This window comes from Aphelocoma coerulescens, chromosome 3 (genome assembly GCF_041296385.1).
Source record: "Aphelocoma coerulescens isolate FSJ_1873_10779 chromosome 3, UR_Acoe_1.0, whole genome shotgun sequence".
Lineage (NCBI taxonomy): Eukaryota > Metazoa > Chordata > Aves > Passeriformes > Corvidae > Aphelocoma > Aphelocoma coerulescens.
In genome coordinates this window covers 52,885,188-52,955,937 of record NC_091016.1, presented here as the reverse complement: position 1 = coordinate 52,955,937, position 70,750 = coordinate 52,885,188, and the positions used below count along the sequence as shown (strand labels likewise).

Sequence of the window (70,750 nt, the reverse complement as noted above, 5' to 3'; positions counted from 1 at the left end):
AAGTGCCTCCCAAGCCAGTGGGCAGGGACAGCCAGGAGGGTTCCAGGCAAGAGCCTCCTCTGCTTTGCAGGGAGGGTGAGCACCCACTTCTGGACTTCCCCAGTGCTCAGCCCCCTTCCAGGGTTCAGACTGCCCTGAGTCAAAGGGTTGGCCATGTGTGCTGCCCTGTTTCAAATAAACTGTGTCCAAATCATCTCCTATTAACCTGCGAGGAAAATATTGGGCTAAGAATATTTTAGAAGCCTTTGGAAGGGCAAGGGCTGAATCAAATGCTTCTGTTTTATTATTCAATTTTCTTTTAACAAGCTGTCCATTCATGGAGTGCCAGTGAAATTTGGAAGTCCTATTTTGGGTATGGAAGAGACTTCATAATTTCTAGTACTTCTGGAACCTGTGAAAGTTATTTTCTTTTTGGGTTTATGTAAAAACATCCCCAGAGTTAAGCATTTGGGGATTTTCTGAGGAAAAGGTATGGAGATAAAGTCTAAGTAGTCTCCATGGTTTTCATCATCTTGGTAGAGAAAAAAATCATGTGTTTTACAATGGTATTTTTTCCAAAAAAGTCTTGATTAGGAGTCTCCACATTACATAAGTGACTTAAAGCTGAAGATTCAAGCTAATTAAACACATTTTTGGTGTACCATGCTGTCTGTACAGATACTAATTAATCTAGTCTAAGACATTTTGGCCCCTTTGTAGTCAGGTATTCTTGCCAGGTGATTTTAGCCAATCAGATATGAATTCTTTTCAGCACTGATTTTGTGAAAAGTTTGAATTTGCTCCTAGAGGTTTCTGTTGACTCATGGACAGTCATGCTGGTCCACAGTACTTCTGCAGAGCTATCAGAGTAAATGTGCAAGTGAGTTTTGGATGTGTACCCCACACAATTGTGTCACCCAAGTGCATGACTTGGAAAACACACATAAAGGCAGAATCTTTACCTGAGGTTCCTTTACAGTTAAATTTCTTCATTAAATAGCAGATATTCCTGTCCACCAACAGCACATACCAAATCATCAGCCAAAGGAATTCCTAAAAGGCTGTGGGACTGACCACAAGGTAGACAGAAGGTCAGTGAGGTCTCTCAGGTTAACACCAGGATGGCAGTGGTAACTCCAAATTCAGCAGCATCATCCCAGACTTACATGCTAGTGAATGCCACCAAACTAGCCAATACTTCCAACAGATTCGTTTTCCAGACTTTCCCACCAACACTGTTCACAGCTAAATTTCTGTGGATCACATCTTTAGTGTTATCTTGAAATATGTTTTGGTGTCATGTAAATGTGTTATCACTCAGAGACAACACAAGTGCCTTCAGACACTAGGCAGAGAGCCAAAACCTGTCCTTGGGTAACCATTTGCAATTCTTCTTGGCTCCATGTTATCTGAAGGTCAAGTTGGACCCAGACTGAAATGTTAAGTCAAAGCCAAAGAAGTTTTAGGAGGACAAAACTAGTTATCGGCAGTTTCCACTTGCTTTTTTCTGGTGATGGGGAGGTAAAACATGAGTAAGAGGAGGCAAAAGGAACATCCCAAATGCATCTTGTAGGATTCTATGACCCCTTGGTTTCTAGCTGTTGAAGTGCAAGGTATTTTTCTCTTACCTTATAATTTGTGCTGTGCTCTTCCATAGCCCTTTTTGCCAACACTGAGCCCAACTGTGTCTTCAACTAAGTGCATATTTTTTGTTTCTTCTACTGACTTTCTCTGTTTGGTCCATCTTGCTGGGTGACACTCCTGTGCCAGGATAGGGGCACTTGCAAGAGGCATTGAGCTGGGTGCACCTCCTCTCTCCCAGTTTCAGGAGGGCATACCCAAGTGTAATCCTATGTGCAAACATCAGTGAGTCAGTGGCACTAAATGCTGTCGGCTGAACACCAATGCTGTGCTTGGCCAACATCTTATGGGACTCAATCCTGTGCATGGAGATTACAAACTAGAGAGCTGGGGCTGCCCATGGTTCCCCTTCGTGCAAGCCCTGACAATGTGCCTCTGCCTGGGGCTGTCACAGGGAGAACCCCACTGCTTCTGTCCCCATTCATGGCTGGGCTTGCTCCCACACCCCATGGTGTGCCAGCTGGGGAGGGCTTCTCTAACCGGGAAAACACCTCCCTACCAGTTGCTGGCCTGGGGCCACCAGCATGTTCCTCACTGGTCTAGAAGTCATCACCAAATGGCAGTGACTCCTCTGGAGTGCACTAAATGAATTTGCTCTTTACAGATAACTGGTTAGCATTGGGACCTAGAATATTACCTTGTGGTTGCTAATAACCTGGGTCAGAACTGACGGTGATTTATTCAGGAAAGGCTTTATATCCGCCTCCTTAAGTGCCTGCCTTGCTGCTTTGCCTCTCTCCCTGATCTCTCTTCCGATCCCCTTACTCTCACATTCTGGGTATTTCCAGCTACCTCTGAATGAGGCATTAATGCAGATAAATATTACTGCAAGGAAGTAATGGCCAAATACTCTCTGCATCATCTATATGCATTGGTTGGGGAGTGATTTTTCATTTCATACATCATTTGCTATTTCAGCATGTGGCAATTCTGCAAAATAAGGAGGAGAATTAGAGAGCCGAAGAGCCCACCCTTTGTTCTTGCTGTTCCCAGCACTTGCAAGCACAGGCACATGGTGACTGCTGTGCATTTACTGGCCTGGCCTGAGATGCGTTTGGATGAGCTCATGTGAAACTTGTCTGGACCCTGTATTAGACACCCTGCACAACTTTATTTTTGTTTTCTTCCCGTCTTTCTGCCTCTCTCTCTTCTTTTCTGGGCTTTACCACAGCCATGTAGTTTTAATCTCTTCTCACTCCCTAAACCTCCCCTTCGCTGTATTCTGCATTTTTCAGTGTAATTGGTCCCAGCATATAACACACAACTATCAGCTCTTTCCCCTAACTCCAATAAGAGCTTGTACCCCAGTGAAGTAATCTTTCCCACCTGGGCTGCTCCAGTGGTTTCATATCACTTATTTCTCCCTCATGAGCTGAGGACAAGTTCAGGGTAACATCTGCTCGGCTTTATGTTGGTTATGTTTGTACTGGGGGGTCCCTCGGTTCCCATTGTCAAGCAAGTGAAAGGAATGGCTTTGCCGGAGTCCCACATTTTCTGGGAGCATTTTCTGGAAGATAACCAACTCTGCTGGGCTCACCCTGCTATTAGAGGCCCCATTAAAATCAAGGATGTATGTTCAGTAAATTTATTCTGCTGGACTGCTGTGCTTGTTCCACCTTCCTATTTTCCCCTTGAGTTTCTTTGTGAGTTCATTTCTTGCCTGCTCTGTCCCTGTTGCTGGTGGCACTGGGCTGTGAGACAGGAGCTGAGCTGCCTTGCCCTTGGCAAGCCACAGGCTTAGGTGGCCCTGCACCTTGCTGTGGTCCCGCAGCTGGCAGCGTTGGCCTGTCAGCCATGCTATGGAGTCTCATTTCAAGTCCTCTGCTGGAAAGAGATACCAGATTTGCTTTGTGGTGACTGCTCCTCAAAGGCAACGTGCACCCTCACAATGCCCGCAGTCCCTGCAAAAGCTGTGGGCAACAGGGTTCTCCTGCAAAGCATTTCAGGTGCCTGTTGATCCTGGGGATGTATCTGAAGGTCAACTCCTCTGTCATATTGCAAGTGTGGTGGGAACTAAGGGGTGTCTATCTGAAGATCTCTCCTCCTCATGGTCTCAGACACCATGCAGAGCTCATTCATGTCTGCAGTGTGCTACTGAACGCCTTGAAGTGAGCCATCATTTCATTTTCAGTGACTTCCTAATGTGTTTGTTCCTTTTTTTCTCCAAGCAACAGCAGAGGCATTGCTGCATTTGGCAAAAGAACAAAGCCTTATTGTTCAAAGCCTGTGCGCTCCAGTATCAGCTGGGACAAACACACCATTGCACTCTTAGACCTCCATCTCAAAAGCCAGCCGGACAAAGAGTGAAAAGGCTCAAAATCACAAGTTAGAAAAGCCTTTACCTGTATCTTCTCACTAAAGGACTCCATCAAGTGCAGTCTTATACCTGTGCTTTCTTTTTGTTAGTAATACCTCTCTAGAAACCTGAAAATAGCATCTCTTTCTCTATTGATTTGTCCCCCTGAGCAGCAGAGACTTCTCCCCCTCCAATCCATGGCTCATCATGTTGATTTGCTTATGCAACTCTGTTATCAATGAATGTCAGTGTGGCTCTGGTCACACAAAGTGGACAAGTTATCCTTTTCTTTGCAACTGCCTGGCAGCAACAGCCCTTCCCAGGAGTCTCCTCTGCAGGTCCTGCCTCCCGAGGCAGGTGCTGGGGTGATGCCTCAGCTCTCACACAGCTCAGTGCTAACCTGGACCCTGGCAGCCAGCAGTGGACAAGCTCCAGGGGGCTATTGTATCACTCTGTGCCTGCTTTGTGGCCAACCAAAACGTGCAATGCTAGTATAACATATCTCGTATCGATACAATGCCCAATTTTCCTATCAGGATTATGCCTGGTAAAAAGGGCACCTTTCCTGACATACTTATCTACACCTTAGAAGTGTGAACCTGATGTTGCTTTGCCACAGAGTACCTATATAATTCACTCTCCATAAGCCAAGCTTCTCAGCTTTCAATTATTTTTGCTGGTTTTCCCAGCTCCTCCCCCAGCCTGGCAGCCACGCTGGTCAGAGGCACCCAGAAAGAAAGCTTGCACAACAGTGATCAGACGGTTGCTTATCTCTCTGCCCTGAGGTATGTCATGCAGCCCAAAGCCACACTGAGACTTTTTCTGTTGATGTGACAAATTGTAAACTCCTGCTCAATTTCCTGTATGCTAACCCTGCAAAGTGTTTCATTGCATTTGGGTCTCCTTCTCCCATACAGTGTCTTATTTTTGGACTACTTCTTTCCTAGACATATTATTCTGTGTGTCCTTTGAGCTAGGCAATTTTCTCCCCATGTCACATATCTTTTTTTGTCCTTTTGTGTTATTTTCCACTCCTGGCTGATGATTGCATCTCCTCCCCACTGTAGTATCAGTTGCAGTTTTAATAAACACACTGTCTAATGCTTTTTCTAGATCATTAATGAAGATGGTAAATAAAACTGGAGTTAACACCAGTTTCTAGTAATAACCCTACTGGATGCCTCCCCACAAGCTGACAGTTTTGTCGCTGATCACTATTCATCACCAAGCCCGAACGTCAGTGTCCCTGTGTGAGGTAATTTATATTAATTTAACACCATTCATCACAAAATTGGAGAAAAACATGGCTAGAAAGGACCTCATGAGGCTGATTTCAAAAATATTCCAGAAGTTTCCAGCCTGCTTTTAAACACTGGCGTGGATAGAGGTTTTATATCCTTGCCAGGCAGGTGGGTTTAGTGTTGGTTCGCCTTCCCCTTTGCCAAGCATCTAACTGTAACCTCTCTCTCTGCAATCCAGGCACGTTGTTTCTTACCACACTCACAATGGATATAGAGAACTGTCTGGAGGACGTTTATTCCCTCCTTCCCTGAAGATAGCATTGTCTCTCCCCTTCTTCCCTTCTTCCTGGAGTAAACAATCCCTGTGAGTAAGTGTTTCTTCCCAATTCCTCTTCTCTAGACTACTCATCCCACTTCCTTCCAGACTTCCCTGAACTGAACAAGGATTGTAGCAGCACTGGGTAAAACAGAGGGCACAGCTGTGTATTTTACAGACAGAGCTTTTCTCCGAGTGCACTGATATGGTGACTGCCTTGTGTATGACAAATGGCACTTTTTATTCATTTCAGGTTCCTGCATTGCTGCACTGCTCCACACTTGCCTAATCATCTGTCTCTCATTTTGTCCCTGTGCAGCTGACTATACCTACCTCTGTGCACAACTTTGCTTCTCTCCTTATTGAATTACACCCTTTTTTTCAGACCTTTTCCCTAACATGCCAAGATGATTTTTGCTTCTAATCGTCTTCCAGGTCTTTGTGAATCCTCTCAGTTTGGTGTCATCTGCGTATCTGATAAGGATGCCCACTATCTCATAATCCAGTGGCTGGACCTCTGTTGAACCATACTCAACCCTTTCTTGTATTTTTACAAAGACACTTTCTTTCTGAGCACGTTCTTCCAACCTGTTTTGCACTCCTTACTTAAGGTAATTTCTCTAGGGCATGTTTCCTTAAATTTACCTCTTGTAACATAAAATGAGATGGTACCAGGGATGTACCAAAATCAAGATACAAGAAGTATCCTGCTTTGTCTCTATCCACAAGACCTGTTGCAGGATTAAATTAGGCTGATTTGACATGATTTGCTCCTGGCAAATCAGCACTGGCTGTTCCTCTTCTTCTGGTTGTTTCCTAGGTGCTGATGATTAATTTGTTTAATTATTTGTTCCAGTGCATTTCCAGGAACCGAAATAGAGCTGACTGGCCATAGCTGCCTCACTCCTCTTGTTTCCCCTTTCTGCAGCCAGGCAGGGTGCTGCTCTGCGAGGAGCCTCTCTCCCACACATTGCTCCTGAGGGTTCACGGAGGGTCCCAACCTGGGCTGACCCCTGTGTGAGGTACTGCTGCAAAGCCATCAGACTGATGCTTTCCTCAGCCTCCCTCTGACCACCAATCTACAGCCAGAATGCTTCCCTGCTCGCCTTCCTGTCCTGTGCTAGTTACGTTTCCTCTATGTCTGTCTCAATTTTATCCACCATAGTACATGCTGACCTTTGATGTCAGCCCTGAGCCATTTGCATGTATCTCAGCTTTTCTGTCTGCTTCCTTCTTCCCTGTGAGACCCTTGAAGACTGACTGACACAGCCAGTTGATCTTTCTCTATATCTTAACTTTCAAATTTGCATGAGCCTGACTGAGGTTTGTGCCATTGCAATTTGCTCCTGTAGACAATTCCGACATTCCTGCAAGTCTTTGTCCTTATTTCCCTGAGTGGTTGCTTATCAGTGCTCTGTGTTGCTGAATATCTGTGGTGCTCAGCACAGCCTCTCAGTGGGGAAATGCAGAAACTCAGACTTTCAATGAAATGATGAACTTTACCCACTTCCAACTGGACTTTCCCAACCTGCACAAGACTTCTTGTTTTCAGTAACTTCCTTATCTCTTAGCAAAACTAAGCACAGTGAGCCAAATTCTGACCTCATTTACACCAGTAAAATCTGGATCTGTGCCACCAAACTGCTGAAGTTGTTTTGGGCTTACAGTGATGAGAATGAAAGCAGCATCTGCCTCATTAATTCCCCCAATCCACAGAAAGTAAATGATTCCAAGAGGAAATAGCTCCACAGAAGGGAGCCCTGGAAAGAATTAGAGACTGACTTAATGGGATTAAGGGGGAAAAATGCTTAAGCAAATTCAAATTGATCCTCTCTTCAAAACATTCAAGATGCCAAAATAAATACAAACACTATTTTGGGAAGGAAAGGGTTAAAAAGCTACAAAAACAAGATAGCCTCTTCTAATGATGTCCTGTAGCAGAATGAGCACAACCCAGAAAGGGTTGCTGAATCAGCAATACCTACCTTCTGCTTGGTGTTTATCCATGGGACTCTGAAGATGGAGACTCATTTCCCACTATATCCATGGGGCTCATTCTGCATTTTCATGTTTGATAACATACCCCTGGAAACCAGATGGTGTTACAAGTAGGGTTGGGTGAACAGGCCTGGCAAATGGAAACCCCTCTCAGATGCCTCACCCACCTGACATCCAGCCCCTAGTGCCATCCTCCAGTTGTTGCTTTGGCTTTTTGTTCTGCATTTAATTACCATCTTTGCACATTTCTTCACCCATTCCACACTGTGCATGGCACTAGGATCAGATGGGCCAAAAATAAATAAGTATGTGCAAAGAGTCTGCTCCTGATGTGTTGCTAGATATACTAGAAGGTGCACTCATTCAGCCTGCTTTTGTACAGTGATGTGAAAGGGGAAATATCTTGAGCAACTGGCAAAAGCCAGCATGATTCAGGCAGGCAGGTGGCCCTGCATGCTGGCAGGGAGAAGGGCAGGAAGGAGTGCGAGGCTCACACTGCCTATTAGCAGTAGCTGGAGGCAAGCAGGAGCTGTGACCCACACATGCAAACTGCCTTCTTGCATCTCCTGCCAGCAAGGTGCTGTCCCCATTCACACAGCCACCCTGATCCATCTGCCAGAAGAGCTGAGGGAAAATGATTAGAGAATGGTCAAGACCTTTGAGTGACATGGACATTTCTTCTCCTTTTAGAGATGAGAGCACACCATTGCCAAGGGCAGTCAAGTACCAAGGACACAGACTGTCTGCTCTGATGACTTTTGAGGGAGAACAGGGCTTCATGCAAAGACCCCTTACACTGCAAGGTGAGCTTGGCTAAATGGAAGCACGTAGAGAGAATATGTGAGAATGTACATGGGACATGAGGCACTCCCTGTGATGGGAGACTACAGAGTGATCTACTTCACATAATTCAAAAATTATAAGGCAACTTGTTAACAGTGCTGCAGTAGTAGGAAAGAGATTTCTGAATGGGGACTCCCATTTAGGGAAGTTTACATTACAGTCCAGTGGCTAGAAGCAGAGTCAAAAAACAGATGCAGAAGAGAAAAAGAGGGTCTAAATGTTATATGAGGGTAACAAAAAAAACTAACAACAACAACAAAAAAAGGCTTTTCTAACATCCTAGTTAACTCTCCAGACCTTTCAGTCTTTATGCCAAGACTAGGTGACATTCTAACAGATGCATCTGCAAATCTGAAAGAAGTTGCAGGCAAGCCTCAGAAATGACTGGAGTGGTACCCTGGATCTCTTACGCAATAGGTTACACTTGATGATCATAATGGTCTCTCCTGACCTTAAGCAATGAATCCCTGACATTCAGCTTTATTGTACAGCATGTTCGGATCAAAAATAGCTGTTATCAGTGAAGTAAACAGAAAAATTAACAATGCCATTGCTCCAGCACCCCTTGTGCTCCTTAATTTGTTGTTTCTTTATTTTATGTTGTCCTTAAATTTTTAGTGTGCTGTAGATCTATGTACTGGATATGCAGAAGCACATTACAGGGGTAATTATAAGGCAGCTGGAGGGTTTTGGCAGCTGGGAAGGGGATAACAAGCACTCTTGGCTCTTTGAGAGGCAGTGTGGGTTTGTGGGAGAGGGATTTTAGCTGAATGATAAGATTGTCAGCAGGGAGAGTCAAAGGGGCTGACAACAGTATTTGCATCATTTTGGAGTTAACCACTTCCAGAAAAGAACATCAGTTTGCAGCAAAATAGAAGCTATTGTTTACCCTGCAGACTGGTAATCTCTTGAATCTTGCAGCAAAGGGCTTTTTTCAGTGCAGCTTTAAACCTGAACTATAGGGTGTTTACAGAGGTTTAAGGCCAAATGCTTCAGGAAAGCCACTGTCACAACACACGGCTCTCGATGCTGTGTGTGCTGTAGGAATCTGCCCTGGTGCAGAACCAGGGCCCACATCCATAGCAGTGCACAGCTGAGGAAGACCTTGCTTCACTTGCTTCACTTTGCCACAATGACTCTAGCTTGGGGTGTTTGTTCTCCTCATCAAAGCATAGATACCACTACTCTGCTCCCATGTTGCCTGTGAAGACTTCAGCCTTGCACCTAGGGAAGGGTGGTCCACATAGAAACCCGGCCTTAGGGAGGGTACAAGCAAAGCTGGGGCCAGGGAGGCAGGACCAGGACACATAAGGTGCCTCTCACTAGCATTTTGATTTGGATGAAAGAAACACATCTCCTGGTCAGGCCACATAACTTTGGTTTGATGATTCATACCATGAACAAGGATTGCAGCAGGCAAGCTGGGCTCTTCTGTGCTGGGAGAGGAGATGCAGGTGTCCACCTGAGGTGTTCCAACCTTCGGCTGCTCAGTCACAGGTCAAAGGGACTGAAAGCACACCAGCACTGCTCTTGTGCTGCTCTGCTTGCTAAGACTCAGAGAGCCCTTACCCTCTGCGACTGTCAGTCACAACGCCCTAATGTCTCTTGTTCCCCAAGATCAGAAGTGGTTAAGTTAATTTATATTTCAGAAGGACCCATCAAAGGAACAGTCTTGGTCATGATGTGATCATCAGGAAGGCCAGAGTGTCTAGCCTCTCTTCTGTGACTGAGGATGTGAGGTTGGCTTTCTACTGAGAACCAACTCATGCCTCTCTCTCAAGTTTTCCTGCTTAATATCCCTGCCCTAAACCAAGGCTGTGCTAATTTTTCACTAATATCTGAGTAACAGTGTAGGGGAAATATGAAGTGGTGAGGTTAAAGAACAGTCCTGGGCTTGGTTGTCAGAAACCAGCATAATCTTTCACTCTCCCTGGTCAACACTGCCACAGAGCTGATTTCCAAGGTGTGCCTTAACTTCACATTTGTAGGACCATCAGCTCCATTTATTTTACCAAAATCCTCTCTAAGATGATCATTCTTCTCCAAACTTAATTTTTCCCTTTGGTTTTATGAGTATAAACTGTTGTTTGAGTTGCTGAATGTTGTTGAAGACTGACCCTCCCAATTCATGACAATGATTGGCAAATCAGACCCTAACTTGTATGTCATTTCTCCACCAGAGAACAAAGTGCTTTGGCAGTCTGGATCAAAGGCACTATGTAAATTCAGGATTACTGCTGTTATAGTGAAATGAGTTCCTGGAAAATCACGTTGACTTTTCTTTTGAGATTGCCTGTAATGTGGAGACGTTGATGTCTAATGGCCTGGCACTGTATCTCTTGTAGGTATAGCCTATAAACAGAAATTTATAATGAGTAAGTAAATTATTGTTTTTAGGACCTCAGAACACAAGCTTATACACATGACATAATGTACATACAGGGCCCAAAGGTGTTAGAAAGAGACTAACAGGTGAAGTGCTCTGTTTAATCCAGCATGGACATCTCTTATATACTCTCCATCCCATTGTAGATGGACATTCAGTCGGGAAGATGAGGTGTTAGTTTGGATGGTACATCTTCAAATTTTTTGTTGTTGGCAAATCAATGTGAGGAAAAATTATGTTTTGTGTGAATTCCACAAAAGGGCTAGGGATTATGGTCGAGGAAGAGTCAGGACTCCATGAAGGCTCTGAGGGAAACTTCCAGACCTCCAGTATTTGAAGGGAGGCCACAAGAGAGCTGGAGAGGGACTTTTTACAAGGGCATGTAGTGATAGGACATGGGTAACCACTTAAAACTGAAAGAGGGCAGGGTTAGGTTGGATATTAGGAAGGAATTCTTTACTGTGAGGGTGCTAAGGCACTGGAACAAGCTGCCCAGAGAAGCTGTGGATGCAGCATCCCTGGAAGTGTTCAAGACCACATTGTATGGGGCTTCGAGCAACGTGGTCTGATTGAATGTGTCCCTGCCCATTGCAGGGGGCTTGGAACTAAATGATCTTTCAGTTCCCTTCCAACCCAAACCATTCTACAATTCTGTGAAATTCAGTTAGCACTTTACATTATTCTTTCAGGCCACAGGAAAACTCAAGTGAGCTGTGAAATGCCCTTACTTATATTCCTGATTCCTCCTACATCTGTAAAAGACATGGGGAAAAAAACGTTTTTAAATGGGTTGTTTTTTGTGATCACTCTTCTGTGCAAGGTCCCAGCAATGGTGCTTCTGCCCTGCAGCAGCTCAGCAGCCCCTGGTTCATGCTAACCTGCCACCAAAAGCCATGCTGTGACTGGCCAGCTGTGGCTCCTACGGGGACAGAGCCAGAAGAAACCTACTTCACCTTCTTGCTTAGTCAGGCTCCCCACCTTGTGACTGTCACAGTGTGCCATGTCCTCACGTCTGTCCTTGTTTTCTGAACCTCTGTGCTCCCCAAATGACTCCAACAGGGATGAGCATATTGCCATGGCAACCAAAATACAGAAGCTGGGCAAGGTTTGTTCTCCTGACCATCCCCAGTCTGTATCTGTGGGAGCATCTCTGGCACTGGTACAGGGAATGGCTCTGGGAGGGGACCCGTATGGGGTTGAGTTTCCCAGCAGGAAGCAGAATGTGCAATCCTCATGAGGCACCTTTCATTAACTCTCCGGGGTGTACAACAGATGAGAGGATGGAGAGAAGGCTTTTTCTCTGCCCCTGTACATGGGTCAGCATGGCACAGGTGCTGCATGCAGGACACAAAGGCTGAGGCCAGCCTTGTGCCTGCCATCAGTACTGGGGCACTGGTGGAAAACACAGCTCAAAGAAGACAACCAGCACCAGCATGGGGTTCCAGGAGGGAACCAGATACTCTTGCAGGGCAAGTTTCTTAGCCCAGGCTGATGGGGTAGGTTGGATCTCACATCTCATTTGTTTGCTTGCAACATCAGAGACAGTAGAAGGGGCGTCCTCCAGCACCTCTGGAAGCCTCTGCAGACCCTTCATCACCAAGGCTTTGCTAGGAGGTTGATATGCCCCCAAAGGACTAAAATCCAGGCTTGGGATATGGCTGGAGCAGCCCTGACCCTCCCTCTCCAGGACCAGCTGCCACTGCGCATATGCATGTCAGGAGAGAGGAAGTTAGCAGGGAAACATCGTGAAACTTCTGAAGGTGCTAATTAAGCAACTTTAAGTTATAAACATTTTTAATTGGACTCATTTTTGGTGTCACATACTATCTCTTGATGAGACAAGTCCTAAAATTAAAGCTGTTTTAATCTCTCTCTGCTCCTCCTCTCTACCCTGGTTGTCTTTCTGGTTGCAAAGTAGAAAGAAATCACTGAGGCTTCTGGGCTTTGCTGAAGACTGCTATTTTTAAGGTGTTATATTTGATTTACTTTAAATCTGACCAAAAATTCCACCTTGGGACCAGGCCTCCTTTATCAATATTATAGCTAACTTTCAGCTTCTGCATGTAGATTTTTAAGGAGGAAAGACGGAAATTGGGCTTGTAAGAGATGCTAGCTCACCACCTTAGTGACGACAGCGTCATCCTTCAGTGTAACCTTTGCCCAGGGATATTGCAGCATACCACTGTCTGCTTTTGATAAACGATGTGTCATCATCTCTTTCTCTTTCTTTCTTTTTTTTTTTTTTTTTAATTATTAAATGTTTCTTAAGTTACAAAAATGGGTTTGTATTGAATTACAAGATCCAAACACCATCAGGTTTTCCTGCGTGCTCCTTTGTCACTGTCATGGACCAACCAAAACTCTCCAGCCTTTAAGAGAGTGGAGACTGTGGTCCAGGCTGTGCAGGTCATACCCTGTTCTGCCCTGGGAATAACTAAAGACATCAGATTTCAGCCTGTCTCTTATGAGCCCATTGCTGCTTCACATGTGATCTCTATTGTGCAAGACCAATTTTAAACCCAAGGTCTTGAAATTAATGACTCTCTATGAGAGCCTTTCTCCAGGGGCTGAGGAGGACAGAGATGGAAGGGGCTGAAGATTTCACTATCAGTCTCACCTTTTCTTTCCTTTCCCTGCAAGTGCTCCTTAATGTGTCACTCTGCTGACAGCAGCGCTATTTTGGTCAATGTGCATGTATAGAGATGTCTGTGCATCTGCTGAGCAGCCACTAGCCAGGGATGTACAGGTCCGAGTGGATCTATACTGGAAGGGTGTTTGAGCATCCCGGTTGGTAGCAGCTGGTGCAGGTCAAGGGCTGTGCTCTCCACTGGGCAGCTCCTGCTTTTTGGGGGAGGTGGGAGGAGTGGACAGAGCTGCCCTAGGACTGCCCTGCGCTCAGGCTTCACTCTTGCAGCTGAGGTTTGCTACTTTTACCTCCCCACTGATGGGGTCTGTACACTAAATTTCAGGGGATTTATAACCTGTCCTGCCAAGAAGAGACAGATATTTCTGGAAGCAGCAAGATGTGGTCCTGGCAGCTTCCTCAATTCAGCATTGAGGCTCTTTCACAGCTTGCATAACCCCAATTTGCTTTGGGATTTTTGCTGAGGGGATGTGATGCCAAGGGCTGCACTCTAGAAGTTTTATTTCACTTCCAGGAGGCTGCCTACCATTTCTATATTGTCTCACATGGTCATGGAGCACTGCAGGTAATAGAAACCTTTAGTTTTCATTGATTATTCATGGCACAGTTTGCTTTGCTAGGCATCCTCATAGGCCACAGAGCCCGCAGCCTCCCAGCATGCGTGAGGGGAGACATTTCCTTGCCGCAGACAATTTGGCTTGAAAATTTCCTTGAAGTGTTCCAGTTCTGCAGATAATGAACACTTGGGTGACTTTGACTTGGGTCCACTCCTCACCAACCGCTTATGCCAGCTCTGGGCCTCCTGGATTCCCCTGGCCCAGCTGCTGTCCCCTGAGAGGGTTTGGTAGCCCCTTTATGCTGGGACCTTCCCTCCTTTCATCCAGCCATGTACTCCATTTACTAATCCTGATCTCTGCCCTGCAGGGAACTGACTTAGGTCCCTGACAGTGTGAGCTGGGACCTAGTGAGGCCAGCAAGGAAATGTTGAAACTCAGATATCTCCATTTCACTTTAAATTTTGGGGGGAAATCCTGAAAAGCTCTTTATGGAGATCATATTTTTGCAGCAGCCTGTTTCCTCTTTCCCTCTCCTTCTTTGCTTTCCCCACCTCTCTGTCTGCTAAATAAAACAACCTACATTTTTGACCTGAATTACTTTATGTGTCCCTGAAGGCATATGCAGCTCCTAGGACTGTAGGAGGGTTTTCTTCTATGGTGCAGTCAGATACCATCATTAGAGATGACAGTCAAGCTGGATTTCCCCCCCCCCCCACCCAGTCTGAACACTGCATTTTTATTTTGCAATACAAACAATAACCCCCTGCATTTCTGCACAGCACCAGCTGTCAGGGAGAAGCCTGGACTGCTTTACAAACAGGTAGGCACCAATCCTGTGGGCAAAATACCTCCCTGTTTCTGCAGGTGAGAACCGGAAAAATCAAAAATTTGCCAGCATTGCTCAGCAAGGACCTGAATCTGTCTGCACCTGGATTCACTTAAATCAGCAATAACTCCAATGCTGTTAGCAGAGGAACCAGCAGCACACCCAACCCAGAACCCCAATGTGAAGATGGTTCCTCCAGCCCCTGCAGCATCTTCCCCTCTGTCCCACTAGTGCCTCTCTCTGGCCACCAAACTTCCCCAGGCTCCCACCCTTGGAGCAGCAGCAGGAGAATGGGGTGGGGTGTCCTCTCCTTTGCCCTCACCTGTCTGCTGCTGGAACTGAGGGAGCAGCTAAACTCCTGCAGAGAGTCTGTGGGTCAGGCCTTAGCAAAGCCCCACACAAACCACACGTTCCTAGAGGCGAGTTTTTTGAAAGGACAATGAAATTTCTCATTCTACCTCATTTTAACACTCTTCCTATAACATGCATGGCAGACTTGCTGAATTAAACCAGCCATGCTAATTTCTCTTGTTACAACAGCCCTGCGTAACACACAAAATGCTCAGCTTTGGAGGATGATATTATAAAGAAGGACACTGTAATTTAGTGGCTCATTTAATGTGAACCAGGAGAAATATGAGGCATGCCAATGCCGCACTGGGGCTCTATTTATATCCTTTTTGGTGTGCAGTATGATTTATAATAAAGGATCATTTTTATATAGTATTAGCATGGTAATGGAGCTTACTGGGTTACCATGTCTGAAGTTAGAAAATATTGTATTAGAAGAAGCTTTGCAAATGCCGTGTAAGAATAGCCCTTTCTACAATATTAAATCATGATTCCAAGCTTTTAAAAATAAATATTAATGCACTCCATTTACCTAGGAATCCAGGCTTTTATCAATGCAGCAGGAGGATCTACATCTTTGGGCTCAAAAGATGTATGCAGCCTCACAGAGTTCATCTCGTGGCTCCCAACGCTGCTGCTCAGCACCCTGTGGCACCCTCTGGCACTTGGGAGCATCCTCCTCTGCCAGGAGCCCATGAGGGGGGCAAAAAGCAGAGAGAGCTGAAAAGCCATGGGGAGCATGGTATCACAGCTTATGAGAAGTAGATGAAGCCCTTTGTCCCCCCGCAACTGTTCCCTGCCTTGGGGATATTGGTGGGGAGGAGGAAGGACCAGGATTTTACCCCTCAGAGTTTTTTTGGAGGCCACATAGTAAGTAAGTGATGGAGCCAGGATGAGAGCAGAGCCACTCCTGGCACTTTGCCCTCTACATGATTCAGAGCTTGTTTCAGAAGCAAGAGGACTGCATAAAATTTCATTTGTCCATCTAGACAGCAACATGTTCTGCTTCCCATTTAAAGCTCGGGAACCTCATGATGATTCAGAGCACATGCAGGAATGCGCCTCTACGCGGATTTTTAGTGCCAGGTAACATAATGTGTGCCAGTGATTAGTTCTGCCATGAAGATGGGCAAAAGAACAAAATTTGGTTTAGAAACAAGGGGGGAAATAATCAGCTGGAGGATGCCAGTGAGGAGAGCTCACACAGGCAGAGCACTGCCTTGGCAAACATCACTTCCACTGGAGCTGAAGTGCAAGGTGGGGAGATATGGAGGGTTTTCCTTAAAACCTGTAGGTTGCTGGTGTTGCTCACCCCTTGAAGAAAGATGCTCAACCCTTCTTCTCTTCCCTGCTGGGCAGGAAGGGGCTGCAGGAGACCGAAGTGCCCCTGCTGCCATGCCCCAGTGCCAGAGTGCCTCTGACCAGCTGCACAGCTGAGGCTTGGCTTTTGGGGCACAGGGTGACAGTTTGATTCTTTTCAATGCTGATGAGGCTGATGGCTACCCTGGACCAACCTGCAGGAAGGGCAGCCACAAGGAAACCACCTTTGGTGCCATTCATAACACTGCATGCAGCTGGCAGACTGGGCAAGCACGTGCTCCCAGTCCTTGCTCCCTCCTGGTTCATGCCACGATGGATGCCACTCCGCAGCCCCTGGCACATGCTGTCTTGCTGGAGGGAAGTCCCCCTGCTCCCCATTCTCCCAGCCCTCTGGGGACACAGCCACTGTTGCCAGCCAGGAAGGTGACATGCAGGAGCAGACAAAGCCAGAGCTGACTCTGCTTCCCGCTGAGCCAACCTCAGGGAAATTACCCAGCCACTTTGAATAAAAGTGAATTAAGCAGCCTGGCAGTAGCTCAGACCATATTTTATTAACTTGGCCAGACCCAAGTAACATTAATCCACCACCCTGAAATTTCTTTTTTTACAGCCATGTGCTAATATATGAAAATGTGCTGGCAAAATTTTCTGTAGGTTACAACCCTCCAGTTAGCAACAATCCTGCAGTGGGAGGGTTATCCCTTACAGAGGGGCTGAGATGCAATGTGAAGCCCCACAAAACCCACCTGAGCACCAAAGAAGCAAGTGATGGCTTCCCCCGCTGCTTGCTCTGCCACCTTGGGGAAAGCCCTAGTGGCTCATCACTTTTCAGGTGAGGGTTGCCAGGTGTCTGAGGGGCCTTGGTGGCCACTGGTAAACAGTAGGCACTGGCTTCAGCCCACAGGAGTGAACTGCTCTGGAGAGGTGCCTCCCTCCCCCTCTCCCTTGCCTGTGTAGGAAAACAGTTTTTCTTGGCTCAGCAAATGCTATGTCTGAGTTCTGCAAAACTGGGGGTGCATCCACTCAGACTGCTGGGTATGATGCCTCAATGCCGGCCCTTGCTTTAGACAAGATGCACCCCAGAAAGAAGTCAGGCATTTAAGGAAAGTCAAAAATCACCTCCTGCACAGGTTTCCCCCTCAGGGCCACCCACAATACATGGTGGAGTTCAGGAAAGTGCTGCAGAGCAGGCCTTTGCTCGCCAGTGGCCGAGACCTCCTGCCACTGGCCCCACAGGGGCTGCCAGGGGGTCAGCACCCCTGGGGAGATCTCCAGTAGGCTAGTGACCCACCAGGATCCCAGAGGGTTTCTCTCTGTGTTTTACAGATGCTGCCTTTAAGCTTAGCACTGGCGAGGGGGTCACCTTTGGTACAAATTAACATCTTCCCCAGTCTCTGCATTCTTGTGCTCTGTGTAAGCCTACCAAGAAATAAAATTGCCCTGCCTTCCTTATTTATTAGCAATAATAATCCTAATAATACTTCACACATCAGTAGGAGCTTCCATCTGAGGAAATGAATGCACTTTACAGACATTAATGATTTAAGATGCTTAGCCCATCTCTGAGATAACAGAGGAAAACCATCCTTTTTTTTTTTTACAAATGGGAAGCTGAAGCAAACCGTAGCTAACTGACTTATTGCCATGCAGGAAGGCAGCAGTGAGGCAGGGTGGGAGCCCAGTCTCCTTCATTACTGCCTGTGACTGCTGCTGCCTTTTTCTGCATTTCATCCAACCTCTTCCCCATGCCCACAATGCTGCAGCGGTGCCACCAGAGGAACTGCTGAAGGCTCTTGGTGACCAGACCCAGCTTGCTCACGGTTCTGTTTGGAGGCTGTTTGCCTTCCCAGTGCTTGCTAGCTCAAGGTGGGCTGGTCCTTGAGTGGCTGCAGCTGCTTGGTACTGCTCGGACCAGGTTTGCTCCAGCAGTTCCTACATTTTGGGGATGCCCTCTTAGTGCGGCATCCTACACTCTGTTAATGTCCTTAGGGCAGGTGGGTAGTCTGTCCGGGGGTTTGAAGAGGACAGCACATGAGGAATGGGCTGGGCATTGCATCCCATCCTGGACAGTGTTATCTGCCCTTTCACTGCAGCCTCGCCTGCAAACACACTGAGGCTGTACCGGCTGCTGGGCTGGCTGCAAACGCAGCCACCATTGCCCGGTGCCTGTAGGGTGGATGTGGGGAGAAGAGACACAATTATAAATAGTCAGATGAACTCCAGCTCACTGGGCAGTGAACTTTTTTGTATGTAGCCGCTTTGTAAAATGAAACTAGCCCATGCCTCTCAGGGTGGAAAAAGAAAGCGAGCAGGGACCACACCTCTTCTATTATATGCGTAGATCTGCCCATCAGGGTCTGGCAGCACTTGCATAGTTATATGAAATGCTTGCTATAAACATGGGACTACTGGGTGGTTGGTTGTTAACTGTTTAGAGCACAGCTTGAAATAATACCATGTGGCCTGAACCAGAGGCCGAAATGGGATTTTCTGCCTTAAGATGCCACCAGATCTGGGCTGTCTGCTTCCCTCTGCTATGCAGAGCTTATAAATAACCCCCTTCTCATCCTCAGAACAGCTTCTTCTTTTTTTTTTTTTTTACACATGAGAAGGAGAGGGGGGGGGAAAAAAAAGGCAAGCAGGCAAGCAATAGTGAAAGTGCCACCATGTTGTTCTATTTTAAACCCTGTTTGCCTGCAGTTTCGGATGCAGGCAGGGGAGGAGACCACTGGGTCAGCCCACTGCCGCCTGCCCGGCTGCTGCGGTGTGCCTGTGTGAACTTATTGTTTTATCCTCACGTCACCTTTCAGCCTGTGCCACCCGCCCTCCCTCCGTCCCCGAAATCTTTGATTAATAAGTTTGCTTGCTTTTTATACCCACACATGTGGCGCATCTGGAGCAAGGCGTGCCTCTGCTTTCTTGTTGGTTTTTTATCTCCCTCTCTATCTATATGTGTGCATTATTTTTTTATTTTTTTTTTTCCTACTTTACTTGCGACTGCCATGGCAACTGTTACATGTTTGGCGAAAAGCTTACGGAGAAGAAAAGGGGCTCAGCGCTCAGCTGGCAGATGTCCAGTGTAATCATGCTGCAGCGCCGAAATGAGGCCTTTGGCCGGCTGCCGAGCTGGGGAGAACAAAGATGTCAGTTCCCCGTGTTGGCGGCGGCGCTTGTTTGGCACCCTTATATGGTTTCCCAGAACTCCTCGCCTTGGCGGCTTTCCATTCCCTTTAGGGCAGCAAACAGGATTAGCACACACAGACTTGTTTTTCTCTTTTCTCCTCCAACTGTTCCAATGACATCATCCCTGCTGCATTCAGCTGCCAGCAGGGTGACTTTGGGGGTGGATTTTTTTCTTTCCCCTCTTAAAAAAAACCACCACCGCGCACACACAAGCAAGCACGATGATTTAGGTAATGCTTGCACACCTTTCGTGCTAAATTAAAGCCCCCAAAGTGTAGAAATCTCAGGCTAAGCAAGCCAGATGCACTGCATTTTTTTCCTCCTCTTTTTTTTTTTTTTTTTTTTTTTTCTGGTCTCATAATTGAATTCCTGCAAGATAAAAATCTCCTTTTCCTCAGTAGGCTGTAATCAGTGCTCGAAGAGCTGTGGTTTCCAACTGCCCTCGTCATGTGCTTCCTTATGAAATTCCACAGAGAAATCTTCTTGGCTTGGGCACCGATTTAAAGGGCCCTGGAGTGGGATACAGCCCCTGTTGGTCCCCCAAAATCATAGGGCTGGGACCACCCAGCCGGGCCAGTAGGGGTACATAGGGGCCCACAGGGCTGCTGTGGGGTAGTGCAGGAGGAAACCCTGTCTGTAAAGGAAGGACTTTGCTTAGGAGAGTTTTTAGTTGCTGCTAGCCATGGGGAGTGGGGACAAAGACGTACAGGAGAAATCGTTGAATTTTCTGCCTTTTCCTTCAAAGTCCCGACCCATTCTCAGCTTCTGGACATTTTCTATCTTGGCCATTTTCCTCTTTCCACCTGATGTCTTTGCCAACCAAACAAAAGAATCATGTCCCGTTCCCAAGGGAGCACCAAGGGGTTCCAGCATCTCCCCCCACCAGGAGGTGGGCAGCCCTTGGCAGGGAGGCTGAGGCCAGCTGGGGCATCAGGGCTGCCTCCCCACTCCCACACCTCCTTCCCTCCCGGCAGCGCTCCTGTTTTCCTTGGCGCAGGCCACAGGATGTGATGCTTGCTTCCTCCTGTTGATGCAGACACAGGGAAGGGGCCCAAAGGGGATGGTGGGCTTTGCATGAAGTGTTGCTCAGTGATGGAAAAGCTCCCCAGCTCAAGGCTTGCCACAGACCACTGGATGTTAGTCAGCATGGGAAGAGCTGGCCAGTCCAGTTCCTCATTGGGTCGTTCAGTTTTTCCACTGCAGAGGTGGACAGACAGACAGATGGACAGACAAATGTAGACGGCAGAGCAGGGTTGCTAGGAAAGCTTTATGTAAGCGGCTCTCAGCCGGCAGCTGACAGTGCAGCAAGTGTTCAGCTCCCAGAGCTCCACATCAAACCTGGCAGCACATCAAAACCTCTGTTTCATAACCCACTAGAAATAGGATTTTCTAACAGCGCCAAGAGGACTCGCCTCGTTGTGCAGGGACCTGGGATTTTACCACTTGTTAATGGTTAACTAGTCAATGGCCTAAAAAATTCTGTAGTGCCCTTCTCCATGATGAAGCACATGGGTTTTTTTAGCAGGCGCTGCTGTGCCTGGCATCAGCCATGCCACCCTGGTCCCCCTGTTAATAACATAACTCTGGAATTAATTAGCAATTAACAGCCACCAAATAATTACAGAATCAGTTGTCAGGAGAGAGGCTATGATGCTATGAGTGGCTTTCCCAGGATGGGAACTGCCCTCCACTGGGTGCATAAGCCTGGCTGCGGAGCGACCAAGGCTGAAGGGGGGGCTTCCCCAGGGAAGCACATATTTCCAGAGGCAGTGATTTCATGGGAAACAGAAGGCACCAAGAAACAAAACTGATGCACCTCAATCCTGACAGCCTAACCCCCATGCAGCAGCAACCCTCACCTGCCCACTCCAGCTGAGGAGGCCGGGCTGATATCTGGGCTCCTCTGGCACCCTCCTCTGAGGGAGCAAGGCAAGACAAAGCTCCTCGAGTGCTTTGCAGAGCAGGGTTGGGGCTTTGGCTGTGGGCAAGGGGCTTGTTGCAATGCTGGAGGGCAGAGAAACCAGAGTGAGGCTTGCATTTCCTGCCTGCTTGCAAGAAACCCCAAGAGCTGCTCGCCTCCTCTGCTCCCAGGCACCAAAGGAGATGGTTGTGTGCTCCCACCCAGGCCTCTCCCCATCCTGGCTCCATGCTGAGATGTGCTGATGGCCCAGGAAAGGCACTTACATTTTTTTCAGACGTTGAAAAAACAGTGAGTGCATTAGATACATAGATTCATGGAGATAGAAACCACTCAAGTATTCATCTTATTCACTACTCTCTTCTTGCTGATGAAGAGTTATCCCCTCTTGGACAAGATCCAGTACTTTGTCCAGCCTTGTTTCCAGTGATTCAAGTGATGTGGCTTCCTCTGGGAAACTTCGTCACTGCCTAATGCACTTTGCTGTTAGGAAGTGCATCTTGCCCTGCATTTGGCTTCAGCAGTTTGTCTCTAGGCTCTAGGCTTGCTTCCCAATGTGCCAGCTGCTTGTGGGCTCCTGATTCCTCTAGGCAAACTAGATGTCTTGGGCTCACTTCACTATCTCCATAGGTCATTCTTAATCCTTTAATAATTTACTGCTTTCCTCTTCTTTCTGCCATCTGCCCCACATTGGCCTGGTTCTGCCATACATGGGCAAAGTATCTCTGGGTGGAGAAAGCCTCCCTGGTGCTGGACTGAGGCTCCATGGGCTGTGACGGCGGTGGCTCCCTGACAGCTCTGTGCTTCTCCAGCTCTGGGCCAGGGAGCGTGAGCTCAGTGGCTGGCACAGGAAAACACAGCTGGAGGGATGCTCTATTTAACACCAACTACTAATGGCCTGAAGGGGTTGTTCTGGCCAAGTAGGACTGCTGAGGCATAGAAACACCCTGGCTACACGGAGCCTTTCCCCTGGCCATGCTCCCTGCATAGGAGCAGGCGAGAGGTTTGGGTGAAGGAACTTCTCAGTGCAACTCCAAAAGGGCAAACAGCCAGGTCAGTTTGAGCAGGGCATTCTCAATCCTGTCCCTCTGAGGAGCATCACCAGTGCAGTCACAGGATGCCTTATACCCAGCTGGGTGCCTGAGCTGGATGGAGCAAAGACGTCCTGTGTAGTCAAAATAGCTGGATTGGCCCAAGTTATATCCCTGAGGGTACCTCATGTAAAGCAGTCTCTTTTCTTCCATCACATTCACAAAACTGGTTTGAGCACCCCTTGTCTTTCATGGAAGTTAGGATCTGCAGCTGATTCTCAGGAAAGTGTCCTCCTCTGTTTGGAGGTGCAAGGGTGTCCCTGTTCCTCACCCACCACCTTGAATTGACCCCAGAGGAATACATTTTTGTGGTCATATTCCAAGTCCCTTTTTGTGCTCTCAGCCCATTTCCCTTCTTTTGTGTCCCTTTACTTGCAGCTCTTGATATGGAGCCAAAGAGGCCATGAGTGCCTCCGCCCTGTGCTCCCAACCGCAGCAGGGGCGAGTCCCAGTCCCTGGCTCCCCACTGGCTTCTCGAATCCCCTTGCACACTGCAGCCCCTCTGCCTCAGGCATTCGTCACAGTGCTCAGCACAGCTTGGCCTGGGTCAAATGCCTGCATTCCTCCTTGCCCTGGGACCCAGCGCTCTTCCTCTCTTTTTGTTTCCTTTTGTTTATGGTACTCAATCCAGCTCTCAGGCCATGCGCAAATGCTCTGCTCTTGGCCAAGTTGAATTTGTTTCAAGGAAGATTGCACAAGAGTTCAGGGCTGGTGCTCGGAGCCAGGCCTGCTGGGCTGGATGTTTTGTTCTCTCGGCCCCGGTCCTGCTGGAAGACCTGCTGGCATGAACTCCCGCCAAAGCGGAGTCAGCAGGATGCCTCACAGGCTGCCTGGCTGGGAGGAGCCAGAGCAGCAGTCCTGCGAGGTCAGGGACAGGCTTTGCAAATCCAGTTTAAAAAAAAATAAAAGAGAGCAAGTTGGTTTGGGATGTTTTGCTCTTTGTTAAAACCATGGTGATTGATGGTAAACCCATCAATCAGCTTTCTCCAGGTATAAATACTCTTGCTCCAGTCTCACACTGGGGCTGGGCAGTAAAAGCTGTACTGGCTGTGGTAGCGGAGCCAGGCTCTGAGTGCTGAGGAAGGGTCTGATGAGCTGAAATAGCTCCCTCGAAGTCAAAGGGGGTGAGGTGGGGGGGCCCGATGGTGCACAGCTGTGGTTGTGTCGGGAGCCTGAACTTCCCTGCCTTGGCTCAGGGTACCTTGCAGAAGCGGCTCGCTGGGTTGCCATTCGCAGTCTGGCTGGCCTTTGGTGAGGGAAAGCACTTACTACCTCTCATCTCTCAAGCACAGCTTGTATTTCAAGTGATGTGAAAACCTTGCTCCATGGGTTTAAAAAAGCTGCAGATGAGTAGTAAAAAAAATACTTTTTTTTTTTTTTAATGGTTCCTAACTTTTTTTGAAGGCAGGTTTGTTATGTTTGGTTGTTTGGTCTGTCTTTGTTGACCTTGTCAACAAAGATATCAGCAAAGAGATGATGTGGGAATACTTCGAAAAATCAAACCTATCTGCACGAGCAGGCTGCAGTAGGGTGGACCCTGTGAGAGTTAGCTGACCTGCTGAGCCTCTGTCAATTATTTCTGAAAAATCATGGGGAACGTGAAGCTTGAGGGCACAGAAGGTTCCTCAGCAGCTTGTGCTGAGATGTTGAAGTGCCTCGGGACACCCATTGCCATCACAACTAAGAAATTTTGTTTACTTTCCTGACACAGGACCTCCCCGCTTTGAAGGAATTTGGAGTGACTTAAAATCCCTTGGCAAATCTCTGTCTTTCTCAGGGGTGGGATTCATCTCAGCTGACTGTAGAAGTGTGAAAGTCACACAGTGATCCAAGCTAATCATCCTTTCTCTTCTCTCACAGCATAAGGAGCAACAGGCTTCTCACACACATTTATACATATATACATATGTTCAGTGGGGCAAATCTCTTGCTGGAAGTGCCCACCTCCTCTATGGAGCATAATGGGAGCCTGGGAGTTTTGGTTAGCCATAGCTGTCTGCTTGAGAGAAGATGAGCACTAAGTGGTATGTCCTGCCCTGGAGAACAGGTCCTTTGGAGCTGCACAGGAGGTGCTTGGTGATTTACAGTGGCTAAGCAGTGACACACAATTCTTTCTCTGGCTCCTAGGTTCTAGCGTAGCTTCTTGGCTGTTGGCAATCTCATCAAAAACTCAATGAATGCAAAGATGCAGCCCCTGAATTATTCTCACTTCCACCAGTTTCATTTGAGAACGTGGCAATTTTCTTCCCATACTTTACAGTTTAATGTAATGCTGATAAATGATATGACAACAATAAATTTTCATTTTATTTAAAGCTGTTTATCATCCATATCTGTTATGGAAAGTCATCAATTATGCAAAAAGCATGAATGTTTAAAAAGCCTCTAAAGTGTCTCTATTTATGGATTGTATGTTGTGTATTCTTTACTCCTTGCTTGTGCACACACTGGAGAGGCTCCTCCATTAAGTATCATTTTTGCACAAAGAGCCTGAAAAATGGAACTTGACAGGGGGATCTTAGACAAGCTGGAGGCTTGTTGCAAAATGTGACAGAGCCATAAAAATTCCACATTCTTGGGAAAATCCCTCAACGCTTGAAGCTGGGTCTAAGTCAGAGGAGCAGTGAGCTAGATGGATGCAGCGTATCTGGGGTCAAAAAGCCATGCTCTGTGGCTTGCCTGAAGTCACCTTCCATAGCTTCCAGGGCCTCTCAGTGAAGGGGAAACAAATGGGTCCTTCATAAGCTCTCATTAGCAGAGGGGTCCACACTGTTCATAGCCCAGTGATTTTTCCAGTCTGTGGTCCTTCACAAAAGCCACAGGAACTGAATCCCAACTACTGGTGCCTGTGTGGACCTTGCTGCAAAGACTTGTGGCTTGCAGAGGTGTGCTCCTGCTCTGGAGTGAGGGAGCAAGATGGATGAAATGGCTGTGGTGTCATAAGTCAGGCAGATACTGCTCATCTCTGAGTTTGCACAGCGACCTCTTTGCTACAGAGGGCCAGATTCTGCTCACAGGCAGTGTCTTTGGAGCCACCTTGCATGAGACCAAGTATAATTGTCAGCTTGTTTGGGCATGTGCATTAAATCACAGCAATGGGGAGCTTTTAAAGCAAGGAACACAGGTCAGGGAGCGAATATCAGAGACCCTTTAAAAGAGTTGAAGATGTTGGTATCTTGAATCTCTTCTTTCTTTCCTTTCAAGATGCTGGGGGGACAAAAAGAGTTAAAGTAAGGAAATTAGATCACAAAAACCAAATTAACTAAACAGCACCATCGTGGCCTGATGCTGATCTCGCACATGGTGTGCCAGTAAATCCCAAGTAACCTAGCACACATCTGGGTGTTTCTGGGGCGGCTCTGTCTATTCAGGCCTGCCAGGGTGTTGGAGGGGGCCTGCAGCTGCCAGAGCACTCAGCAGCGTGCGACAGGAAAGGGAGAGCTTTCTCACACGTCCGACACAAGAGGTTGATTGTGGGGATTGCTGACGGGTGACCTCCCTGTGCCACCGCTGCTGTGGCTGCTGGCTCCTCTGGCACAGGCACCCACCAGGAGACCTTCTGCTCTTGCATTACAATGTCTGCAGTGTTGTAAGTGTCCTGTATCTGCTGAAGACTCAGGTACTTAAACATCTCCCTGAAGTAATTAGTTGTGTTTTTAAATTACTTACAACCTATGTAGTGCTGTAGGGGATGTGACAAAGGAGTGAGCATGAAGCCTGCAGAGTGGGAAGTATGGTGGCATCTGCTATTTTTAAGCACAAGGTCACCTTCACAGTATCCCCGTACCCAGAGCCAGTGTCTGCCACCTGCCTGCCCTTCAAGGCTCTTGGTGGTCTTTGCCATGAAATCTTTAATTTTCTTTCATTCTTCCTTCCCCCTTGTTGCCCTCAAGAGATACCCTTTACAGTGCCATGCACCTTTCAGCCAAGTAAGCAGTAACACAAGAGAGGACTTGCAGCCATGGTGCCTTTTAGTGAGTGCATGAAAGGCCTGGGATCAAAGGCTGGCTACATCCAGCACTAGAAGGGTTGCGGTGACACATTAGTAGGACTTTTTTTTTCCCTTCCAGTTCAAACAGCCACACAAATTTTCCATTTTCAGCTTCTATTTTTTCCCTAGGTTCATGGGATGAGGATGAATGCCCTCTGAATCCTGGCTTCTTCCGTGGCAGACACTGCCTCTCACTGCTTTTGTCCTGATCCAACCTGGCTGTCACAAAGCTCACTGTGGCTCTTGTACCCAGTGCTGGTTCAGAACATCACTGCTCTGCCAGAGAGGGACCTTTTGCTTTACAGTCATGAGCAAATCAGTTTCTCTCGTGCCATCCAGAGAAATGTTACTCTGTTTTTATAGCTTTCTCCGGTACATGGTGATGAAGGGAGAGAGGTTCCCTTGGGCGACTCCCCATGGCACTCAGCATCTCAGTACCTATCCATGCATGTCAGCATCTCCTTTTTCAGCTCCTCTGCTGAACACACTCTCCAGCGCATACTGGGATCATGCTTGTCTTTCCATAGCTGCATCCTATTGGTGCCCAAAATAATGAACTACCAGCATGTCCTTTTCCCCTTCAGCCAGTTCCAGATGAGTTCCCAGTTCACAGCGTCAGTTCTCACTGTTAATCCATAAACTATAACCTCTATGTTGGGTACTGTTCAACATAATTAGATTTCTATTACAAGATGTTCTTTCCTGCAGTTAAACAAGATTTGCCTTACTTACACAGCCAGCCCCAGGTGACGTTTAATTGTAACCTTAGTGCTAAAGCCCTGTGCTTGCAGCCGTTCTCTCAAAGCGTCCAGTCCACCACACCACAACCTGTACTTATCTTGACATGACACGTTAGCAATCATCCGTAGCTCCCTGGCAGTGAGACCCAGACTTGTCCTGCAGGATGTCAGCCCTCTTCCAAGGACCCACTCTTTTCATGAAGAGAAGAATAAAACCAGGATGGCTTTAAGTCAGGTCACCCCGACTGCAGGGTTAAACACACTACCTGCTCTGGTGCAAGCAGGGGTGGAAAACAAAGGCACAATAGACCAAACAAGGTCATTAACAACAATTTGATCCAATTATGCATCTAAAACCAGGACTCTTTGTTTGATGATTTTTATTTTGTGCTGAGAGGGAAGGAAAAAGAACCTTACACACAATGGAGTGGCACTGGGTACTGAAAGGCATCTCCTCTTACAGAAAGCAGCAGTAATGCTTCCTAAATCCACCTGTATCTTGGTTGAGCATTCATTTACCCTCGCTCTCACCACTGCCATTCCCCGTGGTTTAAAAACGTTGGTATGCAGGAAAAGTTTCCTCCAACAGTGAGAAGTCTGCGGCCACGCCCCTGCCTGAGCCCAGTGGCTGCTTTGATGCCACAAGAGCATGACAGTAAGAGAAATGCCTGGGGAAGTGAATCAATAGCGTCAGGCTGGCCAGCTGCAGGGTGAGGATGGGGTAAATTGCTGGAAGAAACTTTCCCAGCCACCGGAGGAGTTGGGAGAACAATGCGAAGAGGATGTGAGGCACTTCCCGCCGCTGGCCAGCCCTGCGCCAAGGAGTGCCGCAGCCTCCAGTGCTATCTTTGTCCCCCTGTCATCCTCTGGAGGCGGCTGTTGCTGTTGGCTGTGGGTTTCTACACTCGTTGTTTCTTTCAGCTCTCTCTTAGAGATCTAGCTGTCACTGCAAAACAAGGGAACCATTTTCCCCAACCTTTCTGGCTGACATCCACTCAGCCTGTCCGAGGCAGGTCTCTGGGCCAGACTGGGAGTGTGCTGGTTCCTCTCTAAGACCTGGCTGGTAGAGCAGTACTGATGATTTTTTTCTTTTCCCATCTCCCTTCCCTCCTCCTGTTCTTGAGAGATGGAGATAGTGGATTTCTTGTTTGTTCTGCTTTCCCATCACATTTGTCTATTACCAGCCACTTGAATCTCTCCGTCTATTTCCTGCAGAGCTGCTTCTCTCCACAATGTTCAAGTGCCTTTTGCAAGTGAAATAAAAAAAAAAAACAAAACAACCAAATGCCCTAGCCCTGTGATTTTCCTCCCTGCTATCAGGAAACAGGTTTGTTTGTTTTTTAATGAATGCAAAAGAATGCAGATAGCACTGAGGAAAAGCTTGGGCACGGAGTTCAGCACTTCTTTATTTAGGCTCCTCCATGTATATCAGCTGAGCCCAGCAGGAGACAAAGCAAGAGCTGGATGTTATTTCAGGAAAAGCCTGGTCTTTCATGCTTGAGACAGAGTAGTGTCCCTGGAGGAAAACTCTGGGCTCCTGTTGTGCCTGGGTGATTTGGGCAGAAAAAAGTCAAGGAATTTCAGCAATGCTGCTTTTCTTCTCTGTCTTCCAGGCTCTTTGTAGCAGGTATCCTTAGGGCTGCCCACTGCCACTGTGACAAGTTGGAGGGGCTTCACATCTACAACTCTGCCTGGCCTGGTACTTCTCAGTGCTCTGGTGCCAGACATTTGCGGCTGCACGGGACTGGAGACAGAACAGGCAGATCCATGGCACGATGTGAGAGATGGATGGTGCATGGAGATGCTGGGGATTCTGCCACTTATACCGCATGGGCAAGGCAGCCAGTCTAGGTGGCACGGGCTAATAACAGGTTCATTCCAGCTGTGTGCTTGCTGGAAACAATGGACTGAAATCACAGTCACACTGATGTCCACACCAAAAAGAAAAAATAATTCCAAAGTGATGTGGCAGATAAAGCACAACATTTCTCTTGACTTACTGCTTGGCAGTTCATGCTAGTTAGTTTAGGTGTTTCTACCTTACTCAAATTTCGGTCTCGAAGCATCACTTTAGCATGAAAAGTAGAAATGCATTACATAGAGCAAGATGCTTAGACTTACAATTTAATTCAAACAGCATATATATTTTGGCCATGGGTCTTTGCTAAATGCAGCACAGATTCAGGCTTGGTCAGACTGAAACTGCATTTTTCAGTGCATAAAAAATTAATTGCACTTTCTTTACCTGGCTCTAGCTATGACATGGTGTGAATCACATCTTTGGGATACCTCAGTAGTTAAAGGCACATTTGTTCTTTGATATCAAGCAGCTCCAAGACAGGTCATGTCTATTTCCAATCCTGATATCCATTTTCCTGTGGTGTGCATATTTCTTCCTTAGTCATGCAGGATTTTTGCTTCTTTCAAAGTATGTCTTTTGTAGCAGATTTTTATGCAGATTTTTATGCAAGAAGGTATTACTAGGTTGTTTGCTATTGATGCAGAGAAATCTTTCATGCAATTTGCATCCCATTAACAGCTTCATGAGAGACAATCCTGTTTCTAATGTCTCTGCACAATAAGCCAATAAAGCCAAATATTGAAGGGATTATAGAGTGTATTGCTGTTATACCCACAAAATGGTTCATGTGTTCAAAAGAGAGGCATCGACTCATCTGACACCTAAGGTTAGTCCTAAGAGTTACTACAGCTGATATTTTTCAGCAGTCCTTTGTCTGTGTTTTATCTCCTGTTGGTTTCCACTTCAATTTTCTTGCGCTGGTAGCAGAAACAGAAGAGGACCCCCAGCCTGCAGCCTTGCACGTGGGCATCCTATGCAGCCTGATGGGTGGATGCTGCTGGATTACAAAAAAGCACTGCTGTTACATCATTTCTCTAGTGCTGGAATACCAGCAGAGGCTGCCTTGGGGCATGTATAGGTGCTAGCCAGTGTCCCTGCCACTGACACCTTCCTGGAGGCATATTTACACCTATGCTTTTCCTTTGGGAAAGGGCAGGTGTCTGTGCTAAGCCTTTCAGATCTGCTGCCCATCTTTGATGCTGCTGGCACCGTGTAGGTCAGTGGGCACACTTACCCACTGTGGAGGAATGACTCTCTCCCCCAGTGCCAAAGTTTCAGTCCTTAGCCTTGAGGGGTTTCTATTGAGTTTTGTAAACAGGCTACTGGAAGTGAAGAGCAAAGGTGAGAAGCTGGCCTCCTGCTGCCTGAGACCCTACAGCTCTGCAGAGGGATACAAGGAGGTACCTGCATGGGGAAACAGCCCTGAGCTATGGTTTCTGCTCCCATCCCTCAGAGAGCATATTTGTACAGTTTTTCAGAAAAGCATGTCTGTGAGGGATGAGGTGGTGGAGGAACGAATCTGGTGGGAAGCTAGCTTGGAGGAGAGAGGTAGCATGGTGTGAGAGGGAAAAGTGACAGTCCAGAGCATGGTGGGGCCTGCCCACAGCTGACTTTTCCCTCCCTCCACCAGATCCTTCCTTGTTTTCTCCTGCTTCATTTAGGAACAGCAGTCACAAGTCAGCTCAGCGATCTGGCTCGCTTATGCCCTCTCTTTTCCTGCAGGATGCAGCCTGAAGTTCTCAAATAAAATTGAGTAATTGTCCAGGCTCATGGGAAACACATGAAAGGGCACTCTCTTGAACTGTGGCAATGCCCAGGCCACATTCCCTCCCCGTGCACATGTAATGCTCTGCGTGTTTTTAACCAATTCAAGGTTTTCACATGCTCGGTTCCCTGATACAGAGTTTCTTCTCTCTGTAACAAACAGCACTCAAAAAAGTTTTTTACCTTCTTTGGTCACATTTGTACATGCTCTTCTGTTTCAATTGCTCAGCCATTATAGGCCTTCAGCATATTTTGTTTGCATATTGTGTTTTCAGCCTCACGATTATCAGTGTTGTCTTTATGCCTCCACTTGATTTAGAGAGGGTTTGTAAATGCCAGTGGAGCCAACCACACAAGCAGCTTCCGACCACGCAGCAGGAGGTGTTCAGAAACGCAGAAGTGATGAGCTGGATATGGTCCCAAATGAGCTCAGCATAATCTTCCCCAGTACAGAGATCCCCTGTTGATCGCCCCACAACTGGATTGTGACATCTCCCTCAGGTGCCAGCCACCCCCTGCCCCTTGGCATGGAGGGTTGGGGTGCCTGGGCACATGTGTATGGCAGGCTCATAATCTTGGGCTGCTGTGGATGGAGCAGATCTGGTGTTGCCAGGACCTGGCAAGCCCCAGTATGGCAAGACTCACAGGGTGCACAGGTTTTGGTGTGCTGGAGCTGGAGGTGGCCTTGGGGGGCTCACACAGACACACACGGTGTGAGTGACCTGCCCACACTGCACGGGAGGCTGGATGCTGCACAGCCCTTCATGGTAGCAGGAGGTCATCAAGCAGCATTCCAAACATCCTCTGCACATACCCACGTGTGCACACAAACCTGTGGGAGGGGTTTTTTGCAGTCAGTATTGAGCACTGATGCCTTTTTTTTCAGCAGCATTTTTAGTCATGGCACATTCACACAAGGTCTGTCTTACCTTTAACTTCATTAAATGTCTGTTGCTGCTACCCATCTTCGAGACAGCAGCACCATTAGCAGATGACCTCAGATTTTTTCCATTTGTTGCAAAGCACTGATCAGGTGTGGTTCCTGTTTCTGAGACCCACAGGGTGCACTGACTGGGCTTGGCAGTGGCAAGGGCTGGATACCAGCTTCAGATCTGCATTAGGGGCTGAGTCAGCCCAGCTGTGATGTCTTCTGATTCATGGTCTGACATCTTCTCACCTCACATCCCCACATGACATGACTTTGAGTCAACTGCATGCCTTGGGACAGGCCCAGGTTTGGTACGGTGCTCATCTATGGACCACTCTGAGGAGAGGGTCTCAGTCACCTCCCAGGGTGTAGGATGTCTGGGAACTGCATCTGCTACCCTACAAATGCAGCTTCATTGCCTCAGGACTTTGCACTGTCCCAAGCTTTTGTGTTCCTTAAATTTCAAAAATCTGTATGGAGTAACTTAATCAAAGACTAAAAAGGACAGTTCAGCCAGCTTTAATATGTCCCTCTCTTGTTTTCTTTCCCCTTTCTCTCAGGCTTTGAAATTTCCTTTCCTCTGGACTGTATATTTTATCCTTTATCTTTTTCTTCTACAACTCTATTATGGTGATGCCTAGCAAAGACCAGGACTCTGTTAGGCGCAGTCAACAAAAATGGTTGTCAAAAAGCCTGACTGTAAAATGCCTTTTTTGGAAGTTTCTGCTTTCAGTTACTTCTTTCACTACTTTGTCTTCCATCCTTCTTCTGGATATTTCATTCCTTCCTTTTCATTTCAAGTTTTTGAAACCAAAAACTCAGGACTGTTTCAGGTTATGGTTCAAGCCACAACACTTCAAATGTTGTGCTCTTTGGTATAGCTTCCTTTAGCTACAATTTTATTTCTTTGGGACCTTCTGTTAATTCTCTCTAATGTTTTCCACCGTGGCACTGCAATGCTTGCACTGGCACTGAAGGCTTTTATATTCACTGGAGGCAATAAGGATTGACATGCATATACAGACAGGGTCAGAGCTTCTGGGGTAGCTTGCTTGGGGGATTTCAGGCCAGTTATGCAGGTTTCATCATTTAGGACACTGGCTGTGTGCAGATGCCTTCAGGCTTTGGGGAGCAGAGAGCTTCAGGACTGCTTTTGGTTAGAAGACAAGCTGATGGGCCCAAGAGCACAGCTGAGGCCTTGACAGGTTACAAAGAATCATAGAATCACAGGCTGGTTTGGGTTGGAAGTGATCTTAAAGACCATCCAGTTCAGCCCCCTCTGCCAGGGGCAGGGACACCTTCCACTAGACCAGGTTGCTCAAACACATCTGTTTGCAGTGCCACTTCCTATCACGCCTGCAACACAGGTAAATGTTTGCACTGTCATAACATTTCTTCTGCTGGAGCTCCCTGGCTGGGGACACTGCAGCATTTTCTGCAGGGCACGTGGCCTTGTGTGGGGGCGTACGAAATCTCATCTAACAAAAGTACAGCTCGGCAGTGTTTTATGTGTTTGACATATATAACAATGCATATCGCAGCAAGGAACTCGGTGTCAAATCAGTACACAGTTAACAAGAACCCAACAAATGGTAAAACAAGTGAACATACCCAAGTCAGACTGTTTTACGCTGTGCACAATCATATCCAAGGCATAAGTTCCAGGGATCCCACCTGCAGCATTTATTAAAAAATGTGGTGTGTGGTTTTTACCTGTGCCACAACCCCCCTTCTTAGATTATCCTTGGGTGTTTAAGGTCAGGAGGCATCATTATAGCTACCTATTCTGCTGTACCAGTAGGAGACTGGGTCATGAGAAGACAGAAATTAATTAATCTGGTGAAGGGAGAAAGGATTCAGATGGGATTGCTGAGAACTACCAGAGCTGCTGCTTTGCATTTTGCTTGAGCTGAGGGTGGTTTCCTTTTCCTATGTCAAGTGCTCAGCTTTGTGGGCAGCCAGGCAAATGTATGACACTGATTTCAGGTGATGAAGTGTGGAAGTCTAGGGTGGCAAATTGAGAGTCCTGGGAAGAAAGCAAGGCCAGAGGGGAAGACACTAGTAAGCAGAGAGGGCTACAAAACCGCATGATATAAAACCCTGGGAAGAGCTTTAGGGTGAGGGCTTACATAAATTGGAGGACAGCAGAGCTGCATTTCTTGAAGGGAAGGCAGGGAACAGTAGGTATAAGGGGTATTACAGACAAAGAGGCATTTGAGGCAAGCATTTCTACTCACAGCAAGAAGCAGGCAGCATTTCCAACACCAGTACAGTCCATAAAGGATACTAGAGAGGAGGATACTGTCAAGGTGACAGAGGACAAAGAGTGAGTGTGAGTATTCAGAGCCATGGTGTCGCTCAGTAAGCTGCAAGAGGAAACCTGTAGCAACAGATTCCCAAAAGCTTGCAACAAGATACCACTTTTGTCAATGGGACACCACCAGGTAGGCTGCAAGCAAATTCTAACATCACCCCATTGTATTACACTGGCTCAATTGACACTGAGTTTATGTCTTCCCTCCTTTTTCTGACCAAAGCTATTTCATTAAAGATACAATTACACTGATTGGTTCAGTTGTCCTCACTGAGAAATGGCTTCCAGTATTGGAGATGTTTAGATGCAAGCTGTGAGTTGAATCCCAAAGACTATCCACTCCGGGAAATTGTTGGAGATGGGGCTGGCAGAATCACTGTCTGGCCTGACGGCTCCTCCCCAAGCCCATGTGGGATTTTGCATTAGTGCTCAAAGCCCTCTAACACTGGGTATTCTTCAACTCTGGGCAGCCTACTCTGGTGCTCTGATTCAAGACTAGTGGCCCAGATGGACTTAGAAATGAGATATTCCTTTCCTGGTTTATATATTAGATAATCACTAGCATGTTTTCCTAACCTCTACACTGTGGTACAGACTATCTTATTAACACAGTTTTTTGGGTTTAGACTATTCGGCCTTTTCCACTCGGCACCATTTCTGGACCATTGCCATTGCTCTCCTTTGCACTTTCTGCAATCAGCTTAGTCTCCCTGAACTACAGTGGCCAAAACTGCACAGATGACTACAAATGAAGCCTTGACAACATAGACAACAGGGGAAGACTGGTTTCCTGTTTGTCACAGGCTGCACTTCTGTTTGTTCACCTCATTAGTGTACTTTCATTTTTTACTGCAGCATGACCACGCTCATTCATGTTGAACTGACACCTCTAGATCTTCTTCTTCTCAGAACTGCTGCTGTGCTGGTTGTTCCCCAGTTGGTCTTGTAGTCCTTGATGACACCTACAAAGACCCAGAGCTCCGTTTGTCCATTCCAAATGGTGCTTTGCTTCCCATCCCATCCCATCCCATCCCATCCTATCCCATCCCATCCCATCCCATCCCATCCCATCCCATCCCATCCCATCCCATCCCATCCCATCCCATCCCATCCCATCCCATCCCATCCCATCCCATCCCATCCCATCCCTCTACCTCATTTGTCAAGATTGTTTTGCATTCTCCTCCTGTTCTCCAAAGTGCTTGTTCTTCATAGTGTCCTGTGCTAATTTAATAAGCGTTCCCTGCTCTTGTTGGTTTTTTTTTAAGATATTAATGAAAATACTGTGTGCTGCCAGACATAAAACAGATGGCTTCAGACTTCATTTGATACGTACTGCCAGTTTGACAGTGAAACATTTATAACTGCTCTTAGTCTGGTTTTCCAACCAGCTGTACACTCCTCTAATAGCAGGTTCTTCAAAGCCGCGCTTCTTTGCTTGGTTTATGAAAGTGTCAGGTGAGATAAAGGCAAAAACTGCACTAAAATCAAGATCTAAGACCTACAGTAGAAGGAAATTAGATTGATTTGATGCGATTTGTTCTTGTCAAATCAGTACTCACTGTTCTTCATCTGCTTGTTGTCTTCTAGGTGCTGGAAAATAGTTTATCCAATTACCACTTCCAGTAATTTTCCAGGAATTGAAATTAATCTGTCTGGTCTCTGATTCCTCCTGTCTGTGCTCCCCTTTTTGTTGTAGGTGCTAGATTTGCTTTTCTCAGTGTGCAGAAACACATGCCCCCATCCCTGACTTCCGTGCTGATGGTGCTGAGTGGGCTTCAGCTGCTTTACCCATCATGGCAAAAGAATTTTAGGGCTTGTCAGTTGGAATATATCTGACTTATTTAGACACTGTCTGACCTCTTTGTTCTTTCTCGCAGCCGGTATTCTTACCCTTGGACTGCTTATGCTGGTTGTGTTAAACAGGGCACTTTTGACCAAAACTGAAGGACAAAATATCAAACGCTTTTGCATGTTTGACATCATCAGCTCAGTGTCTGCTTCTCTTTGTGAAACCCAGCTCTTTCTTTGGCTCTCCTGTTGCTATTAGTGCATACACTTCACACCCACTGTTTGTTGCATCACTTACATATTCATGTTGCTCCTCCATGCTTATGCTGCTCTTTCATACTTACTAACGTGACCTAGTTCCACTTTCTGTGTGCTTCCTCTGCACTTCTGAAACTAATGAAGAGCTCATGACTTAGCCAGTTGATACCTTGCTAGCTTCCCTCTGTACTTGTGCTAAGTTGCCCCAGTACAAAGAAGCTCACAGTAGTTATGTGCCTTTCATACGACTTCCTTAGGGCACTGCCAACTCCCCAAATGTCCTTTCTGCCTTGGATTTGTTCCCCTGGGCTTGTGTGTACTGACACTGTGAGTTAGCTAAAGTCTGTCTCAAAGTCCACTGTTTTGTCTTTGTGGGTTGTTTTTCTCTGCCTCCTTTCCTAGTAATCATGACTTCCAATACTTCAAGACCACTCTCACACCAGTTGCTTGTCACCATCACCAGCAAAATCAGTTCCCCTGTTTTAATTAGAATAAAAATTTTCAGAGTAGCCATCCAGGAAGACGCTGGAGGGATGGCAGCTGCAGTCAGTTCAGGGAAGAGCACAGACAGAGTACCAGAATAGAGCCAGACAGAAAAGTCCCTGCATATTTAGCACTTAGAATTACTTACCTGTGAACTTGTTTCCAGGAGATGTGGCTAATAGTGGTGGAAATACTTGTGTTACTTGCATAAAACATGAGCAGTAAAAGTATGTTATTAAAATACTTTCTCAGTTCTGTTTGTCTGTCTTAGGATGGTTTTATGGTCTTTGTACAATAAGAAGGCTTAGTCCTTACTAGCATATAGTTAATCTTCTTTATTCAGTTATGCATTGACACTAAAATGTGTTTTTAAACACAGAGATTCAGGCCAAGCAGAGCTGTTTTGTCTTCATTGCATCCATCAATGAGCCAGACCCTCCAGCTTCTCAATGGCCAACCAAGATACATCTGGCCTTCAAGACCAGATTAATCTTTTCCAGACAGCTTTTTCCAGTGCACAGTGTGCACTGCTCCTGGTAATGTCTCACTCTAGCTGCATTAGTGCTAGAAAAGCTTTCTTATGCAAAACTCCAAGCCAAAAACTACCTTTTTGGAACTGCTTGTCCTCTCTTCTCTACTGCCATCCCATCCAAGCTTACCCTCATCCATCCTGGGACTGTCCCTGGGTGCCTGCCCCTGTGATATTCTGGAAAAACTCCCCTGAGTGGGGTGAAGGCAAGTTGGCTTTTGGCTGTTATCTGTGGCCCTGGCATGTTCCTGCTGACATCCCTTTAGGTACTGAGAGATTCGCCAGCAGGTTGTCTGGTAACTCTGCTGCAAGTTATTTTAATAACATTATTGATTTCATTACTTCACCGTAGTTTTGCTTCACTACATCAAGTCCTGGCATTAGGGGTGAACTAGCAGCTAGTTAATTCAGTATAAAAATGGTGTTTCTTTATGGGGCATCCAGAACTAAAGACAGCTCCCAAAGCTGCCATGGATATATGCCCAGAAGCTGGGATGGTTGCTAAAGAAGCTGTTGGCTTTAATGCTCCAAACAACCATATGAGGACAACCTTATAACTAATTCCTCTTGACATAATTGTATAAAAAGAAAACAACCCTTCCACTATTGTAGAAGAGCTATGATGATACATCAACAGCTGGTATCCTTGCAAGCAGTCTGATTTCTGTTCTTTGTGTAGAAATTGTTGATCTGATGTGTCCTCCAATGGTTGCTCTTTGAGTCATAAGAAGCTCCTTGGGAAAGTGCAGAGACCTTCAGACCTCAGGGAGAATAAACTGATCACAAGTGGATGACTGGGTGAACCACGGCACTAACGCTGCATATTCTTCTACTAGGATGGGTCTTGAAAAGCCAGTTTCTTATTAAAAAGAAAAAAAAGCCCAAATTTACAAAATTCTGTCACAGTGCATCCTTCTTTTATGGTCTAATTCAGAATCAATTTTCATCAGATGGAGAACACTCCTGGTCATGCTCGTGGTTTTTTGATCAGACCATGCAAGGCTTAAAAACACCTGTGAAGAAAAGGTGGGAAGATTTGAAAGGTTTCCCCATAAAGACATGGATGGGTAATGTATTTATTTTCTAAATACATACCTAGAGGCTTAGACAACTGGTGTATTTGCATCAGCCTACTCTGATTAAAAGAAATCACACTACTGGAAGCAGACAACCTCCCTGAACCTATAGCTCATCTTCCCTGAAGTTAAAATCAAAAGTAGCAGTGCCAACTCATGGTTTCCTAAAACAAAGCATCTATAAAAAGTAACTCACCTGAGGGAAAAGCATGTTGTAACAGGTAGTCTTTCCACTGCTCCTCTGAGAATACCCAATGGCCCAAACCCCTGCACCTACCCCCTACTGCTCAGATCTCCTGCTTTGCCAGGAGAGGACTGAAAGCCACACGTCAGTCCCAGGACTCAACCTGCTATTGACACATTTGCAGAAGTAGCTGGAAGGACAATTTACCCTACCTCTTCCCTACTGTTTTTTTTGTTCCAATAATTCAGTTCATGTCCATCCTGAAGAATTAGTTCACCAAAGAGCTTACCTGGTAGGAAATGGAAGAATTCTGGAGAGAAAATAAGTTCTAGTTAATAAATATAAAAACAAACAGCTCAGTAATGTGCAATACAAGTTCCAAATTTACATTTAAAACCTTTCAAAACTAAACCATGAAGGTAAGGCCTGACTTCAGTAACAGTGCTTAGAATGAAAAGCCAGCATGGAAAAAACCTAACTGAAAATGCATTTGAAAATGCTTTCATAAAAATAAGAATCATAAGAAGCAAGATGGAATATAAACCAAATTTCGCAGTAGTACTTTCCAAATTGTCTTGATTTTGGAAGGATGCAGAGTGTGTGCTAAGATCAGCTGCCTGCCCAGACAATTGTATAATAAATGGCATTATGTTTTTCATCCCCAGCACAATCTGCAGCCATACAGTACTTTTATTTATTGGGAGAGTGTTCAGCCACAATGACAGCTGAAGTGAGGAAGGAAATGGCTTCAAGAACATGGAAAGAATCCCACAAGGTTAAGGGAGTGAAATGGGGAAAGGTACTTTAAAGTACAGGTGGTGATGTAAATTACTGAACATTTGAAATGTTTACCCTTGGTAATTTTAATCACATTGTGAAAGCAGTCACTCATGTTTTTGTGAGCCACTTGATTTATTGGAAGCTTTACACCATCAGTTGCAGCTCAGGAGCCAGCCCTGCACCCGGGCTGTAGGCAGGACATGCCGGGTGCTGCAGCACACTGAGCTGGCTCAGAGCCACTGCTGCCAGGTACCCACCACCAGAAAAACAGCAGCAATCATCCAAAATGGGGCACCAATGCCCAGAAACATTGAAGTTGACCCATGAATTCTACATGGACACCAGAGAGCATCCTCAAAGCCATCCCTGCTTCCAAGGGGGACGTGCTCACCTGCAGAGTTGTGCTGGGCTGAAGGCTAGGGGCTGGTGGTTGGGTCTTCTTTGCTTTGTGCAGGGAATGAGCTGAGCATGTCTCAGTGTGCAGCATCTCTGACTCTTTTCAGAGATGCCTGCTGGGGTTTAGCCACCTTCTGCGTGCGCTGCTCCAGGACCAGGGCCATGGAGGTGCTTCCTCAGCCTCCAAGGACACCTGGACCATGGCAAGATGGCCTGGGAATGAAGCTGGTTATGAAGCATCCCACGGAGATTGTGTCTACAGAAAACTGGAAGGGCACCTCAGGGTGCTTTATGCAAGATGAATATTGCCAGACACATAGCTGCTTCACAGATTTGGTCACATTTCCTTCCACACTGATTCCACCTCTTGCTGTTCTTCATGCACTGACTTATCTTGCCACTGCATTTGGAGATTTCTCTTGTGCTTGTTATCTAAAAATAACTAAATTATTTTCTTTGATGCCATTTCTTACCAAAAAAAGAGTTGTTGACTGAACTCTTGTATCATTAGCAAGTGCTACCAAATGTCACCCATAGTATATCACAATAAACACAGAGATATAGGCAAAAAAGGGTTAGGATAAGCAGGTGATATTTCAGTGTGATTAAAGCATGAACATATCTAATGCCTGTCAAATGACTGGATCTCATTTATATAGGCAAGATTTTGGTGACCTGCCAGAGCTGATGACAAAATATTCCCCACCCATTTATTTTCTTTTTTTTCTTTTTCCCCTTAATTGACTTAGTTGGATTTCCAGAAACTACGTGCCAGATCTTTTCCTGGGAGTTTTGTCTTTATCATTATTGAGGTAGGTTCTGATCTTAAATGTTCAGTATTTGAACCACTCAGTCTGCCTGAATCTGATTTCAGCTATAAACTGAATATGGTATGTAGTGGCATGAGCACAGTATGCTTGTTGGGGCAGCTTTTTGCCTTTTTCCTGAAACAGATTTAGCAGATCCATAGGCTGAAGCATTTCCCCTTTACTCAGTCTCCATCCTCTCTACAAGGAAATCCTTCCCTTCCATTGGAGTTCCCAGTGAGGTCCATGCTCTCATTTCTGTTCCCTGAGGGGTGACCGTAAGGTGATGAAAAAGGCAGCATGACTGGGAACCACTCTCTCTCAAACTACCTCCTGCCCACACACCAAATTCCCCTTGCTGTCAGCCAGTGTAATTACCATAATATAAACATTGTCCTGAATGCTATTAAAAGTGCAAATGATGTCCATCTAGCCTGAGGAATGGCAAATAAGCAGTTCCTTTGCAGCCCACTTCCTCCTGGCCCCAGCACACTTTGCGCAGATGATGTTCTACTGTGACACGTTTGTGAGCTCTCAAAGTTGCATCTATTTTTTTCTTAATCTGAGCAATGAAGCTGCAGACTTAGAACATAACAGCCATTTAGAAACTGTATGACTTTCCCTAACTGTCTGTAACAGTTTCAAGATAAGTCATTTTAAAAAGAATTACTTTAAATGGAGACTGCTTTAAACCAGACCTTTGTACTTCTTGTTTTTGCTTTTATCTTGGCACAGATGCTTACCCTCTCTCCAGCTTTTTTGTAGAGTTCATTATGCAAAGGCAAAGAAGCTACACTAACATTGTAATTTTGTTTGGCAAGGTGAGCCACAAAACATATGCTGTGTCATGCCTTTTTATTACTGTGCAAGAATTGCCAAAGCGGCCTAAAGGAGGAATCAAGGACACGATCATTGTGAGGAAAAGAGGAAACGGTCCAGTTTTACAACACTCAGGCTTGTAACCACTTGTGGTAGATAGTTTCAGAACTGGTTTAATTTTAAATTATTTTCTTACCAACTGACAACAGCTTTGAAGTGACTGGTGTTTAACACCACCACTTTCTGATCCACATTGAGTCATTTTTCAGTGCCTGGAGATCCAAGCCCTACCTGTGAAGTGGGCACTGTGTAGGCTGGGACTGCCCCATCCTCTCCCTGCACCAGGAGATGGCACATCTAAAGCCAGCCCAAGCCAAAAGAGAAAGAGAGCCTCCTTGAGCAGGCACTGACATCCCTTTTCCACAACAGGGAGGACGGCATGTTGCACCTTATTCTGATCATGCTCCAAGAGCAAAACCTGCACTTCTCAGTCTAGACAACCTGTAATCAGGCAAGGGAAGAGCAGGCAAAGGGAACAATTAATGGGTGTGATCTCAGCCTCTTGCAGCCTGCCTTAAAAACCTCCAAGGACTGGTTTTATGAGTGGGCATCTGTGGGAGCACAGAGGAGTCCCCCCATATCCATGTCTCCTCTGGGGGCCACCCATGCCATGAGTGCCCCACTCCTGCTCCCTTCCCATGCTGTGCTTTCACTTGAAGGGGATAAAGGAAATTATATGGCTGGAAAAGAACCCAAAAGGTAAATTATTTTTAACTTGGTCCCAGATGTGAGCCTCCGTGCAGCCCCAGAGCAGGTCTAGGCATGAGCAAGAGGTTTGAGAGGGGAAGAAGGCAGTTTTCACTGTAACGAAAGGTCCCGTTGCAACATCTCCCAAGTACTTTGGTTGCAATTCCTCTGAGCCCATCTGAAACTTTGGAAACAGCTTGAAAGAAGCAGCTGTGCAGAAGGAGGCCTGGTGCCCCCAAGGGGAGCAAACCCCAGGCACAAGTACTGGCTGCCCACCCATCCCACACCTGCTGCCTGTATTCCACCAAGGGTAGGTAGCGCTGGCAGGAAAGGAGAGGGCAGAAGCAAAGGGCACAACTCCCTTCACTGCTCGATCCCAGATGTGGTGAACCTTTGGAGGGCAGATGGAGGAGAAGAAGAAGAAACATTCATATTACAGTGTACAAAAGAGGTAATGAAAGTGTGGCGATGCCAGTCACTAACTGCATGCCATGGAAACACAGGGGCAGCCTCACCCTTTTCGTTGAAGCCAGGGTGTTTGTTGTGTTGAGGGGAGCAGGAACCACCCCAGCCAGACCCCCCTTGCCTCCAGCCACTGCAGGCTGGCATAGGACAGGGGGATTGGTGGAGGCAGATGTGATAGGGGATGTCTCTGGGGGTGGTTGCTGATCTGTCAGGCTGAGTCAGGCACGAGACACTTCTACGAGCTGGGAAAACACCCAAAAAGGAGAAGTGGAGATGTTTGCCTCTCCAGTCAGTTTGCTCGACATTAGTGTTTTCCTACTTCCCTGTCCTAAGTAAACACACTTTCTGTATGTCAGACTTCAAAGAAGTGATAACCAGCTTGGGGCAAACGCCTGTGGGAAAGGGACAAGGCAAGAATGCCTTGAGAAATGCCCCAGCACCAGGCTTGCTCCCACCCTGCCAGTGGCCAGGAACAGGCTGGAAAGACAGAGGCTGGTTAAAAGCAATGATGTCTGTGAAGTGCAGATATGCAGGGAGCGATGGACAGGTTTCCAAGCTGGAGCTCAGAGAAGGAGAGCACAGCAACACCACTGTGCTGGGAATAAAAGACAGGTTTCCTCAGACACACAAACGAAACCTCGCTGTCCCACTTAGAGCTGCTCTCAGCACCACATATGGCAGGTGTCTGAAGCAAAGCAGTAACACTAAACATGTCCCTTCAAAGGACAAAACATGGAAGAAACTTTCCAGCTATCATCTTTTTGTAACTCAGACAAAATGCCAGAGAGGCTTCTTTGATTGGCCTTCCTTTCTCCTCCCAGGCGAGGACACAGAAGGGACACTGGCCCGTGGGACAGAAGATGTGCTGCATGGAGCACCCGTTCTCAGCACATTTGCTCTGACAGCCACCCTGGTCTCTGTGGATTTTGTAAAAAAAGTGACCACTGTGGAAATCTGTCACTTAAATTTAATATCCTGTTGTCTGTGAGATGCAGTCCTTTTGGGAAATTCAGTCCTGGCAGTTAAAAATAAAGCAGCCATGTGGAAATAGTGAGACAAACAGCTCTGCCCCTGTGCACCCAAGCCGGCATGCCTGGAGTCCTCAAAGTCCAGCTGTACTCAGCCCAGATCAAGTCCATTCCCCACAGGAGAGCTGTTCTGGAAGCTAGTTGGAAATGCATCCCAGCAGAACAGTATCACCCACAGCATTTACCTGCGGTTGATGTGGAGTTACAGTGACATGAGACTTCCCTATGGCTGCACCAGGCTATTTTAAATTCGAGGCAGGCATAAGGCATGTGACAGTACATGTTGTTCGTGTGGGGAAACTCTTTCATTAATATTCACGCCTTGGGACTGGCCTAGGGTAGACAGTTTTTTTGAGCATGCAACACATTTAAAATGCAGGCTTGCCTTTAATGCCTGGAACATTGATGCAGCTAAAATCATTGGTTCACCTAAAATCAGACCTTCAAAGAAACCCCATTTCCTCTGAGCACCAACAGACTTACTTGTACGGGTAGAAATATTCTTGATCTTCAGTCACCAAAGGCTAATCTCTCTCAGAGTGAAAGAAAAAGTAAAACCTCAAGAAGCTGCGGGATGCGTGGGAGGTAATTTTTATATCTGAACAGTTATTTGAACCAACACAGTGGTATAAAAACATGTCTCCACCCTCCTTTTGCTCTGGAAACACAGTTTAGAGGATTTCGAGGACACGTGGGTCTCCAGGCCACACTGTCAGTAATTCGTACAGGGCTGGACGCAGAAGGGACACATGTCCGCAGGGCCTGCGCTGCTGTCGGAGCCCCCGGGAGCTGCGGGAGGCTGCGGTGCCCGGACTGCAGCAGCGGGCTCCTGCAGCAGCACAGCTGCCCGCTGGCTCGCCTGGCAGGGCTGGGCAGGCCGGGGGTGCAGCCCGTACCCAGGCGGGGCGGGCAGGCAGGGCAGCAGGGCAGGCAGGGCAGGCAGGGCAGCAGGGCAGGCAGAGCAGCAGGGCAGCAGGGCAGGCAGAGCAGCAGGGCAGCAGGGCAGGCAGGGCAGCAGGGCAGGCATGGCAGGCAGGGCAGCAGGGCAGGCAGGGCAGAGCAGCAGCCGCGTGCCCCTCACGCCGAGTTGTCTCTGCCTGTGAGTCACAGCCCTGACTCATGAGCTGCTGTGGATTAAGCTGTAATTTGAAGATGTTGCCGCCTACATCTGTCTGCACTGCTCCTCTCCCGGAGGTGGCAGAAACACTCCTACAGTCATCTCAAAAATTCGGCCAGACGTGCTAGTTCAAACCCCAGGTGAGGGCAGGTTAGGCTGAGTGAGGAGGCGAGCACACACCTTGCAGCAACAAACCCGGGAAGGAGGTTTCCATCCTACTCAGAGACTGGGAGATGTCTGCCGCTCCCGCTTGCCAGCTCCCGGCCATGGCTCTCTCATCTGCCCCCTGCCCAAACCCCTTGCCTGGTCCCAGCACCTCATGGAAAGGTCTCTTTGCTCACCTCACACACCACGGGGGTCCTCTAGCATCTAAACCTGGGGCAGGTGTTTGTCAAATGTATGTGTTAACGCTGTAACAATCATGAGCACCATTTCTCTTGCCATTTGTATTGCCTTGGAAAATTAGTTATATTGGGACCTAGAAACATTTGCACTGACATATATTTAACTGAAATAGCCAATTAAACTAAGATTGCTTTGATTTCAGTGAAAATTAAGACAAGTGGCAGTACCCAGGATAAGACTGATCAGGATTATTTGTGAACTCCCAGGCACATTTCTGTTGGAAGAGCCAAAATTCTGCACCACGTGCTTATTCTGGCTCTCAATTTTTTTTTCTGGCATTAAACCACCTGTTGGAAGACAAACTGTGCCTTATCCAGCATAAAAGCAGCCAGCACACTTGTCAACAATTTCTGAACAAATGGAAGCATGCACTTGTACAGGATCAGCACTTTGCACCAGGAAGCCACCCTGTTTGTGATATTTCGTTGGAAGCCATAAAGCCAGATTTTTTTCTTCTATCAGTAGCTCACGTGTGCAATGCCTTAACTAAAATGGTTTAACCTCGGCCCTTTGATTACAGCAGCATAACCCCTTCCCACAGGCCAGTCCTCAGCTTTGGGTTAGTCATTGCTTTTGGTTTACACATAGGAATTGTATTTGATGCGGGAGCAGATAAGCAATGCATCTGCTCAGTCATATTTCCCCAGCGTCTCTCCCTTTGTTCTTTCGCCTTTTATCTGCTGAGTTCTCTCTGCAGAGATCCCTGCCCTTGCCCTGCCGCTTTTCCCTTATTTTCTAAGCTTGCCCTTGCCCGCCTCTGCTTCTGCAGGAAAACAACCAGCCACTCGCATTTAGCAATGCCCTCGCTATTTACTGATGTCAGTTCCCCCGCTCAGAATTAATTTCCCCTTTGTTTGCCTTAGCTAGAAAGGGCTGTGAAATTTGCAACAGCTTCTCCCTAAATGAGAATAGGGAAGAGAGAAACTCTGCATCCCTGCACGTGGCAGCGCCGGTCATCCCACGCCGCTCCCTTCCCTGCCCGCAGCTCTCCCACACTCGAGGTAGGGGTGTGCGATGGGGCGTGCTGTGCATGCTGAGTCACCGCCTGGGGTTAACACACCGGCCTTGCTACAGCAAAGACCCATTAGTGGAACAAAAGCGATGCTGACAGTTCCCAGTGCACAGCTAACGCTGATTAAAGGCCAGCTTGTGTCTCCGGGGGAGGAGGGCAAGAAGGGTGCCCGGGGCAGCCGCAGCGCTGACTCAGCCAGAATTGCCCCCCTCAGCCCTTCTGTGGGTACACGGAAGCTTCCTTGGCACCTGTGCCAGTCCTACGGCATGTAGGTCTGGTGCCTTCAGGAGCAGCCCCAGGATGGGCTGGAGCTGGACAAGACGAGGCAGGCAGGGAAAGAGATGCTCCTGCCCATGCTGCGCACAGCAGGTGTCCCAGCTGGGACACATTTGCTTGCTGGAGTAGTCTGCAAAAGAAGTTGCTATAGGCATGAATATTTAAATTTCCTTCCAATGGGTCTCAAGCCAAATTCCACATCTCAGTTCCAGGGTGAATCAGGATGATCAGACACGCTGCTTCACAGAAAAGAAATGTAGAGGTAAGACCAAATGCCAATGCCTTCCTCCAGAGGGGACGGAGTGCCTGGCCACTGCAGATGTGATGCTATTCTAGCTACTAATTCAGCAGAAAGGGAGGAGGAATCATAGCCCTGCAGGCTATTGGGTTTTTTTCATCTTTGCTTGGAGGGCTTACCTGGCAAAGATGTTCCCTAAGGTCAGCAAGTTAGAGAACAGTGTCTGTTGAACAGACAACCTGTGACTCTTTTGCAAAGCTCCTCTGCTGGGTGAGCATGACTTGTCTCTGTGAAATACTGCTATTCCCTTGGGAATATGTGCTCTGAGAATGGGGCAGGAAAGAAAGAGGCAGCTAGACCTTCCCACCAGATCCCTGGGATCTGCTTAAAAAAGGGCAGGGAAGTGTGTTTAAATTTCCTTTTCTTTTTCTCTGGGCCAGCTATACTGGTCCTGGGCCCTAGCTGGATGGCATCAGCCAGACTGTATGCCTGGGTAGTGCATCCTGGGATAAGTATCCCAGTGTGGGGTCCTCCAGCATTGCCCAGCACCTCCCTCCCCCCTGGCAGGACTGCACTGCTGCAGCTGGTCTCTTCAGGTGCATTAGCACCAGTGCTGGCTTTCCAGAGCAGCCTTCCCCAAGCCACAGTTTGCTTTGGTTGTGCCTCAGCTCAGCAGCCCTGCAGCAGGCAGCAGAAGCGTGACGTGCAGACAGGCTTCAGCAAGCCGTGCCTGACACTAGATCCAATGCCTGGAGAAAAATGTCCTAATCCTGCCAGGTTTGCTCCTTACTGGCACCCACGTGAGCTAATCCTTCCCAGTGTGTACCCAACCCTCCCATTTCCTTCCCTGGGAAAGCTGTCAGCCTTCTTACCTGGCAGCATTGCACTGGGCGGCGGAGCTGCCACCCATGGGGAGACCGGGAGCCACCCCTGCCATGACCTGGGCTTCCAGGCTGCGGAGACGGGCCAGCACCAGGGGCTGCCCTGGCTCACACCTCAGCGGCTTCCTCTGCAAACCTAACAGACGCTCACAGCAAAGAAACAGAAACCAAACCAGAAAAATGAGGCATCTGCAGAAATGCTTTATTGGTGGACTGTTGCTGGGTACTGCTGGTTCTGTTGGGGCTCCCTGTTCCTGTCGGGATCTACCTTTGCTGCTGTTTGCAGCCTCCTCAAGCTGCCTCTCCAGCACGAAAGCACACAGCGATCACGGTGGTGATCCCTGGGGATATTACTGCACGATGGGAAAAGCAGCTGCAACAGTGGTTGGGCGTGATGCTGAAGAAGTCATCTTCCTACTGTGTCCTTAATACAAATACTCTTATGGAAAATGAATCAGCCCTCTTTGGGCTTTTTTCCAGAGGCCCTTCTGACTAATTTTGTCCAAAACAGCCAGGCTGACCCTGCACAGCAGTATGACCGTGGCAGACAGGACCTGCTCACGTTTGGGTGGAGGCAGGGAAAAACTGTTTTGCAGGCCTGCCCAAAAAATCCTCAGGCTGACTCTGCCAAAAACCACACCAAACATATGGTAAATGAAATCGCTGGCAGGGAGCTGGCTTGGACGGCAGGAGTGTTTCAGCACTGTGGACTGCTTGTTAGCTGGCCTGCATTGTATTTATGCTGCTTTAAGCAGCTCCATATTTAAGGAAGAGAAGGCAAAGGAGAGGGCAATGCCGATTTTTTGGGTGTACTTTTGATGCCTCTCCATGCACATTATTTTTCTGACAATGTTAGTATGGTCACAGTGCTTGTCCCATCCTGTGGTTAAGAGCATACCAGCATCACAGAAGGTTTCACCTCCTCATATGGCAACAGTCTCCTGTGGAAAAGCAGACAGAAGGGTTTTTCTCTCTTGGAACAGGGACTCTGCCTATTTCACCATATGAGTGTCCTGCACATTTCATGGAGCTGATGAAATCACGTACAGATGGGATCCATCTTAACAAAGGCTCTTATTCACAGGGCAGGTTTCTCTGTGGCATATCTTGGGCCGTATCCCAGCTTGCACAGCCATATCAACCAAATGCATCCACAGAGCCAGGCAAATTTCTGAGAGGATACCAGATGCAGAGATGCTGTGCACCTACTGCTGTGAGCAGCGTGACTTACTTGTGCAGCGGTTTGGCCCCTCTGGAAATCTGAGCCTTGGAGTCATGGCAATAAACACACCATTCCTCACATGACAGCCTTTAAAAGGATTCAGATACCAGATACCATTTCCAGGATGCTGCCAGGTGCTGTGGAGAAAGCATGGCAGAGCAGCAAGATCATAAGAAAGAGGTGCCTGATGTCTTCTAAAATTTGACAGGCTGCCGTAAGAACAGCTTTGGTGGCTACAGCTACTAAAGGAGGATGAAAATAGAGCAGACAAATAGCAGTTCCTTTTCTTGAGTCTGGGGTGTCATTTTTCCTCCTGGAGCTAGAGTGATGGAGTGCCAGGGCCAGAGCTCACCTCCACCTTCATGGGCAGTTTACCACCACCCCTTTGCATGCTGTGGCTTGGAGCTCAACCATTCCCCAGCCCTACCCCATCTCTTAGCTTCTCCTATCTCTCTGCAGGCTATGGAATCCTGACCATTGCACTGGCAAGGGGCCTTTTCAAGAGAAGGCAGGGGGACAGACACTTCAGAGCTACTGTTCTGCTCCTGACTCCATGGGCACACCTTTCTGAGGCTGAGTGATCATCTAAGTCAACGGGATGACCAAATCCCACATAATCTGTTTGTTCAATAACCCGATCTGGACAAGGAAAATCAAAGTTTCAGAGCAAACTTTTGGGCACAATCCAGCCCAAACAGGCATCAATAAACCCTTCCCCCTGCTTTTCCTTTCTTGATGTGCATTCAGCACTCAGCAGTACCTTAGAAACATCTCACTATCTGTCTATGCTCAAAAGGACAAAAAACAACAACAAGAGGAAATATATAGAGGGATGACTTAATAGAGTTTGGAAATTGCTTCCCATACGAAACACTCCTTTAGTCACAGGCACAAAAAAGCATCAAAATTCCCTGCCTCTAATGTAAACAACAGAAAGAAAAAGTCATCTGGAAGGACAAGATGATTCATACTGAGGACCTGACTCGTAATATTCATCAGTGTTGAAATTGCCTCTGGAAGATGACTGCATGTGAAAGCAGCACCAGCGAAATCCCAGCTTCTGCCACGAGAAGTATCATTAGCAGCGAAGTGGTGTGGTGAGACTCCAGTGGCACAACCCTTGCTCGGGTGAGTAATCGTGAGCCATCCGACCAGTCCCAGCTAAAACAGCATTGTCATTCAGGTAAAACTGCTTTACGTAAGGGCACCTGCAGCAGACTGGAGCACGCTCAGGCTTTGCAGCCCTCTTCAACAGCAAAATAGAAGGGTTTTTTCTTGGCCTTGCAAAAATTCCTGCTGAGGGCTTCCTTATAAAGATGCTGCTCAAGCTGAATGCTTGAGAAAGACTGGAAAATTTGGCCAGTCTTTTCCTTTATGTTAATTACCCTGAGCCAAGCAGTAACAGGGCAAAAAAGGCCATGCTGACTTTATGCATTGTTAGGAGATACCTTCCCCTGCACATTTGAATCTGTTTACTTAATCTTCCAGGCCTTTATCCATGAATATTAAATTCCTTGATCACTATGCATTAGGAGTCATCTTCACACCATCTGTTTGTATTTGTCATCTAACCCTTGTAAATAATAAAATGTACTTTTTGTTCTCAAGTTCACGGATCCTAGCAGGAGAGCAATTACTGTTGAGGAGAAGTACTGTGTGAAACTACTGGCAGTGACAGGACTCTTCTTTAGCCCCCCATCTTGCCACTATACCGTAATTAAATGAAGGCCAGGATCTGGCCCAAAGAGCGATGCTTAGCTTCCATGGTTTCTTTGAAGGGCCAGAAGAGATGATGGAGGGCTCTACATCTCTGAAAGTGATGCAGGCACTCTTGCCTATGCTTCTAAAAGAAGGCAATGTCAGAAGAGAAGGCTGCACTTCAGGGGAGCAGCCTTTCTGAAAGGCATGCCAACAAGAACCAGCTGCTCTGCTCAGGCAAAAATGTAACTGGGGTTGGCAGGAATGGCTGTGGCTGTTTAACGGGGTGGCCTGGGCAGCTGGCCCGGGCAAACTGCTGAAGAGGTACTGGCAGGGAAGAAACATCTGAGGAAGAAACAGGTAAATGAGCAGATACACAATGTTTCTCTCACACCTGGGAGTGCCATTAAAGAAGTGAAATTGTCACCCATCAGCTGAGAGGTAAAGTTCAGAGAAGGCTAGGCAAATATCAAGGGAAACAGTGATAAAGTGCAGTTGTTACAATATGAAATTAATCCTTAGAGGGAGCCCTGCCTGAAAATTTGATTAGATCATGCAATGAGAACAGCCTTGACACACATTACCAAGGTTCAATTTCAACTTTATCAACACAGATAAATGTGTGCATCCCTAGGACAGTGGACCCACGAGTAAGAAAAAACGTGTCATGGCTGAAGACCTCTGTGGACAACAAAAGCTGGCTGGTGAGCACACCTCATGGGCACAGTGCCTTGGGGAGCCAGTCAGAGACATACTTTGCAGCACACTCACAATGATTTACATCCCCTAAGGATTTGTCTCTCTGTGCTCCTATAAATTATCCTATATGCCAGGCAACTATCAATAAGCACTCAAATTGTTACCGTCTAGTTAAAACCTAATGTAGTTGGTTAAAGAAGGGATCATTTAGGGGATTAAATGGAATCATACTATTTTTATCTGACATGTTGGTAGCAACAAATTTAGGTAAGAGAATGGTTGTCAAATATTTGTTTAACTGGAAGAGTTATCTGGGCTTGGACAAGATACCACTTGCCACTGTGCTCAACCTTGCAAACATCCCACACCAGGAGGTTACCAATTAAGTGAAAGACAATATAACTTGTTAATTGTTAGAGCATTATGACCTTAGACTTTGCCCAGGTATTTAATAACACCATCTGCTGTCTAGGTCTGCAATACTATTTTTTTTACATGAGGATTACTTTTCTTTCTCCATGAAAAAGGTTGCAATAACAGCGCTAAATGAGAGCAGAGCAGCATGGTATTTAAACCCAACTGTCCAAGTCAAGTATACAGGAGGTACAGCTCACCCAAAATATCCCAGATGCATTGTCTTGAAGCTGGAAATCTTGATGTGCTGGAGGCTGAGGGCTTGTGATCGAGCCTTGTGGACTGCACTTGGGAAAAACCTTGTCTTGCCTGAGAACAAGCTGGGAGTGAAATGCACTCTGGTGCAGGCTGCCAGTCACTTTGCTCTTTCTGTCACCTTTGCTGTTTCCTTCACCAAAACAACAGCAATGGTCCAAAGGCCACCATTTAGGAATCACTGTGCCTTCAGATCTTTTTCTCTTTGATAACATGCTTTTAAAGCATGTGCATTTAACATCAAGTAAGCACATTTATCAGGTTTTCCAATCCTCTTCTTGCTGACAGTGATGTGATTTTTTTGCTTTGGCTTCTTAGGGAATTTAGGGGAGGGAAGAAAAGAGTGAATTTCTCTCAGCTGGTGTCTTCTGGCCAGTGTTTCCATGGGGTTTCATGTAAAGCCATTCCCAGTGCACTGGAAACCTGAACCTACTGGATTCGGTGACAAAAGTCCTAACAACTGAGATGAGCCAGTTTCTCACTCTGGAATGTTGTAATTTTTGTGCAAATAGTCTTTTCCTCCAAATAAAGAGAAGCTGAAACCTGGTAGCTGGTGAGCTGCCAGAGGAAGGAGGAAGCATTAGAGGTGTGAACACCAAAGTGCTCCAAAAAACAAGGCCAAGAGAAAGAGCCCAGAGCGTACTTTAAATTTAAAAGTGCACATTTGTAATGTTTTGGGTTTTTTTAATCTTTTTATTTTGCTTACTGCTTATTGGTGTATGTTTGAGGAATAAAACAATCATGAATCCTCCACACTCCCCAGCTTAATTCCTATATGAGACCTAGGAGGTGGAGAGCTTTACTTGGCACTCTGTTGCAAGAAAGAGGTCAAATATGAAACTGAACATATGAATGTAATTAGGAGGGTATGTAAAATATGGGGGCTGGATGTCTTAACAGTGTCCGAAGCAGGCATGTCTTGACATGCCATTGGTTGAAAAGGATTTTAAGTATTCCAGTCTGTCGGACAGTGTATCTGATTACATCTGAAAAGAGTTTCTTAGTCTTTTGCTCATACGATTTTTCTTATATTTCAAGTGGAGAAGTTTGATTCTGAAAGCCTAGTGTGCAGAAACATTCACATCTTTTTGAAGTACGTGAAACAATATCTTTTTATTATCAATGCTAGTTCTGGAAGAAGATGTGAAAAAGTCCAGATTCTTCCCACTTGCCCTGTATCCATTCTGAGGCAAAGAAAGTTCTAAGGACATTTATGTATGCTACCTGGAGATGCATATAGCAGACTGTGATGGGATTTTTTATCTATTTGTAAACAGAGAAACTGGTATTTTCATATCATATACAGTTGAGTAGAATTTCTTGCTGTTATTTCACAAATTACAAAGGAATGGCTAAAATCTGTGCCAAAAGTATGCACAAAAATCTATCTCTAGTCTTTGCCTGTGATTTACATTTTCTTTTAAACCTTTCCAAGTGAAGCAGTAGGCAAAACCCCCGGCAACTAGAAGCATGTGCAAGGATGCAGAAAGCTTTAGAATATGTTTCCACACCCTGCTGACCTATTCATCAAAAAGTCTGCCAAAACACGTAACTCTTAGTCTAAAACAAAATTCACAAGAAAGGGGCTCTCTTGCATTAACCTACTTCTTTCCAGGTTGTGTGCAACTGCAGAATCTCCCAGAGGAAGAGGAGCTGAGCCCATTATGTGACTTTCCTGTCCTCCCTAGTTTTCCCAGCTCCTTGGCATAGGGGGACACTGGCAGGAGTGACCCTCCTTCAGCTCTGATGGTGGGCCAGGCTGGGACTCTGAGCTAAGCCAAGCAGAGGCAGGAGTGAGCTGTCAGCTGCAGGACTGATTGACCTCACGTTAAGCGGTGCAGTGCATCATCACCTCAGGCCAAATGCCGCTCTAGTGAAAATTCAGTGTCTTAGCAGAGCTACCCTATGATTGCCCTGTGATCATTGGCTTACTGAGGCTGGGAGTGGTGAGTGATACTAGGTTTAGATGTGCCTGACTTCTTTTCCCAGCTCTCTCTCCATTTGAATCACCATCCTGGTTTATGAGCATGGTGCACTCCTAGGATGAGGTTCTCACAATCCCAAAGAGCATCTGTGGGGCCATAAACTTGGCAGCAATGGCTTCAAATGGACAGTAGGCCCCCTTACTGAAGTAGACAAGGGAGTATCTTCCTCACCTCATACCTACATTGCATGTACCAATTTTTGAGATTTTAATACAAGCTCCCATTTTATTTACACACACACACACACACGTTTTTTATTCTAGTTTTGTACCCATTAGACATAGGGCCGATAAGAACAACAAAGGAAAAATCATGCTGATTGGTAAATTTTTTTTTAGAGCTACTGAGTGATAAGGACACCCCTCTGCAGTGGAGAAGTCCTGTTCAGGGATTTCCCCACATTATCATTACTGGTGATGGAGGCAGGGTTGTCATCTTGCTCTACAGAATAAGGAGCCCAGCCTTTAAGCTCCTCAGGTCCTGGCAGGAAATCAGACCCATCTCCAGAGTGGCCCTGCGCCCCTGGGAAGCCCTGCTGGTCCATGTGTCCCTCCCTCCTCCTCAGTGTGCACTCTGGCAGCATGGGGAGGGTTGTCACAGCTGTTGATGGGTGATGGGAGGACACCTGTAGGTGCAGCATGAGGGGCTTCTGCAGCAGCTCCAAAGTGATGCTGCTGCTGAGGTCCCTTCCCAGCCACCCACCCTGACCTGCTCCCTTTTGCCCCAGAAGCACCCCTGGCACAGCAGGATGGTGGCACCGTGGCAGGTTGCACTGCAGCTGTTTGGTGCTGCCAGATTTGCTCCAGCAGCCACACAACCAAAATGCCAAGGGCAGAACTGAGAGCTGGGGTGGGGGAGAGTGGGACCACTTCTTCTGCTGACAGCACTAGCTCATTGTGCCTACCAAAGCAGAGCTGCAGGTGTGCTGCATGCTCTCCTCTGGTAGCTCATGCAGCTCACGCCCAAGGCCATCTGGATCAAAGACAGGATGAGACAGTGCTCCGGAAACCAGGGCCAAGCTCCTCTCTTCAGCATGGTGCTCTGGGGTGGTGATTTGGTCTGCTATTATGTAAGACTTAACAAAAGCTGTATAACAAAACTATTTTAAGTAAGAATGTTAATTGAAGGCTGAGTCAGGCTGCAGCTAAAGCAGAGATGTTTTTGAGAGGCTTGTACTCTTTTTCATTTGGTCTGTATTTTTTCCACTTAATTACAATGTGTGTGGAACAGCAGTTAGCAATAATAGTAACTGGCAAAGGGAAAATGGATGATCAAAAATGATCGTCCTCTTGCCTCTGGATCAGCCACTGAAACCCATCCCAGATCTGCAATATTCAAAAGTCATTCACCTCTGAGGCTGCATGAGGCATACGGAAGTGCAAGCAGACCATGAAGCAAAGAGGCAGCTGCTTGGTGCTCCTTATCATGATGGACTGCATGTGGAAACTGGTGAGACGTGTTAGGGGGAGGCTTGTCGAGGTATGCCTGTCTGACACCTTCCAAGAGCACATACAAGACCCTTGAATCAGCAGCAAGTGCAGCCGTGCAAGCGGCCCCTGCAGCTGCCCCAGCAAGCTCACTGGCATGGCCATTCCTCAAGCAAGATGCGAGGTCCTTCGCAGGACCCATTATGGAAATGACTGGTCCTCATCCAGTCCTATTTGGGAGACCAAGCGATATGCAAGTCCCAGCCTTTGGCAAGTACCTTTAATGACTGGAATGTGCAGGAGGAGACTGAGTTTAATTGCCAGTTCCAGCACAGGTCTACCAGTTATTAATGTTGCTGGTGTTCTTTTAATCAACTGTACTTCCTAGCAGGCACCTCCTTCTGGAGCTCAGCATGAGCAGAAGGGATGTGGGTGCCTAGAAATGGGATGTGTATGATTTTTTTGGCTGAAGGTACACATGGACAGAATGAAGTAATGCAATACAACTCTGCTGTTTAAATTTACAAATACATCATTAATGCCTAAACTTGAAAGTATTGCTCCTCAGCATTGCTGCACAGTAGTATACTACTCATATGACAGAATTTACAAGAAGACAAAAATATCCTTTTTTACTTGTTTTTACTTAGCATATTAGACTGCAGTCAGCAAAAAGATAAGGCTATGGGCTGAAGCACAGAGAGGAACATTTCCTCCCTCCTCTGGCTGCCCAGAATGCTCCCTAAGGGGTTTCCAGCAGAGGAGGGGCACTGCCTGAGCATCAGGAGAGAAAGGGAGAGAATGAGAGGAAGTGCTGGGAGGCCAAAACCAAATTTTGTTTGCATTTTGTGTTTTCTCAGATTTGGGCAGACTTCTGTTGACTCTGGTCTCGTAAAATTGAAATAGTATAGCTGCAATGACTAGCAGAAACATGGGCACCCCAACAGTATCTCAGTGTGCCTGGGACAAACCAAGGCTGCAGCCTAATGAACCATTTTGCAACCTTTGCATGCCAATGATCAAAATTCCTCCTGATGGAAGACTGGGCTGTTCAAGGGACTCTCCTGTAGGAGCTGCCCACTGCTCCCTGTATTAGAGTCCTTCCCCTAAAGAGCAACCCCCTTGAGGTGGGGGGGATAGGGGAGCATAGGAAGGGTACCAGCATAGTGCATCTCACTGCCAAGCTAGGTGGGCATGTCTGGTTTGCTACCCAGTGTTTGGTAGCTATACAATCCTAGCAATTGCTAGGGAATCAGAGAGGGAATCCATCTCCCCTTTTGTCTCCCCCAACTGTTTTTGAACTAGCTGATCTATGTGGAGGCCAAACCCATTGGCACCTGCACCCCAAAGCCCCCAGCCCCTCCAGGTGTCTGTGCCCTGCAGGGAGGACAACTGTTGCTGTGTGAGTAGAAAAATGGGATTGCGAAATGGCCGGCGCTGCCAGGAAGCCCAGAGATCAGCAGCAGCACTGTCTCCCTTCAGCTGGGCTGCCTGCCCCACTGGTGGTGGTCCTGTCCTGCCCCAAACTGTGGGGCCACCAGCCATCGAGGCAGGGAGGCTTTTGGGACGGCGAGTTCTTCTGGCAGGCCCAGGAGGTGATTTGCCAGCTGGAGCTGTCAGCAAGCGCCAGTTTGCTGCTTCAGGGGGATGTTTGGGTAATGCAGGAACTCCCATGTTGGAAACAGCATTAATAGCCCTGGCCCACACTTTGAGAAGGTCTGGTCCTCGGTTTTGACTTTTATTTTGTGTGAGGACCCTACTGCCAACTCCCACAAGCAGGGAAAAAGCATTTCCCAGCCTGAACTCCCCAGCCCATCTGAGAAAGCCCTTGGCGCAGCCTCCTTGGGACTCCTCTTTGTGCTTTGCTCAGGCACAGCAGCACTTCACACATGCACAAGGGGAAGCTCTGCCCCTCTGCAGCTATTTCGGGGCTCTGCAAGCTGCATCGACATGGGCTCAGGGGAATGAAGCACAGACAAGGAATACAACTATCCAGGAGCCTAAAAAGAAGGAGCTTTAAAGCCCTCTGTAATTTTTTCAACAGACGATCTGTTTCTGCTCTTATTTTGTAACGTTTCCTGTGGAGTCCTCGCCTCTGTCCAATTTTCTGAGGGTATTTGGAAGTCTGTCGACTCCCGCACAGAAGGCAGGGAGCAGAGCCAGCGCGGTGTCACGGAGGGGTCACTGCTTCCTGGGCTTCCTGTTTATTTTGGGAAGGGGTCACCCGGCCAGCCGGCCGCTCTGCCTGAGCCCCGGGAAGCCCCCGGCCACCACATTCCTGCCCCCCTCGCCCGTGGCTGCAGACAATTGCTGACTGTGGCTCGAAATGCAGAGCACCAAGGCGGGGTGTAAATGGGATAACCCGACATGCCTATTTACTCAGCCTGGGGATAAGGGGCGGAAGCTTTTCCACATCAATTGTCCTTTCTTCTGGTATCTGGAAGTGTCTCTCTGAAGTTTTTCGTTCTCTTCGGAGGGTAGTAACCTCTGAATTTCTCAAGTATTTCATGATCTTTTCCTTGCTGCTTTTTTTCTACTTCTACTTGAAAAGAGGGCATAAAGTCAACTGCACTGTTAAAAACAGAATTGTCTCCTTTTTTAAAGAAAGCATGCAAATTTTGCTCCAAACTGCCTAAAGCAGAGCCCACCAATGGAGCAGAAGCTGTAGCACCCAGGCTCTTGCTCACAGTGCGAGTCCTTGGTAACTAGCCGTGCCCAAGCTGTCTACAGCAAAGCACTAGAACAGAATAGCAGCACACATCACATCTCCGTATTTCGTGACACATCTGTGAATTAATGGTAAACGATTGTCCTGTTGCTGTTTCCTTTTCTAGGCAGGCTCTGCTTAGGTACCTCGCAGCTCTTCAGAAGTTAACACCAAACAGCAGCATTCAATGCAGTTGTCTTCAAGGAGTTAATAAAAGGCCCCATGTATGGCAAATATCAGACAGAGTAGGTGCTCGAGTCCCTCTCAATCCTCTGGCACATCCTGCATCACATTGAGCTAGTGCAGTGACCTCTCTCCGGCCTCAGTGGAATATTTTTGTGCCAGTGGCTCTGTCAACTCCTGCCATCAGCAGTCAGCTCCAGGCTGCAGGGCAGCCATCAGCACGCTGCTGACGAGCAGCTCTCGGGGAAGCGCGCTCTCATCCTGCAAGCCCATAAGTGCACACAGCTTTACATTCATAGTGATGCTCCTGTGAATAAAGTTGTAACTGGTTGTAAACATCTGCAGGATCCTGTCCAAAGCCTATTTATGTCAACAAGCTGTGCCTGATGACACTCTCATTTGCATCAGTAACTTTTTTTCCCCTATAGCACTAGATTAAACATTGTTGGCCAAGAATCACCTGCATCTGATTAAATCCAAAACTCCAAGGACTATTCCCAGCTTCTCCTCTCCCAGTTCTGGGAGAGCCACCTCCATACTTCATTATGGATCAGTGAAGGAGCGGTGGTAGCACCCTTCAGCATAATTGCCCTTCCTATCTTGGCTCTGACCATTTTGATTACCCATCAGGACTTCAGCCACAACAGAAGGATGCAAATAAGAGCCGTGGTGGAAGTGGTGCTTATCTGCTGGAGAAGGACATGAGACAGTCCTCATTCAGAAGGGAAAGAAGAATGCTGAGGGCAGAGGGGAGCAGGTGAGAAGCACTGGTTTGGACACAGAAGGAAGGGGAAGCCCCATGGGGGATAGGTGAAGTGCAGGTGGGGGTGCAGTTCTGGGACGAGGGTCTGTGTGCAATCACTGCTGCCAGTGCAGAGGATAGGTGGGAAAGGATATAAGACCCTGCAGGAAGGAAGAGAAACACAGCACGATCTCAGTGTGGCTCACTGACAAAAGCAAAAAAACACATGGTGAGAAAGGGCATGGCATTGATGTGGGGGTGGCAAACACAATTCACCTCAAAGAGCTGCCCCACTCCAACCTCTCCTCTCCCCTCCTTCCCTCACCCATGACACTGGGCACACCAGAACAGAACAGAACAAAACAAAAGCCCTCCACACTGTGCTAGACCCTCATCCATGCCACCATGGTGCTCCTTGGTCAGGGACTGCCCCAGACCTTCACAGCCTTGCACCCCGTAAGACATTGTCCAGAGCTCACTGCTCCTATCTATAGCCTTGGTGTGTTGCAGCAAGGGGCGTTTCACAGAGATCGGGCACAAAGGGATGGTTTCTGTTTCAAAAAAGAGAAAAAAAGAACAAGAGACAAATGCATTATTTGTTCAATTCCTGTGCAGTTACTGCTGTAACAGTCAGCAGCTTTGAGCTTTTTTTTTTTGTGATTTGATACATAAACCACATTTCCTATGTAGCACTGCCACTATTTTTTTATCAGCTTTTTGACATTGAGCTTGGTAACATGATTTTGTTGGGTTTTTCCTTTTCCACCAGAATGAATTCAAAGGCAGCAAATGCGGCAAAACCAGAATACTGCTCATCTTGACTTTTCCATGCAGCTAGTTTTCATTAAAAATACAGGAAAATAAATACAGATCACATTTTCTGTCCTGCAGTTAAAAGCCTGCCACAGCTCAAAGCTTTGCTTTCTTCTTACCCTGCAGCCTCACTCAGCTAGCACTCCAGCTCTGCTCATGATCTGAAATGCGCAAACACACTGTTTCTTGGCTTTCCACCAGTATATATAAATATATGTATTTTTTTCCTTCGGAGAACCTGGAGGCTAAAGCAAGAGGGCAAAGGAGTACGTGACTAAAACATCCAAACTTCCTCTTTCATAAGCCATCACATGATGAAGTGCAATTACAATTCCTGCCTTGTCCCTGCCAATTGCAGGCGCATTGCCTCACCCGAGAAACCCGGCTTCTTCTCCCCCCCCCACCCCCCCGTGTGTGTGGAGGCAGCGATCGCTGCAGCCGGCTTGGCGAGGCTCCAGCTTCGGGCTGGAGAAAGAGGGCAGTGGGTGGAAGACGAAAACAAAGATCTGTTTACTTAGCTTGCATGGATAAATCGTCTTTCCAGCCGGGGAGGGGAGGAGGGAAGAGACACAGCTTTAAAGGACTTTGATGCAATGTGAAAGGAGGGCTGCTCGAGAAAAGCGAGCCGATGTTAACCCTTGGCTCTCCGGGAACACGGCGGGGCCACGGCGGAGCCACGGCGGAGCTACCCCCTTCTTGTTCCTGCCCACCGGCCCCAGCCAGCCGCCGCAAGGCTGCTAGGAGCTGTGAAGGCTCCGGGGGCAGCTCCCGAGGTAGCAGCCCTGACCGCCGCAACAACGTGCAGGGCTGGGCTGGGGGCCGGGGCGGGCTTTTATTTCGCTTATGTACAGCCCGGCGCCTCCAGGACGCCCAGCCAGCCATGCAGTTGCAAAGTCACCCAACCTGGCACGGGGGCCGGAGCTGCAGCCAGCTCCAGGAGGAGAAGGAGGCCGGGGTAGGGGGAAGCAAGGGACCCCACGCAGCCCCGGCGCGCACGGGCGGCCACCACACCCAGTCCCTGGCCCCGGCGGGCGGCGCGGGAGCGACCGCGGGGCGAGAGGGGAGCGGCTCTGCCCCCGGTGCCCGCCCGACGCCCCCCGGCAGCCCGGCCGAGCAACAGCAGCGAAGCGACGGCGCTGGTGGCGGGGCCAGCCCCGCAGCGCCGTCGGGCGGCCCCCAGCCGCGGGGAGCCACCTCCCGGCGGCGGCGACGGACGTCAGAGCTTCCCCAGCCCCGGCCGGCCCCCTCCTCCCGCCCTCCTTCCCTCCCTCCCCCGTAACCTACATAACGCCGTGGGAAGGGCGGCTCGAGCACGGCTGTCGAGGGGAGCAGCCTTTGCCGTGTTCACCCTGCACGGGCAAAGGCGTGCAGCCGACCGTACGTACCGGGATGCGCCCGGTGAGGGGTTGCTTCACCTCCCGTGGCACACGAGGAGAGCGAACACCCTCTTTTGCTCCCTCCCTTGCCCCCACCTCGTGTTTCAGTGAGGATGCAGGTGGCGGATAAACGATTCACAGCGTGGAAGGGGGTCGGGGAAACAGGTTTTTCTTTTTTGGGAACGAGACGGCTTTTGCTTAGTCTGTGTGAATTTCACTAATCTGCATTAGAGAACTGCTGGTTTGTGGTTTAAAATGACAGGAAATCTAGAACGTCCTATTTCCTGTGCACAATGACAACAGTTAAGAAAAAAAAAAAAGCTGGGTAATCGTTGTATTTATTGCTAATGGTGCCTCCTGCTCCGGCGGGGAGAACAAAGCCGGGCACTGCTCGGCGGGGCGCCAGCCCCTGCCCGGAGGTGGCGATGACCGGCCCGGCGGGGGGGACCCCGCAGCTGCGGGGCGCGCCCGGAGCGCCGCCCGTGCCCAAGGTCACAGGGCGAGCGGGGCGGGGGACAGGAGGGGGGACACCGAGCCCTGCACTGCGGGAGGCACCCCATGCCCCGCTGCGCCCACGGGTGGGAGGTTTCAGCAAAGCCCCTCGGCGGGGAGGGAAACAGTAATACACCCAACAATCATAAAAATAACATCAGAAAAGAAGGAGGGAGCTGCAGCGCGCCCCCGCCCCTCGCCTTGTCCCTCTCCGTTCCCACAGCCCTCCCCGGGGGCGAGACGGGGCGGGGGCGCGGCGGCCCCCCGGCGGCAGGAGGAACCCCCGGTGCCGCTGGCGGTGCCGGTGGCGGGGGCGCGGGCAGGGGCCGGGGCTGGGATCGCGGCGGCGGCGGGGCGGGGGCGCCCATCGCGCAGGCGCGGCCGGCACTGTCGAAGAATCGAGGCGGCGGCGCGCAGAGGCGGCGGTGGCGGCTGGAGCCCGGCACGGCACGGCGCCGCCGCCAGCCCCGGCCCCGGCCCCGGCCCCCGTGGCAGTCCCCGCCCCGCCCGCCCCGCGCCGCCCCGTAGTAGCCAGAGAGCGGGGGAGCCGTGCGGGCGGCAGCGGCCGCAGCCCTGCGCCAGCCGCGCGGCGGAGATGCGCGTCCCCGCCGCCCTGTGAGCGCCGCCGGCGGAGACGGCGAGGGGAGCGGCGTTCCCCGCAGCGGCTCTGCCTGCCGGGGCGCCCGTCGCGCCCCGCTCCAGCGCACGGAAGAGGAAGGCGAGGGGGAGGGGGCCAGGCGGTCGGTCCCGCTGCGGCCGCGGCTCCCGAGCCTGCCCGTCGGGACTCCGGTGACGAGGGGCGGAGGAAGCAGCGGCCGGAGCCGGAGCGGGGGGCGCTCGCCGCTGCCCCGGGGCCGGGACATGTCGTCGGCGGCGGTGGCGGCTGCTTCTCGCAGGCAGTCGTGCTACCTGTGCGATCTGCCCCGCATGCCCTGGGCCATGATCTGGGACTTCACCGAGCCCGTCTGCCGGGGCTGCGTCAACTACGAGGGCGCCGACCGCGTGGAGTTCGTCATCGACACGGCGCGGCAGCTGAAGCGGGCGCACGGCTGCTTTCCCGAGGGCCGGGCCCCGCCACCGCCCCACGCCAAACAGCCTCCGCTCTCTGCCAAGGAGCTCCTGGCGCAGCAGCAGCAGCTCGGCCACCCCTCGGCGGCGGAGGCGGCGGCGCGGCCCCCGCCGCAGCCCCTGGAGCGCTACTCGCTGGCGGCCGAGCGGCCGCCGCCCCGCCTGGGCGCCGAGTACGGCGGCGGCCGGCAGGTCAACGGGATCCTGGTGCCCAACGGCTTCCCCAAGCCCGAGGAGCCGCCAGAGCTCAACCGGCAGAGCCCGAACCCGCGGCGGACGCACGCCGTGCCGCCCACCCTGGTGCCGCTGGTGAACGGCGCCGGGCTCCCCGCCGCCATCGGCGGTCTGGGCAGCCGCGCCGCCGCCGCGGCCGCCGCCTCGCTGGCCGCCATCTCCGCCGCGCCCGCCCCGATGGCCGTGCCCGTGCCCCAGCAGCCGGCGGCGGCGGCGCAGGCGGCGGGGCAGGCGGCGGGGCAGCCTGGCGAGCTGGGGCACAAGCGCCCCGGCTCTGTCTCCTCCTCCTCCTCGGGTGGCGGCGGCGGCGCGGCGGGGGAGCACGACAGTGGCGCCAAGGAGAAGCGGGGCTCTGCCGAGAGCTTGCCGGCAGCGGCGGCGGAGCTGGCCGCGGAGGGCAAGGGCCGGCCGGGCGCCGAGCAGGAGTGGCTAGCCAAGCCCAAGACAGTGCGGGACACGCTGCTGGCCCTGCACCAGCACGGGGGCCACGCCGTGCCTCCTTTCGACAGCAAATTCAAGAAAGAGCCGGGCATGGCGGGCGGCAGGCTGCTGGGCTACGAGACCAACGGCTCCGTTGCCAAGCCAGGTGAGGAGCCGGGGACCGGGGGTGGCGGGGAGGGGAGGGGAGGGGAGGACGGGGCGGGAAGGGGGGCTCTCCAGGGATGCGGGGCGGGGGATGCCGGGCGGGTTTGGGCGTGCGGGGCGGCGGCCCGGCGGCTTGGGTGGCCGGGTGCCCGGGGGGTGGCCGAGGCCACCCGTTTCCGCGGTTGCTCGGCGATGCATTGTGACTGCGCTGCCTTACCCTCCTCCTTCCCCCCACCTCTGCCTCTACAGGGGCCCGGGCCGCCCGGAAGAGGAAGCCTTCCCCGGAGCCGGAGGGCGAGGCTGGACCCCCGAAGATCAACGGGGAGGTGCAGCCCTGGCTGCCCACCTCGTCGGAAGGGATGAAGCTGCCGCTGACGGCCACCCCCTTCATGTCGCCCCCGCCGCCCACCGCCTCGCCCCACTCCAACCGGACCACGCCGCCCGAGGCGGCACAGAACGGCCAGTCCCCCATGGCTGCCCTCATTCTGGTGGCGGACAATGCCGGGGGCAACCACGCCTCCAAAGACGCCAACCAGGTCCACTCCACCACGCGGAGGAACAGCAGCAGCCCCCCCTCGCCCTCCGCCATGAACCAAAGAAGGCTGGGCCCCGGCAGGGAGGTGCCGGGCCAGGGGGCCAGCGCGGCGGCGGCGGGCGGGCTGGAGCCCGTCCACCCCGCCAGCCTGCCGGACTCGTCCCTCGCCGCCAGCGTCCCGTTGTGTTGTACCCTCTGCCACGAGCGCCTGGAAGACACCCACTTCGTGCAGTGCCCCTCCGTCCCCTCCCACAAGTTCTGCTTCCCCTGCTCCCGGCAGAGCATCAAGCAGCAGGGAGCCAGCGGGGAGGTGTATTGCCCCAGCGGGGAGAAGTGTCCCCTGGTCGGCTCCAACGTCCCCTGGGCCTTCATGCAAGGGGAGATCGCCACCATCCTGGCCGGAGATGTGAAAGTGAAAAAGGAGAGGGACTCGTGACTCGCCTGCGCTCGCCGCCCGACGTCACCTTGAACTCGAACTGCTCGAATTCTGTATATATCTATAAATATATATATATAAATATATATATATCTCCAAGACAAGGGAAATGTAGACTTCATAAACATGGCTGTATAATTTTGATTTTTTTGAATACATTGTGTTTCTATATTTTTTGAAGACAAAAGGTATGTACTTATTATAAAGGCATTTCTTCTAATTCTTCTCCTTTTTTTCTGTTTTGTGTTTTCTTTTTTTCCCTTTTGTTATAGCAACTATTTGTTGTGCTTCCCTGGTGACAGTTACTGTTCAATGTAGGCTGTGACTTGCGCTGCTTTTTTTAGAGAGCACTTGGCAAACCAGAAATGCTTCTAGCTGTATTTGTATGCACTTGTTTCTTCTGTTTTTTCTTTCTTTTCTTTTTTTTTTTAAATGCCAAATACACTTTCTGACATTGTAAAGATTGCCTTACTGTCTGTGATTCCTTATTCCTGGCCCCTGTCCTGTAGAGCTGGTTGCATGCAGGCTTGTTCTGAGGCGGTTGGGGACAAGAGTGGCTAGCCAAGGCAGGCATGCTTTTTGCCATCCTGCTGGCCAGGTGAGCTTAGGGAGCAGGAGGGCTTTCTCCCAGAAGCATATGGCTCGGGTTGCGATGGAAGATCCTCCAGATCCAGTTCCAAACTGCTCACTGTTTCTCAAGGGAAGTTGCCACCAGAGTAGGATGTGGAGAGGTGTCCAAGAGGCGCTGTTGAGTTAGGGATTTCTGGGTTTGTTTTTGGTTTGGTGTTTTGGGTTTTTTTTTTAAGGCAAAGTTGACCGCAGTTCTCGTGATCAGTTGTAAGGTTACAAAACTGCATTTATTCACCAATTGCATACCAGGACGTGGAATTTTGATAACGAATTTAGTTAAATGATTGGCAAAGGTGCCAGTGTAGCACTGTCATTTCTGAAGGTCTTCAGTGTCACTTGTGGGGCTTTTGTGTCTTTGGACAAAGCTGGGGATGTGGGGAAGAGACTTTTTAATTTTACTTTAATTTTCAGATAGTGCATATGGATTTTGATTTTGCTTATCAGTCACCTCTAGTGCTGTTGCTATTGTTACTATCGCTGACCCGGTATTTCCAAGTAGTGGCAGGTACGGTGTGGTACAGTGACAGCAGTGACTGAGGCTGCCAAATTGCCCGCGGGCATATCAGTGACAGCCCAAATGTGGGTGGAGGAAACCTGTAATTTCCTTACTACGTATGCTTGAAACAAACCTACTGCTATTCTTTGAAAATGAAAATATAAGCTGGTTGAAATGAAAGCAATTCGGGCTGCACATAATGGCCCTGGCCCTGCCTTTTAAGCTACTTTGGAGAACTCTTTTGTAGAGCCACTTCTTTTGATCACACTTCTGCATCACCAAGCAGACTTCTCAAATCAATAAATCATTGGTTACTAGAAATAGTTCAAGTCTTATAGTGATGTTTTCGTGCTGTTTGTAGTTCATTGGCAACACTGCAGCTGTATGAGCCCTTCTGTCGAGGTGTTTATAACTCGCTAATATGCGGTTGTTTCTGAGCAAAAGGGTGGCAAGGTCGTCCCTTCCCAGGGACCAGCTAATAAACACTTTCAGTATCGGAAGAGGAGGAGGAAAAATCTGTTCAGCCAACCATAAAATGCAAGAATTTTGGGTGCTTTTTAGTCAACTGTTCTTATTGTGATAATGTTCAAACTGCAATTTAATGCAGAGTAGTATTTTTTTTTTTTTGGAAGACTACTTTTTTAAAGAAAAAGAAATGGTCATTATTAGTATTTGAAGATCAGAACTGCACATGCACAGTAATTTTCTATGAAGTGTTTAATGAGCACACCCACTACATTGTGTTCCATATTACAGGTCAATGTAATATTAGGTAAGACTTGCATGATAAACAAATTCATTGAGTCAATATTACGCTTTAAAACTTATAGTCAAGATTGGTGTCTTATGTAAACACATTTAGCCAATTTGAAGAAAACGCACATTATATATATATACCTATATATATACCTATATATAAAAAAATGCCAACTGTAAAGGATTCTTTGGAACCACTATGATCTGTGTAAATGTGTATTTAGGCACTTTATTAAAAAAAAATGGAATTTGAGCTGATAGATGGTAACAAGTTCTTCAAAGTTGCTTGGCATAATACCTTACATGGGATGAGGTTCGTGTTTTTGATTAAGGTGGTATCCCGATGCTTAAAAAAGAAGCAAAACTGAATTCCAAAGCCTGCCTAAAAAAGCCCCCCCTTTTGTGTCATCAGGTGTCCCAGCTGTGAGCGTGCCGAGGGTGAGACCTGCTCCTGACAAAGTACACCCTTGTTTTGGGGCCGAGGGACATTGGTGCGACTCGGCGGAGAGGCCTGTAAGGAAGCACTCCTTCCTTCTCCTCCTGCCAGCCGCCTGCTCCTGCAGCTCTGTGACTCCTGGAGAGGATGGAAACTCCCCAGCCGGCGATGCCAGGCAGTGGCCCAGAAACAACATAGATGGAAAAGAAATGGCACATGGTGGCTATGCTCACTCAGCTGACTTTCTGCCCCCAGCCAAGTCTAATCTCCACCATGAAACTTCAGAACTGCAAAAGAAAAACAAACAAACAAAAAAAAAAGAAAAGAGAAAAAGAAAAAAAATTGAGGGTGTTCATACATAGCTCATTTTTCTCACATTGAATGTTGCTTTTTCCTTTTGGTTGCTTTGCTCAATTACAATAACGCTCCAGTGGATTCTCCCTTTATTGCTACTTCCTGGGCTACAAGCTTTTTTCCTTTTTTTTTTCTTATTATTTTGAAGTGCTTTAGCTGCAACAGTGCTACTGTTAATATTCCTTTTTAAACTTTTTAAAAGGTGATACTGTAACTTGTGTAGTATTAAAAGTGTTTTAATGAAGAATGTGTGATTATTATATTTTTTTTCCAACCCACTTCCATGCCTTTTTTTTTCAAAGATACTTTTTCCTGGCAGTTCAGCTGCATGGTGCTTTTGTTGATAGCTGCTGAACTAACCTGCTGCCAGTTTGGCATTTTATGTTTTGTTTTTTTTTTTACTTCTGACACTAAGCATAAGGAAACTAGGAACTTTAAATATTTACTCAATTTTTTTATATGTAAAAAAAGAGAAAACTTTAAAAAGCTATAGTTGCCCAAATACAATATTAATTTTTTTTTTAATACTGTCCTGACATTTATTTGTAAACAGACAGCAGGGTGGGACAAGAAGGGATGCGTGGAGCTGGTGGGTGCTGCCCTGTGCCTGGGTCCCAGGGGGTGGGAAAGGTGCCACACAAGGGAGGCTTTGACCGCCTTTGCAGTGGCCTCAGAAAACCTGGTATGTTTGGGAGCTCTCTTTTTAGACGTGCTGTAAACCAGGCCATGGCAACCGCGTGTTTTTATGAACTAGCACTTAGGCAAAGGGTATAAATATATTTGAGAGTGCTCTCTAGTGGCTTGTTCTGTCAACAGAGCCCCTGGATCCTTTCCTTCTGCACCCGGTCCAAGCCCTGCTTGCCTGTCCGTCCAGCTGGCAGGGTGGTGGCTCTCGGTGGGACGGGATGGGACGCTGCTCTGGGGACACCCGGCCACCCGCCTGCCTGCAGTGGGGCACCTGCCCTGCCGATTGCACCCGCTCCATGTGTCCAACTTGCCCCCAAAGTAGCGTGGGACACGCCATGTGCTGTGCAGGGTGCAGGGTGCAGCTGCAGCGCCCACACCAACACAGCCTCTCCGCAGGAGGGAGGAGAAAACACTGGACCGTGTGAAAATTAATGGGACCAGGTTGGCTGAGCTACTTGGAGCCCTGACTCTACTGCTTCACGCTACAGGGTTATGTCCAGTCATTAGGCTTGAAAAGGCTCAGCCCTCAGCATTTCATGCTTCTCCTCCTTGAGCATCTGCATTTAGGTAGCCGCAGCTGCATCTTTTGAAAAATAACTGGAAAAAACCCAAACCCACCACCACCTTTCCTCAAGTGGACTTTTGTCTCTACAGATGCCATAATCCAGCCCAGTATAAACTACCTTCAGTATATGCTCCCATAATGAGACAAACGTAAAAAGAGAAAGAAAAAAGGAAAGAAGGAGAGAGAGAAAAAGAGAGAGAGAGAAAGAAAAAGAATGAAAAAGAAAGAAAGAAAGAAAGAAAGAAAGAAAGAAAGAAAGAAAGAAAGAAAGAAAGAAAGAAAGAAAGAAAGAAAGAAAGAAAGAAAAGAAAGAAAGAAAGAAAGAAAGGAAAAAAAGAAAGAAAAAGAAAGAAAGAAAGAAAGAAAGAAAGAAAGAAAGAAAGAAAGAAAGAAAGAAAGAAAGAAAAAAAGAAAGAAAAGAAAAGAAGGAAAGAAAGAAAGAAAAGAAAAGAAAGAAAGAAGAAAGAAAGAAAGAAAGAAAGAAAGAAAGAAAGAAAGAAAGAGAAAGAAAGAAAGGAAGAAAGAAAGAAAGAAAGAAAGAAAGAAAGAAAGAAAGAAAGAAAGAAAGAAAGAAAGAAAGAAAGAAAGAAAGAAAGAAAGAAAGAAAGAAAAGAAAGAAAGGAAAGAAAGACTAAGAAAAACTGAAAAAGACATTTTTTTTCCCCTATTAAAACAGAAGATGAGCTTGGACAGTGTATGGGTGCATTTCCTGCAGTAGGTGCATTGCAGCCAGTGACCCTTGCCACCTGCCAGGCATGGCCATGGAACAGCCCAGCTGCCTTGCCCTGATCCCATGTAGGCCACCAGTATTCCTGAGTCATCCTCCTTCCCCTGCCCTTTGTTCCCAGGAGCAGTCGCCTTTCCTCTGCCAGGGCCCAAGGTCAGGCAGTGCTTGAAGCAGATGAATGGAGTGCCTGCTTATCCACTTCATCACCCGGAGCTGCTGCACTGCTCCAGAGGTAACTCTTTCACTGCCTCCAGACAGCCTCTGGAGCATGCCATGGGCTTTGAGCATTAAGTGTGGGGTTCAAATTCTAATCATGGAACTCCTTGAAAGGCCGAACTCCCCCTCCTGGGAAAGAAGACACACATCTCCCATAGAAAGCTCCCAAGTGCATGTTAGTGCCCATATGGCTGTCTTGCTGGCTGGCATAGGTACACTGAAGATGGGGTGACAGCTCTGCAGGTATTCTTAGACATATTTCACCTAACTTTGCTTTTCTTTCTGCCACTCCAGAGCTGGTTTTGTAGAGACTGGAATAGAAGAGTACATGGTAAACCCCAAAATGTTGCATCAAGTTGAAACCCCCTATAAAACAAACTTACAGAGAAACCAGGAAGTGCTTCATAGAAGCTTCTGACTGTACTAGGTGTTTCTTCATCTCATCATCTCTGACTCAGCAAGCACCACAAGAAAGATCCCTGCCCATTAGCTCCCATTGCCAGCAGCACTAGGGCAGATGTGAGAACCTGCTCTGCCTGGCACAGGATCCGGCCATGTCCCCATCTCGGGGTCCCTTTGTTTGCCCCCCAGCCTGCTGCCTCCTGCCCTGGTGGTCCCTAGCTGTGGGGTGCCCCCCTCCCATCCTTAGGTGCCCTGTCCAGGGCTGTGGAATGTCCTTTCAGGTGGGGGGCTGTGGCTTCCCTGAGAAATAAGTCCTGGGGAGCCTCCAATTTGGAGGCACCTTGGAGGTGTTCAAGGCCAGGTTAGGGGGGGTTCTGAGCAACCAGATCTAGTGGAACATGTCCCCGCCCATGGCAGGGGGGTTGGAACTGGATGATCTTCAAGGTCCCCTTTCAACCCAAACCATTCTATGAGTCTATGATTTTCAGCTGCTGCCTCTGGGAACGAGTGCATTCACTCTTCACTGCAAGAATGCCAAGTCTGCATTGTCTTTTACCCTCTTTCACCATAAACCACTTATTTCCCCCATCTACTGCCAGCCCAGAGAAGTCCCATGCAGGTTTTTTTTTTTCTTTTTGGCAACCCTTTAAAAACAAACAGGAGATAAGTACACAGAGATAAAATGGGTTGTTGGTTCACTAGGTTGCTTCCTTGCGGTGGCAGCAAGTCCAGCCGTTCCCACACTGCTGGGTGGGAGTGGCAGGCTGCTGGTGGGGAAGTGTGCACATGGAGAGCTTCAGGAGTGCCCCAGATGCAATGGGGGCCTCACCCTGCCACCCACTCAGCCAGGGGCACAAGAAAGCAACTGAACCTTCCCCTTCTTCCTCACATGGTTTTGGGGTTTTTCTTCTTCTTTTTGCATCTTTACGAGCTGAAGGAGGCCTGATTTTTTTGGAGAGGGAGGCAGTTTGCATAGATACCCTTAATTTTTTTCAACCATAAATCCATGTTTTCTCCAACCATTTTCTAATCCTTTTTTATAGGTGTGTCATATTCTCCAACTGTATTTAGAAAGGGACTTACAGATATTAGACAACAACTGCATAACAGATGAGGCATTTAATTTTGTCC

General features: G+C 48.3%; 1 protein-coding gene and 2 long non-coding RNA genes across 3 annotated transcripts; 2 read left to right on the top strand and 1 right to left on the bottom strand.

The window, feature by feature from the left end:
• The first annotated feature begins 46,374 nt into the window (after positions 1 to 46,374).
• LOC138108126 (uncharacterized) lies at positions 46,375 to 58,083 on the top strand. Its single transcript, XR_011149874.1, has 3 exons — positions 46,375 to 46,622; positions 49,161 to 49,829; positions 58,014 to 58,083. It is a non-coding gene; the product is annotated as an uncharacterized lncRNA (long non-coding RNA).
• Positions 58,084 to 58,291: 208 nt separating this feature from the next.
• LOC138108125 (uncharacterized) lies at positions 58,292 to 59,955 on the bottom strand. Its single transcript, XR_011149873.1, has 3 exons — positions 59,249 to 59,955; positions 58,530 to 58,758; positions 58,292 to 58,376 (listed from the first exon to the last, which is right to left on the bottom strand). It is a non-coding gene; the product is annotated as an uncharacterized lncRNA (long non-coding RNA).
• Positions 59,956 to 62,258: 2,303 nt separating this feature from the next.
• Positions 62,259 to 64,435, top strand: IRF2BP2 (interferon regulatory factor 2 binding protein 2). The gene is made up of 2 exons (XM_069010290.1): positions 62,259 to 63,380; positions 63,629 to 64,435. The coding sequence occupies exons 1-2, from the start codon at positions 62,354 to 62,356 to the stop codon at positions 64,348 to 64,350; spliced, it is 1,749 nt and encodes a 582-aa protein (XP_068866391.1). The 5' UTR covers positions 62,259 to 62,353; the 3' UTR covers positions 64,351 to 64,435.
• The last annotated feature ends 6,315 nt before the right edge of the window (positions 64,436 to 70,750 follow it).

What these genes read in the sequence shown, in the direction of transcription:
- IRF2BP2 (XM_069010290.1), top strand. Translation starts at nt 62,354, where the DNA reads ATGTCGTCGGCGGCGGTGGCGGCTGCTTCTCGCAGGCAGTCGTGCTAC. An exon ending in CGGCTCCGTTGCCAAGCCAG is followed by an intron (nt 63,381 to 63,628) that starts GTGAGGAGCCGG and finishes CTGCCTCTACAG; the next exon opens with GGGCCCGGGCCGCCCGGAAG.